The sequence below is a fragment of the Muscardinus avellanarius genome (assembly GCF_963383645.1).
Source record: "Muscardinus avellanarius genome assembly, chromosome: 7".
In the NCBI taxonomy this organism is placed as follows: Eukaryota; Metazoa; Chordata; class Mammalia; order Rodentia; family Gliridae; genus Muscardinus; species Muscardinus avellanarius.
Genome location: NC_137793.1, coordinates 47,417,873 through 47,489,961, shown reverse-complemented (window position 1 = coordinate 47,489,961; position 72,089 = coordinate 47,417,873). Strand labels below are relative to the sequence as shown.

The 72,089-nt window shown below is 35.5% G+C and overlaps 1 protein-coding gene across 2 annotated transcripts; it reads right to left on the bottom strand.

Annotated features, from left to right (window-relative positions):
* Positions 1 to 57,124: 57,124 nt before the first annotated feature.
* On the bottom strand, positions 57,125 to 58,946 carry LOC308265652 (protein enabled homolog; the record flags this gene model as incomplete). 2 transcript variants are annotated; one of them, XM_080699453.1, is made up of 2 exons in its annotated part: positions 58,034 to 58,946; positions 57,125 to 57,922 (listed from the first exon to the last, which is right to left on the bottom strand). In XM_080699453.1, the coding sequence occupies exons 1-2, from the start codon at positions 58,733 to 58,735 to the stop codon at positions 57,125 to 57,127; spliced, it is 1,500 nt and encodes a 499-aa protein (XP_080555579.1). In that variant the 5' UTR covers positions 58,736 to 58,946. The 2 variants fall into 2 exon arrangements, with proteins under 2 accessions (XP_080555579.1, XP_080555578.1); XM_080699452.1 differs by having other exon boundaries at positions 57,125 to 58,946.
* Between the last annotated feature and the right edge of the window lie 13,143 nt (positions 58,947 to 72,089).

Below are 72,089 nucleotides of genomic sequence, written 5' to 3'. Positions count from 1 at the left end.
AAATTTCATACCCAGCAAAACTTTCTATCAAATTAGATGGGGAAATAAGAAGCTTCCATGACAAACAGAAACTGAAGGAATTTATGTCTTCAAAACCAGCACTAGAGAAAATACTCAAAGAGATTAACTACAAAGAAGAAATAGGTACCACACACCAGAACCAGAGAAACAAGATTTTCCATCCAACACACAACTAAAATTGGTTATCTGTGGAGATTCATTACTTATGTTAGTCTTTTACCTATCTCTAAATGGTATTGTTTGCCTTAATTGTTGTTAATTTTTAGGATTTCTAGTTGGAATATTAATATACCTTCAGATATAGCATTTAGAAATATTTTATCCCATTCTATTAGTAACTTTTAACTCTGTTTACATTGTCTTTGGATATACAATATTTTATTTTTTATTTTTTAGGGAGTTTGTATACTCTTCTGTTGCCTGTGCCATTGAAATCATATCCAAGAAATCACTGCCAATTTCAATGTTGTGAGGTTTTATGACCCAGATTTTCTCCTAAAAGTTTATAGTCTTAAGATTTATATTTAGGTCTTTTATCTATTTTGAGTTAATATTTGTATATGGGATTAGGTAAGGGTCTAATTTTATTCTTTTCCATGTAATTATTATTTTTCAACAATATTTAGTTAGAAGATTATTATTTCCCCCACCAAATGTTCGTGGAAACCTTGTCAAAAATAATTTGACAATATATGGAAGAATTTAGCTCTAAGCTTTTATTTAACTCCAATGGTTTATATATCTGCCTTTAGAACAGTACTACACTGTTTCAACTATTGTAGCTTTATATGGTTTGAAATCAGAAAATATATATCTTCTAGCTTTGTTCTTTTTCAAGATCATTTTGTGTATCTAGAGTTCATATTCCATATTAGGATAGATTTTTTTTTCTGAAAAATAAATATATAAATATATGATAGTTTCACCTAAAAAATTAGAAAATAATATTCTCTGGTAAGAAAGAAAGTAAAAAGAAATATTGAAATGTTATCTTTAAGTCATTAAAAGTTTGGTATCAGACAAATGAAACTGTTATGTGAGATTATCATTTTTAATTTTGGATAAATTGCTATAATACTAGATGTCAACCACTAAGCCAAGCATGGGAGGGAGAGATGGAGAGAGAATGGGGTGGGGATCGGGTAGAGGCTGACTGGGCGATGTGTGCATGTATGTCTACAAAAGTTTGTATCCCACTATGATGTATGAATACAGTGCACCAATAAAAAAATAAAATAAAATAAAAGCAGAGAAAAAAAGAAAGGAGAAGGAGGTTGGGCTTAGCTCAGAAGTTGCATACTCCTGGGTTCAATAACCAATACCACACATATTCAAAAGGATCTTTCTCTTCATATATATAAAGAGAGGGAGAATATTTAAAAATGATTTTTTTAATGATTTAACTTATATAAATCAATTTAACATATGAAACAAGTAATATTTTTGTGGTTTTAGGGACTAAATCCCGAGGCATTATGCTACTGAGCTACACCTGAACACACTTTATGTATTTATTTATTTTTGTGGTACTGGGAATATAACTCAAGGGCATAGTACCTCCGAGCTACACCCCTAACCCTATTTTTTAAGTCTTTTTATTTTTTGAAACATGGTCACTCTAAGTTATGAATGGCTTCACTAAGTAGCTGAGGCCCTCTGTGAACCACGATCCTCTAGTCCCCAACTCCCGAATGCTGGGATTACAAAAGTGAGCCACCACACCCAGCCTTTATTTTTTATTTTGAAACTGGTTTTCACTGTGTTACCACATGCTGGCCTCTGTGATTCTTCTGTTTCAGCCTCCCAATTACTATGGTAACTGGTGTGTGCCAACATACTTGGCTATGTCTATATATTTTAACTGTGAACTTCTCACAGTAGCACTAATCACAATAATCCCAAACTGAAAATAAAGCAAATAGTAACAGTTGCCTAAATAAATAACTTTAATATTATATCACAATAAAAGGTATAAAGAAATCATGGAAGCATCTTACTAATTAAAGTTAAAAAATCCAGGCATACAGATAAACATAAAGTAGAATTACAGTTATGAGAAAACTAATCTAAGTTGTAAAAAATAGAAGGTAGTGGTTACTTTTATGAGGGTAGAAACTAAGAGGAGGAACACAAGGAGATATAATAGTTATAAATCTATATGATCCCAACATCTAAGTATAAAAAGCAAATATTAACACACCTAATTAGAGACACTCAAAATATAATAATAGCATATTTGATTTACCAAATTTAATAATAGAAAATTTATCCAATGCCAATATGAATATCTTGCATAGGGAAGAAGGGCTGGGGAGAAAGCAGAGGGAACTCACCAAAGCTGTGTGCATGTAAATCATCACTATGACCTCCATTGTGATGTGAGACTATAATGCACCGATTTAAGTATAAAATATAGCCAGGCATGGTGGTGCACGCTTGTAATCCCCGCACTTAGGAGGTGGAGACAGGGGGATCATACAGGTTCGAAGCCAGCCTCACTGGCTTAAGAGACCCTGTTTCCAAATAAAATATAAAATAGGTCTGGGAGTGTACCCAGTCCTATTCCCCAGTACCATAAAAAACAAAAACCGATGTGCATGTTTGTTCATATGACTTTGAACCTAAGATGTATACTTAATATGCACCAATAAAATATAAAATTATCCATCTACTTATTCTTGGATTTGTTTTCATTAGGGAGATTTTACCTTAATTCATGTTCAAGGAATAGTCCTGGCTGCAGTGAAGTCTCCAAAACTTTTAACAGTACAGAATCCTAGCATGGAGTCTCCTGACCCCAAGACCCTCAGGAGCCACTGCTGGATGACCTGTAGCTTGTGTTCTTTACTCAAGCCATCTTTCTAAACATGGAAAAGACTCAGCATGGATTACAACAAGATTTATATCATGATGCACCATAGTGATTCTCTACTATTTTAAAATTGGTAATTCTTTATTGTTTTGAAAGATTTTCACAATATTTTTACACAACCTTCACATATTAGCTTCAAATTTTGATACAATTTTCAAATAATAATATAAAGAAAAATAATATAAAATATTTCATCATTAAAATATGTACTAATAACTATATTTGTTGGTATAATAATGTAATTGTAGATGCAAACATTTTACAAGCATAAAATTATACTTAGGAGAAGGAAAATAATAAGAGTATTTTGACTTTTTTATATTAACATTTTTTAACTTTATATTGGTGCATTGTAGTCATACATCTTAATGGAATAAAAGATGGTGGAGACATACATGCACACATCACCCAATTAGCCCTTACCCAGTTTCCTCCCTATTCCCTCCCCTTCCCTCCATCTCATGCTTGGCTTAGTGATTGACTTTGATATGTTTGTTTGAGTATATCATGTGCTTTAGAGAGTTTCCTTTTTTCCTCCTCCCATCCCCTCAGTTATGTCACCTTATTTGCTTATCTATAGAATCTCTTTCATTATCTAGAGTTCCTCCTGATACCCATTTTGCCCTAGCTTTCAGATATTAGGGAAATCATCTGATTTCTTATTTCTGTGACTGACTAATCTCACTTAGTATAATGTCCTTCAGTTCCATCCATTTCTCTTTATATGATGTAATTGTGTTTATATTTAAGGCTGAGTAAAATTCCATTGTGTACATACCCCACAGTTTTGTAATCCATTCATCTATTGATGGACATCTTGGCTCGTTCCATAGTTTGGCTATGGTGAATTGTGCATCTTTGAACATGGATACATATGCATTAGTTTGATAGTTTGGTTTGCTTTCTTTTGTAGATACCCAGGAGTGGTATTGCTGGATCAAATGGTAAGTTCATTCCCATTTTTCTGAGGATTCTCATACTGTTTTCCAAAGTGGTTGCACTAATTTGCAATCCCACCAACAATGTATTACAGTTCCCACTTCTCCACATCCTTGCCAGCATTTGTTGTGGTCTGTGTTTTGAATGATTGCCATTCTATTTAGAGTCAGGTAAAATCTCAGGGTAGTTTTGATTTGCATCTCTCAGGTTGACAATGATGTTGATAATTTTTTCATGCATTTATTGGCCACTTGAATTTCTTTTTTCATGAAATATCTATCTAATTCACTTGCACATTTTTTGATTGAGTTTATTTGTTTTCTTAGTGCTGAGTTTCTTGAGTTGTCTCTTTATTCTAGATATTACTTTAAAAAACAGTTTGACAGCATGAATTTGATATTGAAGAAATATGGGCCCATCTTATATTAACATTTTAATTTGAGGACTAAAGTAGCATATGATGACCCCAGTTACAATTATGAACAAGTACAGAAAAGTTAAATCATTCTGGAAAGGTGACTAGCTCTTTGTAAATTTACAAACAAACAAATTATAATCTTCTCCTGACTTTTTAAAAAGTTATATTTCTGGAAAATTCAATATAGATTAAAACTTACCAGAAAACAATTATTCTCTATATAAAAAGCAGAGTTCATAATGAGGCTTGTAAAATTATAAATACATAATTTTCTATACTATTTAGAAAAAACTTTAGAAGTCACAAAGTATAGAAGTTATTCCTATGTTATGTAAGATTGTCTTCATATTAGAAGATGTGTATTTGCTATCCCAGGATACCACACATTAAATGTTAGCTGTGACTCCCAAACATTCTGCCCACTGAAAATGCCCCCACAGATTTCTAAGATTCCCTAGAAACATTTTCAACAGGGCTATACAAACACTATTAAAATTAAATAAATGTAGACTTTTGAATTAGTCTGTTTTTAATTGCTTATCCTATCCTCATCGGTTGTATGGATTTGAGAAAGTATATTCAGGACATTAGTTTTCTTTTGTACAAATGAAAAACAACATCGAAGAACTGCTTTTATCATTGGTAAAGTTAATAGGCACAGAAAAGATGCTTTCAAAAATTATCTTCTTATCATTTCTTCTTTTGCTTTTATTTTCTAAATTACTTTGAATTATTTTTAAGCATCCTTATTTCCTCAGAGGTTATTACTAAGAAAGAATATTATATATGAAAACAGACTCTAATCCACTGTAGGGTACACCAGCAACCATGTAAAAAATATGGAAGGATATAATTGATAATATTTTCCTTTTAAAACTTAGTAGTAGGGAAGTAAATTTGATCACTCAAATTTCTAAATATTAACTCTTTGTTTTAGTTATTAGAATGTATAAAATAAACTAAAACTTTGTATTTAGAGCAAAAAACCAGACCATGTAAATATAACTTCTTCAGAAAACATAGATACCTTTGTTATAGCAAGGCTTTTTAAAATAATAATGTCCAAGAAAATTGGCTGAAATAAGAAAGTACATATACTAACCTGCAGAAATTACATTGAATTTCTCAGGTGTCAACAGGGTTAGGAAAGACATAATTAAGCCAAGAGGAAGAAATCAGAGAATAATTTTTTTCTATTTTACTTAATTAGCAAATCTTGTTTGATTGATTAAATTATTAAAATTATTCTTTGGAAAGGTAGAAATATTTTTTATGTTGTAAAAAATTAAAGGGATATTTTATTTTCTGTAGTTGAGGTAGAGCTTCTAAACAAGGGCTGCATACATTTGGAGGTTTAAAGAATGTGAAGATAGCAAATTTATTCCAGGGTCACCAACAATCACAAAACATGGTATTGAAAAGCAGCAGTATTCACATGAGAAGTTTTATGATTGTTTTCTCATTTTCTCCATTTTTAATTTTGGCAAATTCCTCTGTTAATAAGTAAAATTCTGAAAATAAAATATACTACTTGTTACTGTTTGGACTGTTACTGTTACCATCTGGGGGAACTATTCCCAGTAACCTTTGTTAGACGCCTGGGAATAATTCCCCCCCAAAAAATACAGGTTCTTGTCCCAACTAAGGATAGATGTACACTGGTCAGGACTCATGCCGAGGATTTAAATGAGTTTATTAAGAAGATAGAAATACAGAAGACAGTTACAGCCTCATGTTACATGTAACATGAGGGGGTGCTTCAAAGAAATCATCGAAGTACAAAACACTAAACAGCCTTTTTATAGACATGACCTCCTCCATCTTGTTCTCTCCTATGTAACTATGATGCAGGTAAAGTCCTTGGAAAGTTCCTCTCCTCACTTTTTCTGCCTCTTTGTTTATCCCCAGGTGTCTCCTTTCAAGAAGGTTGACCACCTCCTCCCATCTTAACTAGATTATCCAATTATGTAAACCTGTCTTTAGAATTAGGAAGTCCCAGTTCCCCTCTCCTATCCACTTGCTAATTACCTTTAGCTACATTAATTTACATTAGAATAGTTGCCTGCTTCTTGGAAGAAACCAAGTGCTTCCCCAGGTCTGCCCTTTTAACACAATGATTTTTGAAATACATTTATTAATAATCAAAGCTTTCTCAAATCTTCCTAGGCCATTCCCAATACTGGTACATTACTCCTATATTAAATAAGAGTCACATTTTAGCTAGGCTCATATTCCTAAGGATCAGATCATTGATAAGGTCAAAATAACTTCTCCTAGTGACAGTGCTTTTTATTAAAATTAGTGCACTATTTCTCAATAATTCACATGATCTCAATTTTGCCTCTCTCCTAACATTAAACTAAAATCTTGCTTCACTGACAGAATAGTGGGTAACCAGGTTTTTTACATTCAGTTTTTTTTATATTAAAATATATAAATGTTAAACTATTAAAAACATATTAGATTTTTAAGGATTTTCATACAAAAATTATAAACAGACTCATTGGAGAAACAGCAGAATTATGGTTTCTAAAAATAAATTTAAATAAAAAGTATAAAAACAAAAATATTATTGAAACATTTTCTAAAATAAAGCAAAATATTTTCATGAATGGGAAGAGTCACTGTCTTACAGGTATCAATGTTTCACATTAATTTCTAAAAGGCATTTTTAGACATTAACATTTTGGCTATACAATTTATATGGAAGTATAAATATTCATAGATAGCCAATATATATTAAAAACAATGGAAGAACTGATTTCCTTATATCAACTCTTTATAAATATAGATAATTTGAATTATCCCATACTAAGTAACTAAAAAATAAAATAGTGCAGAGATTTCAGAAACATACCCATGCATGTCACAGCATCATGGAATTTAAGAACAGATATTTATAGCTCAAAAAATTTTTTTTTTTTTTGTGGGGAGGTACTGGGGAAGGAACCTTTCTACCTCTGGGCTACACTCTCAGAACTATTTGATACTTTGTTTGGAAACATGGTCTCTTAAGCCAGCTGAGGTCAGCTTTGAACCTGTGAGATCCTCTTGTCTCTGTCTCCCAAGCACTGGGATTACAAGCATGCACCACCATGCCTGGCTAGCTCGAATTTATTTTATATTAACATAAAAACTGATAATAGAAGATATACATATTATAATGTAATCTATATAATACTTTTAAAGCACTCAAGCTATATTGTTTGCATATATATGTGCCTATAAATTATTAAAATGATCTAGAAGTCTTCATTCCCATTTTGACTCTACAATTGCCTATGAGAGTGAGTGAGGAAAAGAAACAAGAATGGATAAAGTAGAAAATGAGTAAAATTATCTATTATGTTTTATTTCTTCTCTAAAATATATTTGAAGAAAATCTGATAAAACACTCTTAGATTCTGAGTTGAACACATGGGTGTATTTGTTTTTTAGGTATGGTATTTGTTTTATAAAATATATAAAAATAGGATGTGAGGGCGATCTGGCTGCAACATCTTTGACTCTATTGATCGCCATTGATTCAGCTGATCTGGCTGGTTAGGCGGGTGTCCCTTCCTCCCTCACCACTTGATGTGCGTCCCTCTCAAAGCTGTGTACTCAATGGAAGAGGATAACCTTCCCCAAATAGAGAAGGACCGGTCTTTGGTCAAGGGTATACTATCTGTGCTCCCCTGCTAGAACCTCCAAACAAGTTCTCAAGGTCTATTTGTAGGAAAACATAGGGTAGTCAAGCTTCGAAGACTCCAGGCACATGCGAATGAGGTGCTGTGCTGCACGTGGCAGTCTGTCTTTCTTTAAAAAAAAATGTAAAAATTAGAAGTGGTCATTTTTTACTATTCTTATTTCAAACTGGACTACTAAGAGTTATTTTTATAACAGAATTAGAATATTAAATATAATACCACTTATGAAATAGTCACAAAAGTGCTTGGTGAGGTTTCATGAAGACATCTGGGAAATTTGTGGTGTTAAAAATGCAGGAGATGGGCCCTGAAACCAATTACAAGCCCTTCTATTGGTTAAAATATAGACATTCTGTTAGAGAGCAGTAATTATGCATAGCTCCCTTTGAACTATAATTCTCTCCCTGGGTGTCTAGAATAGGTATACTTAGAATTAAAAGGGAAAATCTTGTGATGGTACATAACTTACTCTCTTATTATAAATTGTAGAATTGACCTCCAAATCTGTTATTTCTCCACATAAACTACAGTAGATGGTATTCTTTAAAAGTTATATTCTGTGAAGTAGTAAATTATAGGGTTCCTAAAACTACTAGCAACCATAATTTTAAAAAACATAAAACTCTATTCACTACTGCAACTGTACTTGCCCAGAGTTAAAATATTATATGTTTAGGTGTTGAAAAATTTATATAGATGCTTCTGTGCCAACAGACCATATCACTCACTGGCCTGTGGTAAGTAAAGTGTTGACATTTTGATTTAGGATGATAAGAATTTTCTTTTATTAGATATTTGTAATAAAATTATAAAAAAAATCTTCTTGTAGGAGAAAGTTTCATTTTGAGGCTGCTAACGGTTGTAAATCTCAGAAACATTTGCCTTGTAAATCTTCTATGAATATGAAATTTCACTTGTCAAGTGTAGAGGATATAATACCAATTCATAAATGTATAACACTCTCTATGTATCCCATCTTATTTACTTTGTAAAATGATCATGTCTCTTGACCTGCTACATTTACTGAATTTCAGTGACATCTGGGTTTTTAACTAAGCTTTTGCTTGTGTCTTTTGCTAGAAAACAAAGTTGTACAAGGAAGGGGATACTGAAGAAACATTCTAGAGAATATTAACAATAAGGAAAATAAAGAGATAATATCTTACACTTTTGCAATTGTGAAGGAGGAGACATTATTTTGAATGCTTTACAAGTGCTATTTTATTTCACAATCATTCTCTGAAATATACATTATGAGGAAGGAGGGTCATAGACCAATATAGAAACCTGGCTAAGATCACATGGCTAGTAAACTGTGGAGCTAGAATTTAAGCCAAGGCATCCTAACTTTTGAGTCTGTTTTTTTTTTATATATACCATATTGTTATTCAGAAATACAGACAAGATTGTAAAAAAGTTGTTATAAAGAAAAATCACAAAGATTAGGTGTTTTTTTTTTTTTAATTTTATTTTATTGGTGCACTGTATTCATACATCATAGTGGGATACAAACTTTTGTAGACATACATGCACACATCGCCCATTCAGCCCCCACCCGATCCCCACCCCATTCTCTCCCCATCCCTCCCTCCCATGCTTGGCTTAGTGGTTGACATCTAGTATTATAGCAATTTATCCAAAATTAAAAATGATAATCTCACATAACAGTTTCATTTGTCTGATACCAAGCTTTTGATGACTTAAAGATAACATTTCAATATTTCTTTTTGCTTTCTTTCTTACCAGAGAATATTTTTTTCTTTTTTTTTAGGTGAAACTATCATATATTTATTTTTCAGAAAAAAATCTATCCTGATATGGAATATGGACTCTAGATACCCAAAACAATCTCGAAGCAAAAACAAAGCTAGAAGATGTATATTTTCTGATTTCAAACCATATAAAGCTACAATAATTGAAACAGTGTAGTACTGTTCTAAAGGCAGATATATAGACCATTGGAGTTAAATAAAAGCCTAGAGCTAAATTCTTCCCTATATTGTCAAGTTATTTTTGACAAGGTTTCCACGAAGATTTGGTGGTGGAAATAATAATCTTTTAACTAAATATTGTTGAAAAATAATAATTACATGGAAAAGAATAAAATTGGACCCTTACCTAATCCCACATACAAGTATTAACTCAAACTAGATAAAAGACCTAAATATAAATCTTAAGACTATAAACTTTTAGGAGAAAATCTGGGTCATAAAACCTCACAACATTGAAATTGGCAGTGATTTCTTGGATATGATTTCAATGGCACAGGCAACAGAAGAATATACAAACTCCCTAAAAAATAAAAGAAAATATTGTATATCCAAAGACAATGTAAGCAGAGTTAAAAGTTACTAATAGAATTGGATAAAATATTTCCAAATGCTATATCTGAAGGTATATTAATATTCCAACTAGAAATCCTAAAAATTAACAACAATAAAGGCAAACAATACAATTTAGAGATAGGTAAAAGACTAACATAAATAATGAATCTCCACAGATAACCAATCTTAGTTGTCTGTTGGATGGAAACTCTTGTTTCTCTGGTTCTGGTGAGTGTTACCTATTTCTTCTTTGTAGTTAATCTCTTTGAGTATTTTCTCTAGCGCTGGTTTTGAAGACATAAATTCCTTCAGTTTCTGTTTGTCATGGAAGCTTCTTATTTCTCCATCTAATTTGATAGAAAGTTTTGCCGGGTAGGAAATTTTTGGCTGGAAGTTGTTTTCTTTCAGAGTTTGGAATATGTTACTCCAAGCCCTTCTGGCTCTCATGACTTGGTTTGGGAAGTCTGGAGTGATTCTAATTGGTTTGCCTCTGAATGTCACTTGGCCCTTTGTTTTTGTTGCCTTTAAGATTCTCTGCTTGGCTTCCACATTGGTCATTTTGACAATTATGTGGCGTGGGGATCCTCTTCTCGGATCCTGTCTAAAGGGAGTTCTATAAGTTTCCTGGATCTGTGTATCAACCTCTTGCTCTATATTTGGAAAATTTTCTGCTATTACTTCCTTGAAGAGATTGTTGATCCCTTTGGTATCACTTTCTTTTCCCTCCTCTATTCCAATTATTCTTAGGTTAGCTCTCTTAAGATGGGCCCATATTTCTTCAATGTCAGATTCCTGCTGTTGGATATCTTTTTCTAGATTAGAAACTATGCATTCATTTTTGGATTGCTCATCTTCTAAGAGCGAGATTCTGTTCTCCATGTGGTCTAATTGGTTGTTTGTGCTTTGAATTGAGGCCTTTACTTCATTAATTGCATCCTTTATCTCTTTTTGGCTCTCTCTGAGTTCTTTTCGAAGCACTTCTATTATTGGCGACCGAGAAAAGCGGGGCTTAAGAGTCCCGCTAACAACCAATCTCCATTACCACAAAAAGAGCGCCTTTCATAGCCAGAAAACACCGTCACCAGAAAAACAAAAAAAACACCAGGCTCCAGAGAGAAAGCGGACTGAGAACAGAGCTCAGGGCCACAGAGGACACACACGCGCCCGAGGACGCGGCAGCAGCGCCATACTGCCGGCGGCAGCGGCGAACTCAGCGGACGGCTACAGCAAGCCGAGGTGAGCCGATGCGGAACAGCCAGGCGGGATCTTTCGGCGCAGACAGCATTTAAAGCTCCCAGTGGCTGAGCTCAGCACACGCTGCAGGGATTCAGAGTGGAAATCAAAACCAGAGAAGAAAAAATACGCCAGCCTCATGGCCGAGGGCGTGGCAGAGGCGCCATATTGCCACCGGCGGCGGCAGCAGCAGTGAATTCACCGAGTCCAGTACAGCTACATCTACGTACTCAAGAACAGTGAGTCAAATTGCGGGCCACAGAGGAGAAATCCCAGTATTGTGCCTCCTGGGACTTGACCCAGTGAGGGAGTGGTGGTGGCAGAGATATCACACCATAGGAGAGCGTGCAACCTGGCACCCCCCATAGTTTAAAGCAGCCTCTATCGACTCCCTGGGTCGGAGACTCTGTGATACAACCCAGTAAAGGAGTAGTAGGGTCTGAGATAATACAGACTCGAGATCCAGAGCACCTTAAGTGAAGCCATAGTGACCCAAGGGAAGAACCCAGAGAAGGCACAAACCTCCGAAATCATGGGAAAGAGGAATAACACTGAAGTAATGAATGTGCACAACCCCACAACATCAGAACCTGATAAAACAGAAAATCAGAGATTTCTAGAAGATCAAATCAGGAAAATAACTGTAGAAAGATTAGGTGTTTTAATATCAATATTTTTATTTAAAGAATTTGGAATATTTTTATAATATTTTCTCATCCAAGTTTTTTTTTTTTTTTATTCTCGTTGTCAAATATACTGTGGAAGGCTGAAAGAGGTAGATAATAGGTAGGTCCAAAAGTCATGTATTAACATAGGCCAGAAAACTCATTCTAGATTCCTACCATTTTTATGTTTTCTATATATAATTATTGCCAAGAATTACATGTTTATATATAAATGATTTGAACAGCTATCATTTACTGAGTACCCATCATCATAAACTGCAAATTGCTTAACCTATAACATTTTTTATTCAATGAGCCAAGCTTTAAGTAAATGTTGCTTTCCATATCTGAAGTTCATATGGTTGCTTTAATTTTCTTAGATCCTGTTGCTAACTAGTAGCAAACTGGATACTAAAATTATACTGATATTCAAAGTACATGTTCTTACATTTATATTAATTCTTAAAAATCTATCCCTTTTTGATTTTTACAGGTGGAAAGCTGGCAGTCTTTCTGTGCTGACTCCAAAAGACCAAACTTTGTTTAGAAACTTTTATTGCATTATTGGAATGTTGTTGTTGTTGTTGTTGTTGTTGTTTTTGTTGTTTTGTTTATGGTATAAGGCTGGGAAGAAAGTGTTGAACCCAGGAGAATTCTAGCACTGAGCTACAATCCCAACCTTTTTTTGTTTTGTGTTTTTAAAATAAGTTCTTGCCATGTACTTGCCTTGGACTTGTGATCCTCCTGTCTCATCCTTCCAAACACTGGTATTACAAGTATGCTCTACCATGCCCAAATAAGTTAGAAATTTTTGAGTGTCTGTTTGTTTGGTATTAGGGATTGAACTGGGGTATTATAACTTCAAGCTACATCCTTAGCCCCCCCACCCCTTTTTTTTTTAAAGAAACAAGGTCTCACTTGGTTGTTGAGAGTCTCTATAATTGCTGAGACTGGTTTTGAACCTGTGATCCTCCTGTCTCGGTTTCCTAAATCTTGGGATTATAGTTGTGCAGAATCATGCCCTGCTCATTAAAGAGTTATAAACAAGCGATGCTATGAATGGATTCTAAGTTTAGGTAAATTTTTATAGTACCATTACAAAGTTTTGATGGGAGAAAGCTTGTTGGATGGGATGGTTGCACTGAAAATAAAAAGATAAAATTAGAGACTAGTCAAGTAGGCCTGGAGATGAAGTATATAAAAGCCAATGACATAGGATAGGTAATTTAAAAAAATGAATAAGATAACTTTTTCAGGAATTAGATATGATAATTACATTAGTTTTCTATAACTAATATACAAATTATTATACACAGTGCCTTAAAATGAAATAAATGCATGGTTTTACATTTCTGGAGAGCCAAAGTCTAAAATCAGCTTCATTGAGCTCAAAAGTAAGAATGACAGAAGGACTATGTTCCTTCTCAAGGCCTAAGGGACACTTTTCCTTGCATTTTCCCATCCCATTTCTAATCTATTTATTTATTTTTATTTTTATTTTTATTTTTGCAGTACTGGGGAGGAAACTCAGGGGTATTCTATAGCAGAGGTATACCCTCTGCCTTATTTTTTATTCTTTATTTTGAAACAAGTTCTCACTGAGTTGCAAAGGTCCTCACTTAGTAGCTGAGGCTCTGGGAACCATGATCTTTCTGCCTTAGCCTCTCAAATGCTAGGATTAAAAGTATGTGCACCATTAACAGCTGCCTTGTCCCATTTCTAGAAGTCACCTGCATTCCTTGGTTTGTGATTCCTTCCTCCTAACTCTAAAGCTAGCAACACACACTTTTTCAAAACATTTATTTCTGACCTCTGCTTAACACTTTTCTCTTATAAAGAAACACTTTTCTCTTACTGCTTTTCTCTTATAAAGAACCATATTTATTACACTGGACCCAAATGGATAATCCTTCCATCTTAAGATCCTAATGTAATCACATCTGAAGATGTACAATGGTGTACTCACAGTTTCCAGAGATTAGGATGCAACATCTTGTAGGTGGAGCACTATTTTACCAGCCATGAGATGAATCAAAGGCTGAGCTGTAATTTGACATTCATATATTTATATTAAAAGTATAGATAGGTGGTGATATTACTTAGTGATAAAATGAAGGCAAAAAGGTTGAACAGAAAATAATTAGTTTTATTGGTGGATATTTTGAATTTGAGCTACCCCAGTGGGTGATAAAGTTATCTAGTAGAATTCTGGCTATGTGTAATAAAAAGGCTTAGTAGAGAGGATTTGGCAAAACAACATCAAATTTCTTACAATTTAATCCTGATAAGAATTACAAGAATTTAGAGCAAAGAAAATAAAATGATTTATTTAGACAACATCTTAGAACTTGGAATGGTGGCACATGCCTGTAATTGCTTGTAATCCCAGTACTTGGGAGGCTGAGATAGGAGGATTATAGATTCATGACTTGCCTCAGTGACTTGGGAGGCTCTTAGTGAGACTCTGTTTCAAACAGAAAGATAAAAAATAAGGTCTGAGGTGTAGCTTGGAGGCAGAATACCCCCAAGTTCAATCTCCAGTACTACCAAAAACAAAACAAAACAAAAAAACAAAAGGAATGTAATTAGAAGAATGTATACATTCTGTATACAGCTGTATACATTTAAGATATCTGTAACAAGGGATAGCAACTAAAAAAATATAAATTGGATCTTATACAGTACATTGGGTATCACAGCTATCCCTCTTTTTTTTCTGGAGAGGTAAAATGACTTTGCTCTAAATGTTATACAAATCCTGGGAGCAGGAGTGATCGTTGATTCATCAGATTTAGAATGCAAACAAATGGCACTAAGAGAGATAAACCTGGAACCTCTCTGCAGGTCTTTATTTTAACTTCAAAAGTTAATTGCTCTTCATTCTTTAATTAACTCAGGTTGAAAATAGTTTTCTGCTTAGAAATCCCTAATAACAAAAAATAAAATAAAAATAAAGAAAAAATGATAACTTAGATAAAATTGACAAGTCTAAAAATTATAAGTTAAAAGTTACTCAGATCAAAAATAGTAACCTAAATAAGCCTATAATTAAAATTAATTATCCATAATTACTTACACAAATAAAACCATAGTCTAAGAATATAGAATTAAAAATTATCCCTCAAGAGACTAATATGGTGATGCATGTCTATAATGTCAGTACTTGGGAGGGAGACAGGAGGATCACAGGTTCAAGTCTGAAATCAGCCTCATTAAGGTAGCAAGACTCGCAGCAATAGAGCAAAACACTGTTTCTAAACAAAACACTAAAACATGCTGGAAGTTTAACTTGGAGGTAGAATGGCCCTCATTTCAATCCCCAGTACTACTCTCAACCACACACACAAAATTCTTCTTCAAAATATTAGCAAATTTAAAGTTCAACAGGGGGAAAAAAACACAAACTACTGGATCACTATATCATGACTAAGTAAAAGTGAATCCCCGGTAAAACTGTAAAGTCCTTCAATGAAATTCATCATATTAACAAAATACATACATAAATCATACTATTATCTGAATAGATGCAGAAAAATCACTTGACAAAATTCAAACTCACTCATGATAGAAAAGACTCGATGAATTAGAGATAAAAGGGAACTTTTTATTCTTGATAAAAGACATACATAAAAAAAACCTGCCCTTGAAAGCCAGGCATGGTGGTGCATACTTGTAATCCCAGTGTAAGGTTGCAACGATGCAGGGAATGAGGCAAGCAGACCAAGTAAAAAGCAAGGTGCTTTATTCTTCACTCCTGGGTGAGGTTCACTGATCTAAAGGTGAGGCCAATGAAGTGAGTATCCAGGTTTGGCAGGTTGAAACTTTTATGGGACTATTTTTTTAGGGAAGTGGAGAGCAAGAAATTGGGGGCTTTCTGAGAGGATAGTCATTGTTTCTTTTTTACTTTATTTCAATATTTTAAAATGTTTAATTGGTGCACTGTAATCACATATCTTAATAGAGTACAAGATGGTGGAGACATACATGCACACACCACCCTATTAGCCTTTACCAAATCCCCACCCTTTTTCCCCCCCTCCTTCTTTTTCATGTTTGGCTTAGTGATTGACATTCATATGTTTGTGAATGTTTATTAGGAAATTTCCCACATTCCTCTCCCAACCCCCTCAGTTAAGTCACCTTATTTCTTCATCTCCTTCTTTGTCTTGAGTTTCTCCTATCATTCATTTTCTCCCTAGCTTCACCATATTAAGAACATCTGACTTTTTACTTTTTGTGGCTGACTAATCTCACTTAGCGTATTGTTCTCCAGTTCTATCATTTATCCTTGTAAATGATGTATTTGTGTTTTTCTTTATGGCCAAGTAAAATTTCATTGTGTACATAACCCACAGTTTCGTAAACCACTCATCTGCTAATGGACATCTTAGCCTGTTCCATAGTGTGGCAATTGTGAATTGTACAGCTACAAGCATAGATATGCATGCATTAGTTTGGTTGTTTGGTTCCTATTCTTTTGGGTAGATACCCATAAATAGTGTTGCTGGATCAAATGGTAAGTTCATTTCCATTCTTCTGAGGATCCTCCATACTGTTTTCCAAAGTGGTTGCACTAATTTGCAATCCCACCAACAAGGCAGAAGAGTTTCCACTTCTCCATATCCTCACCAACATTTGTTGTTATTTGTGTTTTGAATGATTGCCATTCTAGTTGAAGTTAGGTAAAATCTCAAGGTAGTTTTGATTTGCATCTCTGATTTCTAATGATGTCGAGCATTTTTTCATTGATTTATTGGCCATTTGAATTTTTTTCTTTTGTAAAGTGTCTATTTAGTTCACTTGAGCAGTTTTTGATTGGGTTATTTGTCTTCATAGTACTGAGTTTCTTGAGTTCTCTGTATATTTTAGATATTGGTTCTCTATTGGAGAAGTAGTTGGCAAAAAATTTCCCCCATTCTGTTGACTCTCAGTTGAGGTTCTTGCCAGTTTCCTTTGCTATACAGGAGTACTTCAGTTCCATGTATTGAATCACCTTTTAGTTTCTTGTGCCTTTGGGGTCTTGTTGAAAAAGTTTTTAATCTGTGCCTATGTTTTGCAGTGTTAGACCTATGCCCTCTTCAAGGAGCCTCAAGGTTTTTGGTCTAATTTCCAAGTCTTTGATCCATCTTGAATTGACTCTTGTGCAGACTGAGAAAATGGAGTTAATTTTCATTTTTTTTGCATATGGTTAACCAGTATTGCTAACATCATTTGTTGAACAGACTATATTTTTTCCAGTGTATGTTTTTGTCTGCTTTGAAACAAATTAATTGGCTGACATTTCTGAATCTTTTATGCAGTTCCATTTTTCTATGTATCTAATTTTGTGCCTGGATCCTGCTGTTTTTGTTACTATGGCTTCATAGTATAGTTTAAAGACAGATATTGTGATTCTTCCTGCATGTTTTTTGGTGCTAAAAAATTCTGAATATTTTGTTGTTCAAATGAATTTAAGGACTAATTTTTCTATGTCTGTGATAAATGACCTTGGTAACTTAATGGGTATTGCATTGAATCTGTAGATCACTTTTGGAAGTGTGGCCATTTTGATGATATTTATTTTGTCTATCCACAAACATAAAAGATCTTTGATTTCCTAAGGTTTTTTTATTTCTTTTTTTAATGTTTTATAATTTTCCTTGTAAAGGTCTTTTGCCTCCTTGGTTTAGTTTATTCCTAGGCATTTTATTTTTTTGTGTGATATCCTGAGTGGAAGTTTTTTTCTGGATTTCCTTTTTTCAGTGGGTTTATGGTATAGAGAAAAGCTTCCAATTCTTTAAGATTGATTTTATATGCAGATATGTTGCTGAATTTTGGTTAGTTCTAAAAGCCTTTTGGTTGAGTTTCTTGGGTCTTCTGAATAAGGTATCATGTCATCTGCAAATAGTGAAAGTTTTAGTTCTTTTTTTCTATTTGTACTTCTTTGATTTCCTTTTCTTGCCTATTTCTCTGGCTAGAGTCTCAAGTACTATATTGAAAAGAAGTGGTAATAATGGACATCTTTGTCTTGTTCCTGATTTTAGGGAAAATTATTGAAGTTTTTTTTCATTTAATATGATGTTGGCTGTTCACCTATTGTAGATTGACTTTTGATATTGAGGTATGTTCCTTCTATTCTGATTCTTTGTAGTGCTTTCAGCATAAATGGATGTTGGATTTTGTCAGATGCTTTTTCAGTGTCTATTGAAATGATTATATAATTTTTGCTGTTGTTTCTTAAGCAGTGGTCTGTATCAAAGTTCTTGGAACTGGGCAACACCTGTGTCATGATCCAGGTGACACATGTGTTTATGATTGTACACATCAGCCAGGGCAGTTAGCCCATTGTTGTTTAACCACAGTTACATGTATCATCCAGCTGAAATTTTCAGGGGTATGGGACTGCCAATGTTTCTACTTTAACCTAACACCCAGTACTTGGGAGGCCATGACAGTAGAATCACAGGTTCTTGCTCAGACTTAACAATTTGTGAGGCCCTCACAACTTAGTGAGACCCTGCTTCAAAATAAAGAATAAAAATTAGGGCTGGGGGAGTAGATCAGAGGTAGAATGCCCCTGGGATCCATCCCTTGACCACATACACAAAAAAATCAATTAAAAAAAACCCTGCACTTAATATCTGTATTTAATGATGAAATATGGAGAACTTTCTCTTTATGGCTAGAAATAGGTAAAACATGTCTACTTTTACAATTTCTATTAAATACTCTACAACATACATAAACTCAATTTCTAAATAATTATATTTGTCAGCACCCATTGTTAAATCTTCACTACTTCTCTTTTGTGTCCAAAAATTTACTGCAAACTTAGTAGCTTAAACCAATACAGATTTATCCCCTAACAGTGTGAAGGTCAACAAAGCTCATTCCTTCTGAAGGCTTCTATGTTTTCTTACTTTTTCCAGCTTCTGGTGCCTAATACATTCCTTGGTTCCTTTATTTTTAAAGCTTATTGCTCCAACATCTAATTTTGTCCTCAGATATTTACTACTTTTTAACTTGAGTCTTCCTAGTTTTCTCTTATAAGGAACCAGGTTTATTTCATTTGGCTCACCTGGATAATCCCCCATCTCAAGATCCTTAACTTAATCACATCTGCAAAGTCCCCTTTTCCATGAAAGATAATATATTACCAGGTTTCAGAAATTGAAATGTGATCTTTTAGAGGTTGTTACTCAGTGGAATAAACAGCATAGATTAAAAGCTCATAGCTAGTGTCATGGGAGAACAAAATAATATACTGGGGTTCTTGACTTTTATGGCAAAAAGAATTTTAGCACATGCCATTCAGAGACAAAGACAGAGATTTAAATCAAGAACAGTAAAGATACATATTCAGAAGAAATGTGGGCTAGGATCTTTTGCAAATTTTTTTCTAGGATACCTAGAAAGGAGGTGGCTAGCGGAACATGGCAGAAAATGGTGCAGCATGGGATGGTGATGGGATGGTGAGAGTTATCTTTCAATCTTCAGGCTGAACAAAAGATGACAATTCCTTTGGGATAAAAATCCTCAGAAGCAGAGACAATCAGCCAGCTGGGGTGGGGTGGGGCAGAGGGGCGGGGAATGTGAGCCTTTCTCTGGGATTCCAGCAGAAAGGGTGTGGGGTAAAGTTATCTTTTCCCCCAGGATTTTCTCCCCTTTTTCTTCTGACAAAGAGTGGAACTCTTTCTGGGGACTAATTGCCATAGTAATTTTAAGTATGAAGCTAGCTAGTTCATATGGACATGACTCTTTTCTAAGAGGAAAAAAAAATTCTCTGGTAAAAGAAAACTAAAGATTATAAAGTTTTTTAGATTTTAAAAACTATATTGATCTTTCCTTCCAAATTTGTCTTCTTTCATCTAAAATGATATTTTTTTTTCTATTTTACCTCAACTAGTATTATGCCAAATGGTGAAGTACTGAAAAATTTCTGTCTAAATTGAGAAGACTAGAATGTTAAGTGTGGCTATCTCAAAGTAGTCAGACAGCTTACATGGAAAAACAGCCTCCTAGATTAAATCTGTTAGGTTCCTTGTGACTCAGCTATACAAGTCACAGGACAAATGTATGTCATACAACATCACTTTTTCACATTCTACTAATTATCCTAGCCTAGACTAAAAAGGAGAACAATGATTCTGTCACTCAGTAGGGAAGCTGTAAAAGTTTGTTACCATCTTTAATCTATCACATTGTTAATTCTTCTCAAACTAATTGATAAACTCAACAAAATTTTAATAAACATCACAAAGAGCACTGATTTTAGTTTTGCAAAATAAAAAAATAATTTAAAAAATCAACACGAAAAGATCAAAGATCAAAAACCTTAGGATAGTCAAAATAATTTTTGAAAAAGTATATTTGGAGGACATATCTTAATTTATTTTAATACTTAAGTAAAAATTGTACTTCTAGACTATTGGGGTATTTTGTTATGACCCATAGAATAGAAGAGATGTAGACTTATGTACATATAGGCTATTAATTTTTCAAAAAGGCAGTACCACAATGGAAATAAAACATATTACCAAAAATTGTTTTGGAGAAACTGGATATTGATGTACACACACACACACACACACACACCCTCACGTGAAGCCATACATTAAACAAACAGAAGTTTGTTACTGACCTAAATGTAAATCCAAAAGTGTTAAACTTGTGTGAAGAAACATAAAAGATATTTTTGTGAACTTAAGATGGACAAAGATTATTTGCTAGAACATAAAAATCCTGAAGCTGAAGCATAAAACTGAAAAGTAGATTGAATTCATCAGAACTTTTTACACATCAGTCGGGCGAGGTGGTGCACGCTTGTAATCCCCGTGCTTGGGAGGCAGAGACAGGAGGATCGTGCAGGTTCGAAGCCAGCCTTGCTGGCTTAAGAGACCCTGTTTCCAAAAATAAAACTATAAAATAGGTCTGGGAGTATAGCCTGGAGGTAGAAGAGTTCCATCCAAAAAAAAAAAAAAAAATTCTATGCATTAAATGGCATTCATTTATTCAAAAATAAAATTATAAAACACATACAGAAAGAAAATATTTGTGATATATGTACTTGAACAAAGGCCTTGTACCTTGACTAAAACTCCAATATAATAGGAAAAGTAATATAATTAATTAAAGTGAATGTGTAAAATATTTAATATATACATACAAAATATATAACAGACAAATGGTCAATAAGCATATGGGAATATTCTCATGATCATGTTTATTTGGAATACAGAAGTTTAAAATAATAAAATGCTACTTCAAAGCCATTAAAATGGAATATGTTAAATAGTATTGATGACTGACGGCAAATCTCGTACACAGCTGGAGAAGATATATAATATTACAGACAATGTGGGAATACTTTTTGGTATTTCTTATAAACATATTCTTATCATTAGACACAACCATTAATTTCTTTTCTAGACATTGACCCCATAGAAATAACAATACTTTACATCTTACAAGAGAACTGTATATAAGGTTTTATAGCAGCTTCATTTCTTTTACCCTAAACAGTAAACAACCACATAAATATAAAACAGGAAAGATAACAGAAAAAATGAGGAGCAACATAAATCCCAAACTTAAGTAGAAAGGTAAAAACATGATAAAAATAGAAAAAAGTAATCAAAAAAGAAACGAGTTTGAGAAAATTTTATAAAACTTAAGATGCTTCTTTTAAATTTTCAACAAAACAATTATATCTAAACTGTATCAATTACTAAAAGGAATTTCAAGCCATTCATATTATGATATTAACATATAGAAGAAAGAAGTTTTGGTATGTTATTGCACAGTATGACAATAGAAAACAATAATGTGCTGTGCATTTCAAAAGCTAGAAGAAAGGTTCTAGAAAGTTGTCTATAATGAAATGTATGAGGAGATAATTATGCTTAACCTGACTTAACTACTACACAATGCATGCATATATTAAAACATTACATGATAATACACAAGGTTTTTATGTATTGATTATAAAAATTTAAAAAATGAAGACTATTAGCAATATGCCCAGGCATTAAAATTATAATAGGAGAATGATGAAAATAACCTTATGCCAACAACTTTAGTAACTTAGAGAAAATAGACAGTTTCTTTGAAAAATATATTTTTCTAGAACTGATGAAATATAAATAAAAATATGAAGACATATATTTATCAAAAATCAAATTTGTTTCTGAAAACATTTCCACATGAATATCTACATATGAATATTAAAAACAGTTGTATTTATAATTTAAAAAATACACTGATTTAGTAATTAACTTTAATATATTGAGAGAGGGGGAGGGTGTGGGATGAGGATTGGATAAAGGATAATTGGTTGATGTGTACTTGGATATTCTCACAAATCTTGTATTCCATTGTGATGTTTGACTACAATGCACCAATAAAATGTATTTAAAAATAAATAAAAATAAAATAAAATACACTGAGATTCCATCAAATCCCAATCATAATGGTGATCAAAAAGTCAAACAACAATAAATGCTTGTAAAGATGTTGGGAAAAAGAAACTCTTCTACACTGTTGGTGAGACTGAAAATTAGTACAACCTCTATGGAGAACATTGTGGAATTTCCTCACAAAATTAAGGATGGATCCACCATATGATCCAGCTATAGCACTGAAACTGAAATCGCTTTTCAAAGGGAGTAAATTCAGAATATCACAGTAATAAATACATACTCATGTTTTTAGCAGCACACTTTACAGTAGCAAAATTATGAAACCAACATAGGTGTCCATGAACTAATGAATGAAATACAAAATTATGGCATAGACACACAATGGAATTCTACTCAGAAATAAACAAAGAACAAATGGATGGGTCTGGAGAACATTATGTTAAATAAGATTAGCTGGTTACAGAAAGTGGAGGGTCATATGTTTTCTGTCATATATGGAAACTAGGGAGTAATCTTGATACAAGGGAGACTTTAAATAATCAAGTAAAAACTACAGTAGAGCCAGAGAAGTGGTCTAGGGGAAGGAGGAGGGGGAGAAGGAATGAACAAATAACTTCCATTGATATTATATACATATGTGAGAATACCAATGTCAATCTCAATATCATGTTTGAGGAAGGTAGAAAAGGAGAGGGAGCCAGGGGTAAGCCCTCCAAGTGTGGTATGCATGCATGTCACTATCACTATGATTTATATTATGATGTAAGATTAAAATGTACAAAAAAAGTATAAGCAAATAATTCCCCAAACGGGAATTAGATCAGATATCCATGAACATGAGAATGTATAGACAGATTGTGTTATAGCCTTATGAGTTACTAGTACTTTGAACAAAAAGGAGAATCTATGGAAACAATATAGGTAAAAAATAATGCTGAGGTAATAAGCAATCAAAAAACCTTACACAGAAGATTATGTATTGTATTATTTTATGAATATGAAGTTCTAGAATTGGGAAAATAAGTGAGAAGAGTAGTTGTCCTGGAAATTGATGGGGGTATAGAATAACTGTAACGCAATGAAACTTGGGAGATATTTCTGGATTTAGAGTAAGGGTTACTTATTTGAAAGGGAGTTGGGTATAATCACACTCACACACATTACACACACAGTGTGTACATCTATCAAAATTCAAAAAATACTTTTATGCACCTCATAGTTCATTGTGTGAAAATTCTATCTACACATACAAAAATACTCTTCAAATACTGAACTTTTATTATTCATGTGTATGCTAAAATATTTAAGATAAAATTGACTAATGTCTACAGTTTACTTTAGATGGACAAGAGAGATGATAAATGAATATGTATAGGATAAAATGAGTATAATAAAATGATAATAGAATTTTAATGGTATTTATGAGACTTAGCTATTTAAATATATCTATATTTTTAATTTTTTTTCAATTTATAAAAAATAATTAGATTTCTAACATCATTTCTCCTATACCAAAATAATATATGTCATAGAATTCATTATTATTTTTCTACCTGCTACAATGACCCTTCCTTAGAAAAGATTGTATATTCTGCCCATATTGTATTTAGGTGTGATGATTCGCTTCATGGATGAAAATGATGCATTGTTTCTGAGAAAAAAGTTTAGAAATCAGATAATGGTTTGCCATTTCCTCTCTATTTCCCTCTGTATTAGCCTCTGGATCCTCCAAGTAGTTTCTTTATTTGAGGATTATGAGGTCAGAGCTTTCACAGATCCCAAAACAAACACACTTCTTATAGCAGCCCCATATTTGTTGCCACGTTGTAATCTATCACACTCTGATGTTTGAGAAGAAGAGGATAAGAAAGACTTTGCTTCTATAATAAACAACTAGAAATAGTAGGTTGAGCATGTAGCTTTGGGTATCTATTTTAACATTAAGTAATTAACCTGAACCACATAAGATAGCATGTTAAATTTTTAGTTCACTGTTTCTCCTTATTTTGGTAAGAGTAGTTGAAATATATTCCAGCATTTGACAGGAGAATATGCCATTTCTTTATCTCTTTATGTCAATTACAACACATTGCTTCCAATGTGTGGTAGAAGCTTGTTCAGACACCATGTTTGAATTCTTGCTGATTTATACTAGTAATTTTATTAGAGGACTGGGGCTAAAGATGCTAAATTTCTTGAATGCAAAATCAAGTCAGAGATGGAGTAAAAACAAATTCTAATAAATTGTATAATTTGTCAAGCAAGGATGCATTACTTTATGCAAAACTTCCCTTCCCTAATCCAGCAACACTTTACCTTTGAAACTTTCATTTTTTATTCTAAAAGATATTTGCATGTCAGATGTTTTAGTGCTACATATTTGTAATTTTTAATAAAAAATTAAAGAAAAAATAGAAGAAAAAAATAAGGCCATTAGCTCACTTAATCCTAGTTTCAAGGACAATCTGATGAAGAACATCAAACCAGTAACATCACATTATTGAGATTTTCTTCAATAATATTGCACATTTTTACTTTAACAATATAAACAATTTTATCTTATAATCCTAAACTTGTATGAATATAAAAATATAGAAACACAGAATAGAGAAATACAAACTTGTCAGAGGGAAAATAAATAATACTGAGTATAAATAAATAATATACATTCATATGAGGTGATAGAAAGCCCCCTAAGATGAATAAGGAAAAGTGCAGAGAAAAAAATTATTGGATGATTAGTTGTATACAATTTGGATGCTTATAATAGCTGTGGCATTATACAAAATATATATTTTTTTCTTTTAAACTTTACCTAGATTCAATATATTGAAAATGATAATTGAGTGGGGTTTAAGTAGAATAAAAACTACTGGTCTAACTTCAAAGGGGGCAAAATAATTATAAGTAAGTTGTAATACAAAGGAAAGTTTCTGAAATTATGATACACTAAAATGTGATGGTAGAATGTACTGTAGTATTCTAGTTCCATTTTTCTGAGTTGTTACCTGCCAAGACATCCTGCTGCCTCGGCATCTATGTGTTGAGACCCCACTCCACATAGTAAAAATCGGCAAAAAGCCCCAAGAAGGAGGTATCGTCTCTGGCTAAAGTACCCCCCATTTTAGAGACCTTTCAATATTACTCCTTTTAACTCTCTACACGAATTGCTCTGATGATGTGAGATCAGGACTATGAAAAAGAAATTGAGTCCGTGGATATAAATTTTCTAATAATTTGTCTAAACGTCCTTGGCCTTGCTCAATAGTAATGAAAAAACTGGCCAGAACTCAGATGCTGTAATAAGCATTCCAGCTCAGACCCTCACTTTATCACTAACTCAGGATTAAGCCATTAACTAGCTCAGTTCAAGGTAACCCCGTTTACCCTTGAGACCCTGCCTAGAAACTTTGAGTGTGACTTCAAAGCAATTTGACTGAAGGACAGCTTAATTGCCAAAATACAATAGAGCCAAGGAGAAAGATTGTTGACCGTTACGCCCAGTAGGAGTGTCCCCGAGACAGGGAGAATGCCGCATGGCTAGAAATGAAAGTGACAAAATAAAGGACAGACATTTTAAGTATATATGTAAGAAGGAAAGGAAATACCGTAAGAGTAAGAAAAGCATTTTTGCATGAAGAAGAGCTTATCATAAGAATGTCCCAACTGGGAAAGAAAGGAATTAGAAAGTTAGAAGCAGGTTGCAGAGGGTTTGTGATAAGGAAATGGATTATTAGAGACCAATAGGCCTTTAATAGGCTTTTTGTCTAAAAAAGAGTGTTCAGCAGTTAAGGAAATACATCTGACAACTAAATCCAAGAACTTCATGGTGTTGTTTGTGGTGTCTTATTTGCCAAGCTGTGTTGTGAGTTTTTGTAAGCTTTCAGACTTCAGAAGGCAAGGCGGATGAGATCTGAGAGACGCCCATCGCATCTCCCTGGACGCCATATCTCCCCATGCTTGTCATATGGATATAGATGGAAACCTCAAAAAAGAAAGCAAAAGAATATTCCATGAGAAGGCGTATTCTCCAAGCCCTGGGCCTTGGGCGTGCCTGTATTGCCTTTGGAATTTGCCCTTGGACCTGCCCTGCTGCAATATCGGAAGAAAGATCCAAAGATCCGGGAGTTAATCTAATCATTTACTTTGTTTATATGTAATTCACTATTGTTTTGCTGTGATTGCCCCCCTTTTCTTTTTTTTTCTTTTTTCTCCTATTATTAATCTCACTGGTGAAGGGTATAAATTTTTCGGGGTTTTTGTAATAAAGTGTCATTGGCTCAAGAAGCCTTTGTCCACCTCAGATTCTTTCCAAAGCACTGTACCTAAAAACTTAAGGAATTCATAGAGGGGAAAGAATCGCTGCAGATAAGTTTCTGCAGAACTCCACCTGCCTTTTGCCCCATCTTTCTGAGGATTTGACCGGGAGCTGACAATAACGACCCAACTGAGATTAGTCGGCAACAGTTACCTTTAACAACTTTTGTTAAGTCAGATAAATGATCACTCTTTACAAATTGTCTATGTGAAAAATGAGGAACTTCTGTGTCAGTTTGCTCACAGAGTAAGATTAAGCCATAATAATGCATTTATGTTAGAACATTAAATATTGTATTAAGTGTTTGTTTCAAATAACTTTCTCTCTCTTGTTCTCATTCTATTATCTCTTTTTGACTCAGTTCCTATTTCTTTCACTTAATGCTTCTTATTCTATTCTTTCTCCCTTTTCCCTCTTCCATGCATCTTTTTATTTTTCTGGACCAGTACTAAAATGAAACAAACAGAATTTGTCATTTTCTGTATACAGACTTTCATTTACATGTGCTTGAGTCAGATTGTGCAGGTGTAGAGAGAAAATAGGGGTGAAAATTGCAAGAAAGGCTATTTTATTTTTTTTCTTTTTAAATTATTTTTATTGGTGCATTGTAGTTAAACATCTTAATGGAATAAAAACCTGTGGAGATATACATGCACACATCACCCAATTAGCCTTTATCCAATCCCCATCTCATTTCCTCTCCCTTCCTTGTTCCCATCCTTGATTTAGTGATTAACTTTGATATATTTGTTTAAGTACATCATGTGCTTTATAGAGTTTCCATCTTCCCCCTTCTCTTCATATCAAATAGGTCACCTTAATTGCTCTTCTATAGGGCCTATTCTTCAACTAGAGTTCCTCCTATTACCCGTTTCTCTCTAGTTTTCATATATTAGGAAAAGCATCTGATTTCTTATTTTTTTGTGACATTTTCCTGTAGATGCAATAATTTTGTACTCCTCTCTGGCTAAGTAAAATTCCATTGCATACATATCCCATAGTTTTTAAACCCTTCATCTGTTGATGGACATCTTGGCTGGTTCCATAGTTTGGGAATGATGAATTGTGCATCTATGAACATAGATACTCGTGCATTGATTTGGTAGTTTAGTTTTCATTTTTTTTAGTAGATTCCCATAGGTGGTATTGCTGGGTCATATAGTAGGTTCATTTTCATTCTTCTGAGGATCTTCAATGATGTTTTTCAAAGTGACTGCACTAATTTTCAATTCCACCAATAATGTATTAGAGTTTCTACTTATCCACACCTGATCATTTACAGGTTTATCTCTTCCTTGGAAGTCCTACTTTTATTTTCCACACTAGTTCCCATTTGCTGAAATCATGACAGGCAGAAAGTGAGTGACTTTGATGAGAGGATCCACTCACACCCAATTTTTTAATAGCGGTCACTTGAATCTGTAGATCTGCTTAGAGATGGGATGAGGCAGCAGCAGCTTCAAGTGCTTCCTGACTGCACAGTTTTAGGGACCCGCTGGCCCTTTGCTGTGCAGCAGGCCCTGGTCCCAGCCTTGATGCTCAGCAAGCTCCCATCTGGGCTTTGTTGGCCCCAGCACCAGCCTCACCTCTCGGCAGGCACCACCACTGGCCTCACGGGCCTGGCACCAGCCTTGCCGCTCAGCAGGCTCCAATGCTGCCCTCAAAGTTATGACAACTCAGAAAATATTTACTTGAAGAGATAGAGAAGTTTCTGACAATGAGTTAAGAAAAATCGTAAATAAATTAATGAGATCAAATTTAATGATTTCATTGCTCCTGGAGATTTTGGATCAATATTTATATTGAATGCAAATTTGGATATATTGCATGATACTTTAAAAGAAACATTTTGGGAGTGCAAAAAAGAAAAAATCTGCTAGTAGACATGAAAAGTTGTATTTGTTGGGTTATAGTGGAATTGAATGAATAGAATGGAGATTACAAATTATTATACTTTATATTAATTTGATAACATGTGGAATCTTTCTATACTTTTTTCCCATTGTTTCACAGCAATATGTTTCACTTTAGTCTGGACAAATCCACAGACCCAGAAACAAAAGGCTATCTTAATGTCACTACCTGAATCCTTTCAGGTGGAAGACAAGCTGCATTAAGTGATATAGAAATAGAGATGCAAATTAAAACATTTAAGGAAACAAAATCCTGTTTTCTTTCTAATGTGACAAAAAGTGAAGAGAATTACACCAAAACTACAGAATGATAAATTATTCCTATACTGTCATAAAATAAAAAGGAACATTTCAAGATAATTTTTCTATAATATTGATTGAAAGATAACTTTGTTCAGTGCATGGAATAGAAAGGTCTTTGTCCTCAATTCCCACAAAATGAGTGATTAGTATGTCCAGATTTGTTTGTTCTGGACCTTCAGCAGAATGAATTGTCCATATTTTCTCTGGACTATATAATGCCTGGACTTGTATATATTTATATTTTCTATTATGCTGTAAACCATTATAATCTGTAGTCCCTATTGCTGTTGCAGTATTGAAAGGGTAATAGTTTTGTAAATTTTACAAAATAACTTAAAACAAACATGTAGAAAATATTTATGTTTATTTCTCTATTAATGTTTCACATTTTAATGTTGGTGTCTATATTTATATTTTAAGCTTTGAGTCATTTTAAAATTTCTGAGTTATATATCACATTTTAGAAGTTTATAAAATGTGTATATAGATCATAAGCATGCTGTACACATATTTTGAAAATCTTTTGTGACCTTATAAGGAATTCTTCCTTTTATAAAAAAACATTTAAAAATCATGTAGCATTTAACAGTTCTTAAAGTAAAATCTGAAATGTGCCACATATAGATGAGTGGAACTCTGTTCACTCTTCCTGTTGCTTATTAACTTTGTAGGTCATGTTAATATTTAAAGAAAGTCAATATGTGTAGAGGAAGCAGAGGTAAAAGTGAGAGAAGAGTCAAAGATGAAAGAAAGATGGGTGGGTTAGGGGAAAAGAAGGAGAAGGTGTATTTAGTTAAAAGTATAAAATGAGCTGGAAATCCAGCAAGAAATGCAAAGTAAAAATTTAAAATTATTCTTTGGCTCAGAATACTGTGCCTCAATAATGTAATACAGAGGAATCAATTTCTAGTCTGTTCTGAATCCAGTATGTGACAGGTGGCTGCTTTCCATCCTCTACCAAATCCCAAGCCTCAATTATAGATTGAATTCCTGTCATTTTTTTTGTATTTTTGTTTACTTTTCTCAAGAACTAAAATAAATCATTGGTGAAGTGAGAAGAATGAATGAGGTACAGAATAAAAAAGGAAATATATTGATTAGAGACTTTTTGTAATATTTCAAAATATTTTCTGCAACTTGAATAGATATCTTATTCATAATAATATTTTGGAAATTACTGAGGCTCACACAGGACATGAGAACAGTATTCTAAGTTCATCTCTGTAATTAAACACCTCTGTGTATGTTAGACTCATTTTAAGACTCACTCTGAGGTTAAAATACCTTTGAAGTTCAAAAATGGGTTCCTGTGCATGTTAGAGGGTTATCTTCTGACCTACAAGGAATTATTTCTGGTGCTAAGAGGTACTGTTCAAAGGGAAGAAGACTTTTTTTTAATAAATTAGGTATTGGCACAGTAAATAAAAACAGTCCCAAGGTAAGCATATCTGTCTCTGTAAAGTGTTTAAAGATACCTGAAAAACTTAGATGTACTTTCATCTGATATATCCCTTGAAACACTAACTAACACCAAAGGTTAGATAACCCTTGCCAACACAGACTAATTGAAAATTGAAAGACAATAATCTGTTTCTTCCTTTTCATGGAAGATTTGTTTCAATATTCCATCAACTTCCTAAAAATACAAATAGTATTATACTAACATGTTTCCCCCACATAAACATATATATTAAAAGTTTAATTAATAAATAAGGTACAATATGAGAATAAGAGTAACCAATAATAAAACTGAATTAAAATAATATCTGCTTACACAAGTTATGTAAATAAGATATCTTTCCTTCTTCCAAAATATCTTAATATTACAGTGAAAACAAGAAAATTTTTACAAGGTCTCTCGTGTCTTTTATTTTATTTTATTTATTTTTTTATTGGTGCACTGTATTCACACATTATAGTGGGATACAAACTTTTGTAGACATACATGCACACATCACCCAGTCAGCCCCCACCCGATCCCCACCCCATTCTCTCCCCATCCCTCCCTCCCATGCTTGGCTTAGTGGTTGACATCTAGTATTATAGCAATTTATCCAAAATTAAAAATGATAATCTCACATAACAGTTTCATTTGTCTGATACCAAGCTTTTGATGACTTAAAGATAACATTTCAATATTTCTTTTTACTTTCTTTCTTACAAGAGAATTTTTTTTCTAATTTATTTTTAGGTGAAACTATCATATATTTATTTTTCAGAAAAAAAATCTATCCTAATATGGAATATGGATTCTAGATACCCAAAACAATCTTGAAAAAGAACAAAGCTAGAAGATATATATTTTCTGATTTCAAACAATATAAAGCTACAATAATTGATCTCTGATTTTCTGTTTTATCGGGTTCTGATGTTGTGGGGTTGTGGGCATTCATTGTTCCATTGTTATTCCTCTTTCCAATGATTTCGGAAGTTTGTGCCTTCTCTGGGTTCTTCCCTTGGGTCACTATGACTTCACTTAAGGTGCTCTGGATCTCGAGTCTGTAGTATCTCTGACCCCACTACTCCTTTACTGGGTTGTATCACAGAGTCTCCGACCCAGGGAGTCGATAGAGGCTGCTTTAAACTATGGGGGGTGCCAGGTTGCACATTCTCCTATGGTGTGATATCTCTGCCACCGCCACTCCCCCACTGGGTCATGTACCAGGGAGTACAGTACTGGGATTTCTCCTCTGTGGCCCGCAATTTGACTCACTGTTCTTGAGTTCTCAGATGTAACTGTACTGGACTCGGTGAATTCGCTGCTGCTGCCGCCCGTGGCAATATGGTGCCGCTGCTATGCCCTCGGCCATGAGGCTGGCTTATTTCTTCTTGGTTTTGAGTTCCACTCTGAGTCCCTGCAGCGTGTGCTGAGCTCAGCCACTGGGAGCTTTAGATGCTTCCTGAGCTGAAAAATCCCGCCTGGCTGTTCCGCAGAGGCTCACCTCGGCTTGCTGTAGCCATCCAGTGAACTTGCCGCTGCTGCTGGCAGTATGGTGCTGCTACCGTGTCCTCAGGTGTGAGGTCGGTGTATCTCCTCTGTGGCTCTGAGCTCTGATCTCAGTCCGCTTTCTCTCTGGAGCCTGGTGATTTTTTTGTTTCTCTGGTGATGGTGTTTTCTGGCTATGAAAGGCGCTGATTTTGTGGTAATGGAGATTGGTTGTTAGCGGGGCTCTTAAGCTCCGTTTTTCTCAGTCGCCATACCTCTTTGATCTGAACATGAGGCTTTGCTTTTATTTGTAATCTGAACTATAACTTTAAGAGACAGTAGAGCTATTGTCTGTCAAGTTTGTCATTGGAAAAATAACCATTTTTACTTTGAGGTGAGACTATTTTACTATTCTCTTCTCTTTCTCAGTTGTGACAATGATAATAATAGAGCTACAGCATACAATTACTGTCTATTTTTATATCTGAGGGAGTGCTAAATATTTACTCAAAAATAAAATTTGGAAGAGATAAATAATAAAACATTTAGCTAGACTACATAAATTTAAAAAAGTTCCAAATAAGTAAAATTAGATATAAACATGAAGAATTTACAACTAACATTACAGAAATACAAAAAATAATTATAGATCGCTATGATAACTATATGCCAACAAATTTTGCAAATTCCTGAACACATAACTCTTAAGATTTAATCATGAAGAAATAAGAAGTAGAAATAGAATAATAATAAGTACCCAAATTAAATCAGCAATTAAAAGACTTCTATTGAAAACAAGCCCAGGGCCTTTTGACTTCACTACTGAGCTCTATCAAACATTTCAAGAATTAATATCAATTCTTAAGTTAATCCAGAATCTAAAAAATGAAGGAATTCTTTAAAACAAATGTTGTAAGGTCAACTGTACTTTCTAGCTGAAACAAATACAGACATAATTCCTTTAAAAAGAGGGAAGAAGAGGCTGGGTGTGGTGGCTCAGGTTTGTAATCCCCGCACTTGGGAGCCTGAGACAGGAGGAGCCACAGGTTTGAAATCAGCCTCAGCTAATGAGTAAGGCACTCAGCAACTTAGTGAGACCTTGTTTCTAATAAAATATTAAAAATAGGTCTGGGACTGTAGCCCAGAGATAGAAAGCCCCTAGATTCCATCCCCAGTACCACAAAAATGGGAAGAAAATAACAAGACAATATTCTTAAGGAACATAGATCCAAAAATCCTTTATAAAATATTTTTATTTATATATTTATTTTTTATTGGTGCACTGTATTCATACATCATAGTGGGATATAAACTTTTGTAGACATACATGCACACATCGCCCAGTCAGCCCCCACCCGATCCCCACCCCATTCTCTTCCCATCCCTCCCTCCCATGCTTGGCTTAGTGGTTGACATCTAGTATTATAGCAATTTATCCAAAATTAAAAATGATAATCTCACATAACAGTTTCATTTGTCTGATACCAAGCTTTTGATGACTTAAAGATAACATTCAATATTTCTTTTTACTTTCTTTCTTAACAGAGAATATTTTTTTTCTATTTTTTTAGGAGAAACTATTATATATTTATATATTTATTTTTCAGAAAAAATTCTATCCCAATATGGAATATGGATTCTAGATACCCAAAACGATCTTGAAAAAGAACAAAGCTAGAAGATATATATTTTCTGATTTCAAACCATATAAAGCTACAATAATTGAAACAGTGTAGTACTGTTCTAAAGGCAGATATATAAACCATTGGAGTTAAATAAAAGCCTAGAGCTAAATTCTTCCCTATATTGTCAAGTTATTTTTGACAAGGTTTCCACGAATATTTGGTGGTAGAAATAATAATATTTTAACTAAATATTGTTGAAACATAATAATTACATGGAAAAGAATAAATTTGGACCCTTACCTAATCCCATATACAAATATTAACTCAAAATAGATAAAAGACCTAAATATAAATCTTTTTTTTTAATTTTTTTTATTAGTGCATTATATTCATACAACTTATTGGGGTAAAAAACTTGTGTGTACAAACATGTACTCATCTCTGATTTAACCCCTACCCAAATCCCACCCCATTCCCTCCCCGTCCCTCCCTCCCTTGCTTGGCTTAGTGATTGACTTCGATATGTTTAAGTACATTGTGAGCTTTAGAGATTTTCCTCCACACCCCTCATTCCTCCTCCTTTAGGTTGTCTTGTTTGCTCCTCTTTTCTCCCCAACTCTCACTTATTAGGGAAAGCATCTGATTTCTTATTTTTTGTGCCTGACTAATCTCACTTAGCATAATGTCCTCCAGTTTCATCCATTTACCTGAAAATAATGTAATTGAGTTTTTTTTTTATGGCTGAGTAAAATTCCATTGTGTACATATCCCACAGTTTTGTAATCCATTAATCTGTTGATGGACATCTTGGCTGGTTCCATAGTTTGGCTATGGTGAATTGTGCAGCTATGAACATAGATACACATGCATTAGTTTGGTAGTTTGGTTTCTTTTCTTTTGGGTAGATACCCAACAGTGGTATTGCTGGATCAAATGGTAGATTTGTTCCCATTCTTCTGAGGATTCTCCATACTGTTTTCCAAAGTGGTTGCACTAATTTGCAATCCCACCAACAATGTCTTAGAGTTCCCACTTCTCCACATCCTCGCCAACATCTGTTGTTTGTGTTTTGAATGATGGCCATTCTAGTTGGAGTTAGGTGAAATCTCAGGGTAGTTTTGATTTGCATCTCTCTGATTGCCAGTGATGTTGAGCATTTTTTCATGCATTTATTGGCCATTTGAATTTCTTCTTTTGTGAAGTGTCTATTTAGTTCATTTGCCCATTTTGTTATTGGATGCTTTGTTTTCTTAGTGTTGGGTTTCTTGAGTTCTCTGTATATTCTAGATATTAGTCTTCTATCAGTGGTGTAGGTGACAAAAATCTTCTCCCATTCTGTTGGCTCTCGATTGAGATTCTTGATAGTTTCCTTTGCTGAACAGAAGCTCTTCAGTTTCATGCAATCCCATGTATTGATTCTCCTTTTAATTTGTTGTGCCTTTGGGGTCTTGTTGAGGAAATGTTTGTCTGTGCCTATGTGTTGCAGTGTTGGACCTATGCCCTCTTCAAGGAGCTTCAAAGTCTCTGGTTTAATTTCCATGTCTTTGATCCATCGTGAGTTGACTTTTGTACAGGGTGAAAAAGTGGGATTAACATCCAATTTTCTGCATGTGGTTAACCAGTTTTGCCAACACCATTTGTTGAAGAGGCTATCTTTTTTCCAGTGTATGTTTTTGGCCTCTTTGTCAAAAATCAATTGTCTGATAGTGTGTGGACTTGTTTCTGGGTCTTCTATTCTGCTCCATTGGTCTATATATCTGTTCTTTTGCCAGTACCATGCTGTTTTTATTACAATGGCTTTGTAGTATAGTTTAAAGTCAGGTATTGTGATTCCTCCTGCATGGTTTTTGTTGATGAGAACTACCTTGGCTATTCTGGGCTTTTTGTTACTCCAGATAAATTTAAGGACTGATTTTTCTATGTCTGTTAGGAATGATCTTGGTAGTTTAATGGGCATTGCATTAAATCTGTAGATCACTTTTAGAAGAACGGTGATAGTGGACATCCTTGTCTCGTTCCAGTTTTTAGGGGGAATTATTGAAGTTTTTTCCCATTTAATATGATGTTGGCAGTGGGCTTATTGTAGATTGCCTTAATAATGTTTAGATATGGTCCTTCTATTCCAATTCTCTGCAGTGTTTTTATCATAAATGGATGTTGAATTTTATCAAATGCTTTTTCAGCATCTATTGAGATGATCATGTGGTTTTTGTCTTTGATTCTGTTTATATGATGAATTACATGGATTGATTTTCGTATATTGAACCAGCCTTGCATTCCTGGGATGAACCCTACCTGGTCATGGTGAATGATTTTCTTGATGTGGTTTTGAATGCGTGTTGCTAGTATTTTGTTTAATAGTTTTGCATCCAAGTTCATCAGAGATATAGGCCTGTAGTTTTCCTTCCTTGAACTGTCTTTATTCAGTTTGGGTATTAGTGTGATGTTGGCTTCATAGAATGTATTTGGGAGAGTCCCGGTTTTTTCTATTTCCTGAAATAGTTTGAGTAGTATTGGGATTAGTTCTCCTAAATAGGTTTTATAGAATTCACTTGGGAAACCATCTGGTCCTGGGCTTTTCTTTGATGGTAAGCTCTTTATTGCTATTTCAATCTCTTTGATTGTTATTGGTTGGTTTATGTGTTCTATATATTCTTGACTCAGTTTAGGGAGGTTGTATTTATCTAGGAAGTTGTCAATTTCCTCCAAATTTTCTATTTTTTTGGAGTATAGTTTTTCAAAGTAGTTTCTGATAATCCTCTGGATTTCTACGCTGTCAGTAGTAATGTCTCCTTTTTCATCCCTTATCCTCATAATTTGGGTTGATTCTCTCTCTTTTTTTTAGTTAGGTTGGCTAGTAGTTTATCAATCTTGTTAATTTTTTCAAGAAACCAGCTTTTAGTTTTGTTGATTTTCTGTATTGTTTTTTATTCTCTATTTTGTTAATTTCTGCTCTAATTTTAATAATTTCCCATCTTCTGCTGGCTTTGGGGTTCAATTGTTCCTGCTTTTCAAGGGCTTTGAGGTGTGTCATAAGGCTATTTATTTGAAGATTTTCTGTTTTTCTTATGTGAGCACTCAGTGCTATAAATTTTCCTCTTAATACTGCCTTCAAAGTGTCCCAGAGGTTTTGATATGTCATATCTTTATTTTCATTTGTTTCTAGAAATTTCTTGATTTCACCTCTTACATCTTCTATGACCCATTATTCATTCAGAAGTGTTTGTGTTCAGTCTCCACATGTTTATGTTGTTTCTCTGGGTCTTCTTATAGTTGATTTCTAGTTTCATTCCATTATGGTCTGAAATGACACAGGGAAGTATGTAACATTTTTTAAATTTGCTAGTGCTCATTTTGTGTCCCAAGATGTGATCTATTTTGGAGAAGGTTCCGTGAGCAGCTGAGAAAAATGTAAACTCTGCTGTAGTTGGGTGAAATATTCTATATGTGTCCAACAGGTCCATTTGGTTAATGGTGTTCTTTAGTTCGGAGACATCTTTACTGACCATTTGTCTGGAAGATCGGTCTGGTATTGTGAGAGGTGTGTTGAAGTCTCCCAGTATTATTGTGTTGGGATTTATGTGTGACTTCATGTCACAAAAAGTTTGATTTATGAAAGTAGCTGCCCCTATGTTTGGGGCATAGATGTTGATTATTGTTATTTCCTCTTGCTGGACTATTCCTTTTACCAGTAAAATGTGACCTTCTTTGTCTCTTCTAATAAGTTTGGGTTTGAAGTCTAACTTGTCTGATATCATAGTTGCTACTCCTGCTTTTCTTTGAGTACCATTAGCATGGATTACCTTGCTCCAGCCCTTTACCTTGAGTTTGTTCTTATCTTTACTTGTAAGGTGTGTTTCTTGTAAGCAGCAGATGGATGGATTCTGGCTTTTAATCCATTTTGCCACTTTATGTCTTTTTATTGGGGAGTTGAGGCCGTTTACATTCAGTGTGATTATAGAGAGATAATTTTTAATTCCCAACATGTTAAGATCTTATTTCTGTTTGAGATACTGTTTATTCTTCTTTGCTTAGTTGTCTACTGGATGGGAATTCTTGTTTCTTTGGTTTGGGCTTGTATTACCCATTTCCTCTTTGCAATTAATCTCCTTGAGTATTTTCTCTAGCGCTGGTTTTGAAGACATAAATTCCTTCAGTTGCTGTTTGTCATGGAAGCTTCTTATTTCCCCATCTAATTTGATGGATAGTTTTGCTGGGTAGGAAATTTTTGGCTGGAAGTTGTTTTCTTTCAGAGTTTGGAATATGTTACTCCACGCCCTTCTGGCTTTCATAACTTGGTTTGGGAAGTCTGGAGTGATTCTAATTGGTTTGCCTCTGTATGTCACGTGGCCTTTTGTTTTTGTTGCCTTTAAGATTCTCTCCTTGGCTTCTACATTAGTCATTTTGATGATTATGTGGTGTGAGGATCCTCTTCTCTGATCCTGTCTAAAGGGAGTTCTATAAGTTTCCTGGACCTGTGTATCGACCTCTTGCTCTATGTTTGGAAAATTTTCTGCTATTACTTCCTTGAAGAGATTGTTGATCCCTTTGGTTTCACCTTCTTTCCCTCCTCTATTCTAATTATTCTTAGGTTAGCTCTCTTGAAATGGGCCCAAATTTCTTCAATGTCAGATTCCTGCTGTTGGTTTATTTTTTTTTCTAAATTAGAAACTATGCGTTCATTTTATTTATTTATTTATTTATTTATTTATTTATTTATTTATTTATTTATTTTTGGTGGTACTGGGGTTCCTGGAAGCCCTTCTACCTCCGAGCTACAGTCCCAGACCTATTTTTTACATTTTCATTTTGGAAACAGAGTCTCCTAAACCAGCGCATGCGGCTGGCTTCAAACCTGCGCGATCCTCCTGTCTCTGCCTCCCAAGCGCGGGGATTACAAGTGTGCGCCACCACGCCCGGCATGCTTTCATTTTTAGAATGATCATCTTCAAGAAGCGAGATTCTATTCTCCATGTGGTCTAATCTGTTGTTTATACTTTGAATTGAGGCCTTTACTTCATTAATTGCATCCTTTATCTCTTTTTGACTCTCTAAATTCTTTTCGAAAGTCCTCTATTATTTCTAAAGTTATTTTCCTAATTTGATCTTCTGGAGATCTTTGGATTTCTGTGTTATCAGATTCTGATGTTGTGGGGTTGTTGGCATTCACTGCTCCATTGTTATTTCTCTTTCCCATAATTTTCTAGTTTCTGCCTTCTCTGGGTTCTTCCCTGAGTCACTACGAGTTCACTTAAGATGCTCTGGATCTCGAGTCTGTGGTATCTCAGTCACCACTACTCTTTTACTGGGTTGTATCACAAAGTCTCAGACCCAGGGAGTCAATCTAGGCTGCTTAGACCATGGGGGGTGCCAAGTTGGGCGTTCTCCAGTGGGGAGTTGTGACTATGTTATGATATCTCTGCCACTGCCACTGCCACTCCCCCACTGGGCTGCACTGCTAAAATCTCCGACCCAGGGAGACTATCTGCGCAAGTCCCTGGGAGTGCAGTACTGGGATTTCTCCCCTAGGGACCGCAATTTGACTCACAGTTGTTGAGTGCGCTGATGGAGCTGTAGTGAACTCGGTGGATTTGCTGCTGCCGCCACTGGCAATATGGCACCACTGCCACGCCCTCGGCTGTGATGCGGCATATTTCTTCTCTGATTTTGAACTCTGCTCTGAGTTCTTGCCAGTTGTGCTGTGCCAGGCCCTTGGGAGCTTTAGATGTTCCCTGCACCAACAAAACTGCTTACTGCCGCCCGGCTGTTAAGCACCTGCTCACCTTGGCTCGCTGTCCACCCCTCCTCTCAGGCGCCTGGTGGCTGGTTGAGTGGGTTGGTCTAGGGCCGTCCGGTGAACTCGCCACTGCCGCCAGCAGTAAGATGCTGCTTCTGCATCCTAGGCCGCAAGGCCAGAGTACCTTCTCTCTGGATTTGAGCTCTGTTTTGAGTTTCCCTCCTCTCTGGAGACTAGTGCTGCTAGGGGAGATGTAGGCTGCGCCGCTCCGGCCGCTTTGTGCCATTGCTCTGGCTGCTCTGCACCACGGCTCTGGCCGCTCCGGCTGCTCTGGCTGCTCTGCACCACAGCTCTGGCTGCTCTGCACCGCGGGTCTGGCCACTCCAGCGACTCCAGCCATTCTGCGACATGGCTCTGGCTGCTCCGGCTGTTCTGGCCGCTCCGCTCCGGCTGCTCTGGCCGCTCTGCTCCGCTGCTCTGGCCACTCCACTCAACTGTTCTGGCCGCTCCGCTCTGGCTTCTCCAGACGCTCAGCTCTGCGGCTCCAGCCACTCTGCGCCACCGCTCCAGCCAATCCACGCTGCGGCTCTGGCTGCTCAGGCTGTTCTGGCCGCTCCCCTCAGCTGCTCTGGCTCTCTGCTTGGTTGTTCTGAACCGCGGCTCCGGATGCTCTGCACCATGGGTCTGGCCACTCCGGCCGCTCCGGCCGTTCCGCGACGCGGCTCTGGCTGCTCCGGCTGCTCAGGCTGCTCCGCTCCGCGGCTCCCCCCAATCCGCGCTGCGGCTCTGGCCGCTCCGGCAGCTCTGGCCGCTCTGTGCCGCGCAGGCGCGGCACTTTGGGCTGGTGTTTTTCCGGTGTCTTGTTTTTCCAGCCCTTTTTCTCTGTCCCTTGTATTTACCGTTTTTATTTCTTTGCTGGTGGTGTTTTCTGGCTCTGAAAGGCACTGGTTTTGTGCTAGTAGAGTTGGATTGTTAGCAGGACTTGTAAGTGCTGCTTTCCTCCGTCGCCATCTTCCCGGAAGTCTAAATCTTAAGACTATAAACTTTTAGGAGAAAATCTGGGTCATAAAACCTCACAACACTGAAATTGGCAGTGATTTCTTGGATATGATTTCAATGGCACAGGCAACAGAAGAGTATACAAACTCCCTAAAAAATAAAAAATAAAATATTGTATATCCAAAGACAATGTAAACAGAGTTAACAGTTACTAATAGAATGGGATAAAATATTTCCAAATGCTATATCTGAAGGTATATTAATATTCCAACTAGAAATCCTAAAAATTAACAACAATAAAGGCAAACAATACCATTTAGAGATAGGTAAAAGACTAACATAAGTAATGAATCCCCACAGATAACCAATCTTAGTTGACTGTTGGATGGAAACTCTTGTTTCTCTGGTTCTGGTGTGTGTTACCAATTTCTTCTTTGTAGTTAATCTCTGAGTATTTTCTCTAGTGCTGGTTTTGAAGATAAAAATTCTTTCAGTTTCTGTTTGTCATGGAAGCTTCTTATTTCCCCATCTAATTTGATAGAAAGTTTTGCTGGGTAGGAAATTTTTGGCTGGAAGTTGTTTTCTTTCAGAGTTTGGAATATGTTACTCCAAGCCCTTCTGGCTCTCATGACTTGGTTTGGGAATTCTGGAGTGATTCTAATTGGTTTGCCTCTGAATGTCACTTGGCCCTTTGTTTTTGTTGCCTTTAAGATTCTCTGCTTGGCTTCCACATTGGTCATTTTGACAATTATGTGGTGTGGGGATCCTCTTCTTTGATCCTGTCTAAAGGGAGTTCTATAAGTTTCCTGGACCTGTGTATCAACCTCTTGCTCTATGTTTGGAAAATTTTCTGCTATTACTTCCTTGAAGAGATTGTTGATCCCTTTGGTTTCACTTTCTTTTCCCTCCTCTATTCCAATTATTCTTAGCTTAGCTTTCTTGAAATGGGCCCATATCAGATTCCTGCTGTCGGATATTTTTTCCTAGAATAGATACTATGCGTTCAATTTTGGATTGCTCATCTTCTAGGAGCGAGATTCTGTTCTCCATGTGGTCTAATCGGTTGTTTGTGCTTTGAATTGAGGACTTTACTTCATTAATTGCATCCTTTATCTCTTTTTGGCTCTCTCTGAGTTCTTTTCGAAGCACCTCTATTATTTCTACAGTTATTTTCCTGATTTGATTTTCTAGAAATCTCTGATTTTCTGTTTTATCGGGTTCTGATGTTGTGGGGTTGTGGGCATTCATTGCTCCATTGTTATTCCTCTTTCCCATGATTTCGGAAGTTTGTGCCTTCTCTGGGTTCTTCCCTTGGGTCACTATGACTTCACTTAAGGTGTTCTGGATCTCGAGTCAGTAGTATCTCAGACCCCACTACTCCTTTACTGGGTTGTATCACAGAGTCTCCGACCCAGAGAGTCGATAGAGGCTGCTTTAGACTATGGGGGGTGCCAGGTTGCACGTTCTCCTATGGTGTGATATATCTGCCACTGCCACTCCCCCACTGTGTCAAGTCCCAGGGAGCACAGTACTGGGATTTCTCCTCTGTGGCCCGCAATTTGACTCACTGTTCTTGAGTACGCAGATATAGCTGTACTGGATTCGGTGAATTCTCTGCTGCTGCCACCGGTGGCAATATGGTGCTGCTCCACGCCCTCAGCCGTGAGGCTGGTGTATTTCTTCTTGGTTTTGATTTCCACTCTGAATCCCTGTGCCGTGTGCTGAGCTCAGCCACTGGGAGCTTTAGATTTTACCTGTGGTGAGAAATCCCACCTGGCTGTCCCGCAGCGGCTCACCTCGGCTTGCTGTAGCTGTCCGGTGAATTTACCGCTACCGCCGGCAGAATGGCACTGCTGCTGCGTCCTCGGGCGTGAGGCCAGTTATCTCCTCTGTGGCTCTGAGCTCTGTTCTCAGTCTGCTTTCTCTCTGGAGCCTGGTGATTTTTTTGTTTCTCTGGTGATGGTGTTTTCTGGCTATGAAAGGCGCTGATTTTGTGGTAATGGAGATTGGTTGTTAGCGGGACTCTTAAGCCCCGCTTTTCTCGGTTGCCATCTTCCTGGAAGTCCTCCTCCTTTATAAAATATAATGCACGTGATGTACTTTAACAAACATATTGATGTCAATCACTAAGACAAACATGAGAAGGAGAGAAAGGAAGGGAATGGAGTAGGAATTGGTTAAGGGCTGATTGGGTGATGTGTGCACGTATGACTCCACCATCTTGTACCCCATTAAGTTGTATGACTAAAATGCACCAATAAAAATTTTAAAAACATGGAAAATAAAATATAAGCCAACTGAATCTATCTGCATATTAAAAATATTAGTAGCAATGAGGAAGTGGAATTCATTATAATGATATTCAAGAATGGTTCAATAATCCTAAATTAATAAACATGATATACCACATCAACAGAATTAACAAATGCTCTATGATCATCATTGCTATATGCCTATAGTGAATTATATGAAATAGAAATCCAGACAGCAATCTATCTCACTTACAGTAGCTATTGTACAATAAGTATGAATAAATTTAACCAAAAGATAAAATATTTCTAAAGTGAAAGTGATAATATTGATAAAAATAACTAAAAAGGATAACATATGAAAATTTAGAAAAACATCTCATATTTATGGAATAGAAGAATCAATATTGTCAAAATGTTCTACTATCTAAAGTAATCTACAGATATAATGCAATCCCTATTAAAGTACTAATGACATTCTTCATGGAACTAAAATATACAGTCCTAAAAATTATACAGAATCATAGAAGACTCTGTAGAGTCAATGCCATGTTTTGCAAAAAAAAAAAAAAGAATTTAAATTCAAAACATACTACAGCTCCTTTGGAAATGTACCTAATAGAGGTATGAGGAGGCTATAAAGGATAGGAGATTATTGCACTGCTCATGAAAATATAAATTTGTATAGCCATTTTAAAAAATACTATAATGGTTCCTAAAAACTAAAATATAGAACAACAATATGATCAATCCCAGTGGTGAGTATATATCTAAAGAAAATGAGATTGGTATATTGAAACAATACCTTCTTTACCTTGTTTACTGAAGCAGTATTGGTTACACAATGGAAAACTATTCATCCATAAAAAATGAATGAAATTTTGTCATTTGCAACAACATGAATAAAAATGGGAATCAGTATGTTAAATAAAATAGATAGTTAAAAAAACAAGTGCTATATGGTCTTTTAGGTGGAATCTAAAAATATTAATCTCATATAGAAGCTCAGAGTAGGTATTGGGGCTCACATTTGTAATCCCAGCATTCAAGAAGCTTAGTCCAGAGGATCGCAGTTCCTGGACAGCCTCAGCTATTTAGTGAGGCCCTTTTCAAAATAAGCTGAGCCTTTGCAACTTAGTGAGACCCTGCTTCAAAATGAAAAAAAAAAAATTAGGGCAGGAATATATACATATATATATATATATATATATATATATATATATATATATATATATCAGAGTAAGTTTACTGTGGTGGTGTAGGCCTGTTATTTTAGTACTAGAGAGGCTGATATGAAAGGATTGCAGGTTTGAGGTCAGTGTTAGTAATTTAGTGGGGCCCTAAGCAATACAGGGAAACCCTGATTCAAAATTAAAGAAAACTAAAAGGGTTTCGGGTGTAGCTCAGATGTACAACATACCTGAATTCATTCCTCAGTACTAAATAAAGAAAAAAAATAAGAGAATGGTATTTACCATAAGTTGGATGAATTATTGGATGAATGCGGAAAGGTTGATTATCAGGTACTAAGATATAGTTAAAAAGGAACAAGAATTTTGATGTCCGAGTAGGTTGGTCATGAATAACAATAATATGTTGTATATTTCAAAAAAGCTAGAAGAATTCTGAAACTTTTTTGTGATACTGGGGATCAAACCCAGAGGTGGTCTACATTTAAATTGCACCTCAATAACTATTTTTTTTTAAATTTTAAACAAGATCTTGTTGAGTTACCACTTGCTGAGCTAAAGCTGTTATCCTCCTATTTCAACCCCCCAAGTACTAAGATTCCATGGGTATGCCACCGTGCCCTGAAGATTCTGAAACTTTTAACCATAAAAATATGTCTGAGAAGATGAATATATTTAATTTTATGTATAAACTCTACATATTTGTAAACATGTTAATTTATCCCATTAATACATATCAGTTTTATGTTTTTATATATTAGTTAAAATAAATTTGTTAAAGTAAAAAAATGGTAAATCATTTGTTTATGTACTCGGTTGAGTTTACTGAGCACTTTACATAGGAACAATGGGAAGTTCCTTGAGTGCAAAGAGAAGCAAACACCCCATCGCAAATCCTCTCTGCATAGACTGTGCATTTGGGTGGACATGACAACTCTAAAAATTTTGAGTAACAATCTTTGGAACTAGTTATTTATTATTGATATCATAGTGCCTGAGGCTTCTTCTCTCTTCTTCAGGGAGAAGGGGGAGGGGATGATCTTCAAGTCTTTTGAAAAGAAAAGAGCTGGCACAAGCAAGATCCAATTTCTGTAGTTATTCTGGAGACAAACACTTACCCTTGTCAAGTCCCAATCATTTGCACTGATTTTATGGGTTACTATTGCAACTATAGTTAGGTAATTGACCAGGAGCCTATGTGGTAGAAGTTCTTTTTCAGTTCTTTATATGAGAAATTAGAATTGATTTTCAGAGACCACTCTGTACTTACTTTCAAATGCTATTCATGTGAGGCTTTAATTGTGGGAAAAGGAAAATGCTGAAAATGGCAAGCCACCTTGCCTTGGTTTATTATGTTTCATAGAATTATAGGCTTGAATACTCCCCTGAAAATCATCGCTGTCTCTTGTAGTACATATGTGAAATTCTAGCTCTTCCCATGGTGTTTATCCACCATGACAAACCCTAATGCTGTTCTTGCCACTGTATTCTGACATTGAGTAAACAATATCAGCAATATTTATTACTGGGTGAATCCCAAGATCATATTAATCAAAATGCAAAAGAGGATCTTTATTATGGGAGATGAACAGAACATTCTGATTCTGGTGCTTTGAGCCACTATATTTGTCCTGACCATATATGACTGTTGTCCAGCTCAGTCCTCCATGTTGGAAAAGCATACCTCAACCGCACCCCATGACAGATCTATGTGCTTTGTATAAAAGTTACCTTTTGCCTTTTCTACTACCCCTTGTCTGTACAGAAATGTTTAGATGTTTTAAATAATGAGTCCTGTCAATATTCTGAACCATGTAAATATAACACCTCACATTTTAGAGAACATATATTTTTAAACAAGTGGAGTCCTCACCCATTTTATGAGATAGTGAATTTACCATTATAAGAATGTAAAAATCACCAAAAGATAATCATAGAGACTATTTCTCTGGTGGTAAAAAGCTTTATTTGTATAACATTTACCAATTTTTGTGCTGCAGATATAAATTGGCTCATACAAGCCATTTTAAATTGATTCCAGCATACGCTGTATACTATATTTTCCAGATAGAGAAAAATTTGACCTTAATATTACCTAGTTTACATTTGGGGATCAATTGTAAATAATTTCAAAGAGATAAATTATATCCCTCTCATTTGCGTGGAAATTTTAATGAAATTTTGCCCTTCTGTTTAGGTTGACAGACCACTTAAAGAACACCCTTATCCTTGAAATGCATAAGTCATATTGACATTAGGAATTAACATGATAACAAAGTAAAAGTCAGATACACAGAGAACCAGCCAGAACTGGGTTGTGAAAAGAGAACCTGAAGAGATAATAATATGAGATATTAACTCAAGAGCAAATCATATTTGTAAAAATCCTAGAACTAATTTATTAAACACTAAACTATGTTTGAACTCAGAAGCTATATATTCCTTTGTGGGATAGAAAAAAGATAGGCCTTATATGTTGTAGCAATACTTAGCATTTTATTATAATTTTAGTAAAAAAATATTGAGAGTTTAAAGCAGTAAATGATATCTGACCTACATTTTCTATTTTTTTGTTGTTTCATTTTATTTTATTTATTTTTACTTTTTATTGGTGCATTATATCCACACATCATATTGGGGTAAAATACTTGTGCGGACATACATGTACACATCACTGATTTAACCCCTACCCAATTTCCACCCCATTCTCTCCCCGTCCCTCCTTCCCTTGATTGGCTTAGTGGTTGACTTAAATATGTTTAAGTACATTGTGTGTTTTAGAGATTTTCCTTCTTCCCCCCTCCCATTTCCTCATTTAGGTTGTCTTTTTTTCTCCTCTATAGGATTTCCGTTTTCATCTAGAGTTACTCCTATGACCCATTTCACCTTAGCTTTCACATATTAGGGAAAGCATCTGATTTCTTATTTTTTGTGACTGACTAATCTTGCTTAGCATAATGTCCTCCAGTTCCATCCATTTACATGAAATCAATGTAATTGAGATTTTTTTGATGGCTGAGTAAAATTCCATTGTGTACATATCCCACAGTTTTGTAATCCATTAATCTGTTGATGGACATCTTGGCTGGTTCCATAGTTTGGCTATGGTGAATTGTGCAGCTATGAACATAGATACACATGCATTAGTTTGGTAGTTTGGTTTCTTTTCTTTTGGGTAGATACCCAGAAGTGGTATTGCTGGATCAAATGGTAGATTTGTTTCCATTCTTCTGAGGATCCTCCATACTGTTTTCCAAAGTGGTTGCACTAATTTGCAATCCAACCAACAATGTCTTTGAGTTCCCACTTATCCACATCCTTGCCAGCATTTGTTGTTGTTTGTGTTTTGAATGATTACCATTCTAATTGGAGTTAGGTGAAATCTCAGGATAGTTTTGATTTGCATCTCTCTGATTGCCAGTGATGTTGAGCATTTTTTCATGCATTTATTGGCCATTTGAATTTCTTCTTTTGTGAAGTGTCTATTTAGTTCATTTGCCCATTTTGTTATTGGATGATTTGGTTTTTTTTAGTGTTGAGTTTCTTGAGTTATCTGTATATTTTAGATATTAGTCCTCTATTGGAGGTGCAAGGGGCAAAAATCTTCTCCCATTCTGTTGGCTCTTGGTTGCGGTTCTTGACAGTTTCATTTGCTTAACCGAAGCTCTTCAGTTTTATGCAATCCCGCGTGTTGATTCACCTTTTAATTTGTTGTGCCTTTGGGGTCTTGTTGTGAAAGTGTTTATCTGTGGCTATGTGTTGCAGTGTGGGACCTATGCCTTCTTCAAGGAGCATCAAGGTCTCTGGTTTAATTTCCAAGTCTTTGATCCATCTTGAATTGACTCTTGTGCAGGGTGAGAAAGTGGGATTAATTTCCATTTTTCTGCATATGGTTAACCAATTTTTCCAACACCATTTGTTGAAGAGGCTATCTTTTTTTCCAGTGTATGTTTTTGGCTCCTTTGTCAAAAATCATTTGACTGAATGTACATTTTCTAAAGATCACTTAATTTCTCTGAAGAATATAGGTAGCAAAGTGAGGTTGTAATGCATGAATATAGGCCAGCATGAAAAAATATTCAGAAACAAACTCTTACTTTATTTTCACAAACAATACTTTTTTTCTTTTTTAGATTAACCAAATGCAATGAAACACAGGGACACAATGCTCCCTCATATCACTGTCCAATCAAACCTTTTAGATTAAATACATACATGGAATGGAGATCACCTCAAATTTTTATACTATGTCTGCTACTGAAAATGATTGGTTTAATAAACAAAACTTCTAACAGAAAAGTGAAACAAAAACTTTTAACATATAATGGTTTATGGTACAAAGAATAAAGTTAAGTGTTTATACTTTCCTCAAATAAATAAATTAAGAAGAGATTTCTTATTTGATTTAAAACTTCATGTGTGTTATGACATTTACTGTGTATCCTATGGAATGATAAATATTTTATGAGTTAATCACTGATTTAGGAGTTCATAGACAACAAAAGTATTTTCTCTAGTATGTCTACTTATTAATCCTAAAGTTTATTAGCCAAAAATGGAAGAAATTATCTTAATAACTTGAAGATAAAACTTTCCAAGATCCATTTTTTATAAAAATTATCTTGTTTATTTAAATATTTATTGCATTCATTTGTTTCAAACCTTTTATAAATTAAAGGGCATATCTGTAAAAAAATAAATGAGAATGAACAAATTTCATTACATTTCTAATTAATGTTCACTAATTAGTTATTGTCAATATGTTGAAGGACATACATGAAATACACAATTATGAATTACAAGGCCTATTTTATGAGCAGAAAAGTCTTGCAATAAATCTTCCATGTAACTATGTTTGTATCATGATATTCTATCTATGCTAAATATTGTTGCAAAAAGTGGCTTCAAATTGATAACACAATAATACTTATCATATTGACTGGGAGAATCATAGCAGTATTTTGATAAGCTGAAATCTGAAATGGAGGAAGAAATCTGGAGAGACAAGGGGAAAAAAAGGAAGAGAAGGAGGCAAAGAGACCACAGAAATGGCAGAACAAAAAGAAAGAGCAGAGGAGGAGAACAGGAAGAAGAGAGGAAAGAGAAGATGGAACACAAAGTTTTGGTAACTGTTGTCCTTGGTTCATTGGCTGTCTATGGGAAGTAGCATTTGCCTACCTTTTCTCCATTCTAAAATGGTATCCTGATAATACGATATTAAAATTTTATTTAAAATGTCTTAATTTCTCATAATGTCTGAATTTTCTGAGATTTCTATTTTCAAACTTTTAGTGGTCCATTGCAATTATACATGTTAGTGACATTCAAAAAGATGCATTTGTACATGCACACACCCCACATGCTCTCTCTTCCTATATCTAGTTGTATTTTAGTGAGATTTATAGTGATATATGTACTTTGTAAATGGACATAATTGTTAAATAAAATATAGTTTGTGAGGGTTTTACATTAATTGGGATTATACAAGCCTCTTCTATGTATATGGAATAGATCATCCAGGTTATTTGAACAATAGAGAATGTATTGTATAGACACATCTGTAACATATGAGTCAAGTCTCAGAATATAGTGAAAGATAAATACCTAAGCCTCAGAGGAAGAACAGAAGCTCAGGATAACCATGGCTGTAACAGAGTTCCAGGATCCTTAGAAATTATGCTGAATACACTTTTTTTTAAATCAACTCTTCATCAGAAGAATCTTTTTTTATCTGCTCCTGTCAGCACCAATAAGCCAGACTTTTCTATTATTCCAGTTAAAACCACTCATCTTTTTTTGCTATCTGATTTTTCATTTAATCACTATTTTCCTTATTTGAGCAGAGCTTTGGCAAGGAGCTGCTATGAAGGCCACTAAACAGCACTTATAGAAATGTTTTCATGAGCTGCTTGTCTTTACATTCTAAAAATTTGTGGTCAAGATCCTGGTCCAGAGTAGCAACAGGTGTCCTTTTACATGAGCATGAGAAAGGTTGCAATTTCAGTATTTGGCTTTTGTAGTCATCAAACATTTGACAGATGATTTCAATTAAAGCTTTTATAGGCCCCACCTTTCAGAATATTATCTAATGGAAATAAAAGAAACATTTAAAGAAAATAAAATATCAAAAGAAAGAAAATGTATAAAATATTCTCATGACAACCTCATCACATAGGAAACTGAAATGTCTGAAGTAAATAGGTTCTTGGATGTTTGAAAGCCACCATTCATTCTGATATTCAGTCATTTATTTATTCATGTTATCCACATAATTAATTTTCTACTCTATTTTATGAACCAATAAATAGAGTACCAGCCCTCACTTTCCACTCCAACTTCTCTTTTGCAGTGCTTAAATTATTTGAAACATGATATATAATTAAATCAAATAAATGATTCTGGAACTAGAAACAATGGCATATTGGAAATTACATGATGTTTATTTTCAGTAATTAAATGAGAGGCCACAATAGAGACTGTGATCAAAGAAGTTATCTCTGACAAATGATACTTGCACTGAGACCTAATAAGAAGAATAAGGATAGAAGAAATAGGAGAATAAGGGAAAAAACAGCCATAAATAATGGCAAATGCTGTGTTCGTTTTTTGTATTGCTTTACAATGATGATTAATAATAGGCAACAGTTTTGGTTTTGTTTTTTTTTTGAAGGAGGGTGTTTAATTACTTTTATATTATTTTTATTTTTATATTTTATTGGTGCATTATAGTTTCACATCATAATGTAAATCATGTTGGAAATGACATATATTCACAGAGTACTTGGTCATCTCCCACCTTCTGCATCCTCTTATTTCTCCCTCCATTTACTGAGTGTCCAGGTTAACAATGTTATATTCACATGTATACACATGTTCAAATGTAGCTTTTCCTTTAATTAACTCAGCCTTTTTCTTCCCCTACCCCTCTTTTCTGAATTTACTAAGGTTTCCCCTTCACTATCTGGAGTGACTCTGGTATCCCTAATAATACTCCCTAGGTTGGGCATATTAGAGAAAACATATGTTCCTTCTCTTTCTGTGCCTGGTTAATCTCATTTAATATAATGTTTTCCAGGTCTTTCTACCTTCTTATGAAGGATGTGATTTTGTTCTTTACTGCTGAGTAGAATTCCATTGTTTGTATTTCCCATCATTTTGCAATCCATTCATCTGTTGATGAAGACCTAGGTTGGTTCCATATTTTGGCTATTGTAAATTATACTGCTATGAACATGTGTATGCATATGTTACTGTAGTTCTCTAATTTCAACCCTCTTGGAAAGATACCCAATACTGGTATAGATGGATTGTATAGTGTATCCATTCCCAGTTTTCTAAGAAATTTTCACACTGATTTCCATAGTGACTAAACTAATTTTCACTTTCACCAACAGTGTAAAAGAGTTCATATTTCTTCATATTCTCACCAGCATTTGTTGTTATTTAACATTTTTATGTTTGACGCTCTGATTGGAGTTAGATAGAATCTCAGTGTAGTTTTGATTTGCATCTCCCAGAAGGCTAATAATGTTGAACCTTTTTTCAAGTATCTATTGGCTATTTGTAACTCTTCTTTTGTGAAATCTATTCAATTCTGTTGTCCATTTTTTAATTGAATTATTTGTTCTGTTAGTAAAGTGTGTGTGTGTGTGTGTGTGTGTGTGTGTGTGTGTGTGTGGTACTGGGGGTGGTACCAGGGGCTTTTCTACCTCTGGGCCATACGCCCAGACATATTTTATATTTTATTTGGATACAGGGTTCAAAGCTAGCCTCAGCTACTTAGGGAGACTCTCAGCTACTTAGTGTAGAGTCTTTTAACTCTTTGTATATTTTGGATATTAGCCCTCTATCAGAGTGGTAGCTGTTAAAGATCTCCCATTATGTAGGCTTTCTCTTTAGATTCTTGATGACTTTCTTTGATGAGCAGAAACTGTTTAGTTTGATGCTATTCCGCTTGTTAATTCTTATTTAATTTTCTGCGCTTTGGTGGTCTTGTTGACGAAGTTACTACCTGTGCCTATATGTTGGAGTGTTGAACTTATGCCCTCATTTAATAGATATAGAGTCTTGGTTCAATTTTCAGGTCTTTGATCTATCTCAATTTGATTCCTTTGCATTGTGAGAGATAAGGATTTAGTTCCATTTTTCTACAAATGGATAGCCAGTTCTCCCAGTACCTTTTATTGAAAAGACTATCTTTTCTCCAGCATATGAATTTGTCCACTTTGTCAAAGATCAATTGACTATAAGTGTGTGTATCTTCTGGTCTTTCTGTATCTTCATTGGTCTGTGTGCCTGTTATTGGGCCAGTACCATATTCTTCTAACTACTATTACTCTGTAGTATAATTTGAAGTCAGAAATTGTAATGCCTCCTACAGATTCTTATTGCTGAGAATTTTTTGACTATTCTGGGTCTTTTATTTCTTTATATATAATTTATGACTGATTTTACTAGGTCTAGAAAGAATATTGTTGATAATTTGGTAGGGATTGCACTGAATCTCTAGATAACTTTTAAGAGAATGTCCATTTTGATGATATTTTTTCAGCCTATCCATGAGCAAGGGAGATCTTTCCATCTTCCAAGGTCTTCTTAATTTCTTTTATTAATGTTTTATAGTTTCTTTGGAGAGGTCATTTTCATCTTTGGCTAGGTTTATTTCTAAGTATTTTATTGGTTTTGAGGTTATCGTAAATTGAATTTGTTTTCTTTATTTCTTGATTTGTGGATTCGGTGTTGGTATAAAAGAAAGCAACTCATTTTTTTAGGTTGATTTTGTGTTTTGCCACTTTGAAGAATTAAACAGCTATAATTGTTTTTTGGTTGAATTTTTGGGGGTCTTCTAGATAGTGGATGTCATCTTCTAATAACTATAATTTTAATTACTCTTATCCTATCTGAATTTATTTAATATTCTTCTCTTGTCTTACTGCTGTATCAAGAATCTTGAACACTAGCCAGGCATGGTGGCACATGCTTGTAATCCCAGCACTCAGGAGACTGAGACTGGAGGATCGTGGTTTGTGGACAGCCTCAGCTATTTAGTGAGGCCCTCTGCAACTTAGTGAGGCCCTTTTTCAAAAATAAAGAATAAAAAAAAATAGGGCTGGGGGTGTAATTGAAGGTAGAATGGTGCTGGGTTCTATCCCCAGTATCACACACACACACAAAGAATCTTAAAGACTATATTGAAAAGAAATATTGACTGTGGGTGTCCTTGTCTTGTTTCTGGTTTTAGGAAGAATTCTTGTAGTTTTTTTTTTTTTACCACACAATATGATGTTGGCTTTGGGTTTATTTTATATTGGCTCAATGATATAGAGATACATTTCTTCTATTCTAATATTCTGAAGTGTTTTTTTTTTATTTTTTTTTTTTTTTTTTTTTTTTTTTTTTTTTTTTTTTTTTTTTTAAAATGGAACTCAAAATTAATACTTTATAACAGATAAATTTACAGCTGGTTATATATGTAGAACAGGTTTTAAGACATGAGCATAATGTATAAACACTATAGATAAAAGATTTACAACACTTAAAATTAATTAAGGAGCCAGGCATGGTGGCACAAGCCTGCAATCCCAGTACCTGGGAGGCTAGGACAGGGAGATCACAGGTTCATTGCCAGCCTCAGCAACTTGTTGACTCCTTGTCTCAAAATAAAAAATAAAATAGGGCTGGGGGTGTAGTTTCAAGGTAGAATGTCTCTGGGTTCAATCCTAAAACACACACACACACACACACACACACACACACACACACACACAGTGTATACATACACACACTTAACAATGCCCTTTACCAAACAAATTTGTGTGTGTGTGGGGGAGGAGTACTAGGGATTGAACCCAGGGACATTTAATCTCCAAGTGAAACTACTAGCCTTTTTTTTTTTTTTAATTTTGAAATAAGATCTGCTTAAATTGCTGAGACTATCCTCAAACCTGTAATCCTCTGTCTTAGTCTCCCAAGTGCTGGAATCACAGGTGTGAGCCACCATGCCTAGCACCATACAATATCTTTTACCTTACAAACTTAAAAAAATTTGACTGTGTAATATGTTGAAGCATCTGACCTTGGTTATAGACCAAAATGGAGTAAAATTAAACATTTATGACAGACTTAACTATAAAAGACATTGTATCAAGCATTGCCAATTGAAAGTAAGACAAACAGGGGACACCTGTTGTTTCAAACAAAAAATAGATATAATATCACGTACTCCCTTTGTATACATTGCTTAGTATTCCTGACTTTTATGAAATCTTTAAAAAATAGTGCTGTAATATGTAAACTTTAAGTAGTGAAGTCTTAAGCTTTTAAGAGTTTTTTTTAACATCCAATGTAACTTACTTTAGAACAAACTATTTCAGAAGATCATCTAAGTGTTACAAACGAGCAACATGTATATACTGCAATTTTATTTCAATCGCACACATGAAGTTAGCCTGTAGGAAACTGAAACGAAACAGTTACTGTAAAAATAGCAGAGAACTGAAAAATCTAAAAAGGAAATATACCTAAAATGCATGAGAATTCAACATTCATTAGTGTTTCATCTTCAGTTCTGATTGACACTTGATGTTTGCAAAATTTTAAACAAACTTTTAAATCCTGATGACTACTCTGAAGAGATCTCAGCACCAGCACTAAGATTTGTACATTCAGTATGTTTGCAATTTGACTTGTTAGCCATTTACATAAAGTATGGTACAGATTTGTCACAGGTCAGATCACAGTGTTGAGGAAAGCAGTGCCTTCCTCTAATCAAAGGGATCCCCTAAACTGCACTCAGTTTAGGACATCCAATGGACAGGAGCACAAAACCTGTAATAGTGTGGTTCCAAGAAACAGTTTTGATAAGGAAAATAATTTAAATTTGTTTCCCATCTGAATTACTGAAATCTCTAACAACAGTTGACAGTCATTGTGTGTGACAACAAATGTGTAAAGTAATTCAACTAAACTTCACTGAAAGAACAGGATTAGCAGTTTGGGATAATACACAATGATGGAAAGTATAGCATGATTCAACACTGGTTCTTTTTCATCATTTTACACAGACACTGTGTTAATATTAGACCAAGGCACAAAACGTTTAGTGCATAAACCAGTTTCTTTTAAGATTTAGCATTTTATTTTAGTCCTTTATCTTACTTTGGACCCAGTACTCTACCTACTATAAACTAACTTAATCAACAAAACCAAAAGTGATTTCTAACCAGGTTTTTAGGGGACATAAACATTTATATTGTCAAAGCATCTGAACAACCAAAAGTACAATAATAAAGATGAAAATGCCTCCTTTTTTTTTTTTAGAGAATAGTGATTTCTAAGCTTGCTGCATCTTTAATGCCTTTACTACTATTGCATGACAATGACTACTTGACAGAAAAAAGAACTATATACTTGAATTATTATAGCTCCTCCATCACAGTTTAATCTAAAAATGAAGTTTCTACAGAAACTACTTTAACAAGGAAAAAAGTTCCCTCATTCAAACTCTTTCGTGGTGGTAACAGCTCTATGTTCGCAGCATTTAGAAAACTATGCGATCAACAAGCTGTGCCTTAGAACCAAGATGTATGAGACGTAAAAAGTGAATGGAAGTGGATTCTTCCTTCAAAAATTTAGTATAGTATCTGATAATCAGAGATTTCAAAGCAAATATGGCACATAACAACTCAAGCATAAATCAAAATGGAGCCTGTAGAACTGACTTCCTAAATCTTCCAGAAATCTATCATTGCAACGTAGGATTTCTCCCCTATTTCAATCTTATCAGTTTCAGAAAAGGGGGTGGATTACAGACACTGAGCACGCACACACGCACACATCCACACACCCACACACAACACAGGGTGGTTAACAGAGTAGCTGACTCTTTCTTTACACCACCCAAGTCTCGCTTTATTAAAAGAAAAACTGCAGAACTCATTGGTTTCCCTTTATCTAATGATTTCTGTGACCTTAATTGCTGCTATCATTGTTATTTCTTGCATTTCAACATAACAAGATTCAAAATCAGCTTCATTGTCAGGAACAGGTACCTGAATACTTGTATCACTACAGGGGCACCTAGTAATAATAACTGCCAAATTCAGTGATCAAACTTGAGTCCCACAATAAGATCTAATTTATGTGAAGCCCGGAATCATGTTTCAGACCATTGAAATTACTGGTTAAAATACAAATAGCTGAAGACATGATGTAAAAGATTAAGTACTTGTTTTTGTTAACATATTTACCAATTAAAGTCACAAAATATTCCTCATTATTATTCATGCAGATAATTGAGAAAAAAGATAGTGCAGAAATTAACTTTAAATAAAAACTTATTCCTTCCCTACCTCCCACTCCCCTATAGTCTACAAAATGTTTTCCCTGGGACTAGGCCTTGAAAAGGCCACTACAATATTAGTGTGACATGCATTACTGTCTGCGATTAAAAAAGCTAACTTTGTGGTGATTGTAATTACGTTATAAAAATGTCCACATGCATAAATCTAAAAAGGTTGAAAACCTACAGTAAATCTACAATATATTGTTTTACATTTGACCACTGGTTTGTGTTATGTAGAAGTCATAGATTTGGTAAAGCATTGTAACAATTTAGGAAGGCATCTAAATCTTTAAATTCTGGACAAATTTTATGTTTCAAACTACAAAATTGCATGAAGGCTAACTTGAGAGACTTCCTATCATCCCAAAATTCCTCAAGCTGGACCAACTGTTTTTAGGACACTTTCTTAAAAACATCACCCTTTGAAGCCACACGATTCTGTTTGTTCCATATTTTATGATCATAACCTACACCGGGCTGATCTCAATCACTCATGGAATATCAAATGATAGGAAGACAAACCTGAGAGAAACATTTACAATACAATAGCATAATCTGCTAAACTCTTCATCAGTACTCTCTGAAAAAAACTTCATAAGCCTTTCTTCTCTTTATTTTAGCAATGGATTGTGGAAAATGTGAGGTTTTATCTCGACATGAAAATATTTCAATGTGCGGTGATCTTGCCTGACGGGCTTAGTATTTTCTGCATTTAACAGGAACTTGTACTTGACCCTCTTCCATCCTGTGGTAAAGGTCAGAAAAAAGCAGCAATTGGGAAGTGAATAGCTGATTGCCAGAGTCTGAGTGTCTGAAGGCTTTCAGAGGATGTTAGTTTCTCCCTCCTTCTGACTGTTTGTCTCCATTCTCTTCTTACAGCTCACAAAATAATAGGGGATTGTTGTTGTTTGTAGATTTTTTTTTCCTCCAGATTAAAGTCCTATCTCTCCTTAGTTTGCTTCTCTATGCAGTATTTGACTTGCTCAGTTCCTGCCTGATTGCATCAATGAGCTCTTCTTTTAGCTTTGTTAACTCTTTTCTCATTTCATCTAAAATGTCCTGTTTCAGTCTGTCATAATCAAGTCCTTCTGTCTGGACTCCATTGGCACTGGGCTGTGATGAGGGTGTCGATTTTGGTCTGGAGATAACAGGTGACTTGCTGCCATTCATTGTATTTGTCCTTTCCCAAGGTTTTCTAGTTGGTTCAGGTGTACTTGTTGAAGAGGCCTTAGAAGTTATGGATTCTGAATCTTCACTTCTGTCTTCTTTTTGTTCTGACTCTATTGTTGATCCCTTTTCAGCAATTCTTCTCCTCCTGGCCAGCAGGGCACTCATCTCTTCCATTAAACCACTGCCCCCCAAAGGAAGGGGGCCATTTCCACGACTTGCATCTGTTTTAGATGAGACCGAGTTCACACCAATGGTATTCCCCCCGCTTGAAAAAGAGGCATCCTCCATCCGTGACACTTTCCTAAGTTTTGCTCCAGCTATTGCAGCTGCAAGTCCAGTTAAAGGGCGATTGTCTTCTGACATGGATCCCAAGAAAAATCCAGATGCAGGGAGGGGAGGGGCAGGAGGAGGAGGAGGGGGAGGGGGTACTTGATTAGGAAGGGGGGGTGGAGGGGGTGGGGGTGGAGGCCCAGAGGATGGCAGTGGAGGTGGAGGAGGGGGTCCTGGGGGAGGAGGGAGTGCTGAGGCCTGGGCAGGACCTGGAGGGAGTGGTGGGGGTGGAGGAGGTGCAGGTGGTCCCAAGACAATGCCCTGTTGGGCTGGAGTCTCGGCCGGCTGAGAGGCTGCCTGCAAGCCTGGCTCGGAAGCAGAGGAGTCTCCCAGCACAGAGTTTAGAGGAGTCTCCACAGAGGCGGGGGCGGCAGCACTTGGTACTCTGCGCTCTCTCTCCCACTCAAGCTGCTCCCTTTCTAGCTGTTCCTGCCGCTCTCTCTCCTGCCGCTCCCGCTCCAGGCGCTCCAGCTTCTCCAGCCGCTCCCGCTCCTGCCTCTCCCGCTCCAGGCGCTCCTGCCGCTCTCTCTCTAGCTGCTCTTGCTCCAGGCGCTCCCTCTCCAGCCTCTCCCTCTCCAGACGCTCCCTCTCCAGCCTCTCCCTTTCCAGCTCCTTTTGTCGCTGCTGATCTTGCAGTTGTCTTCTTTGAATTTCCAATTCTTCTTGGGATGGACCATTTTGAACTTGAGAAGGTAGTTGTGAATTTTGTCTAGGCAATGTTGGCCCTGCTTCCTGTGAATTTAACACCTCTAAGGCATGCATCATGGCACTTGCGAAGACATTGGCATCCTCCTTGCTGCCAAAGTTGAGACCATACACCTGTCTAGCGTCTCGCCACTGGTGGAAGGTCTGTGTAGCTTGATTGTACTTCAATCCTTTAGGAATGGCACAATTTATCACGACCTGATGGTCCTGAATCTTCCTGCCCACCACTCTGAATGTGTTGTTGCCTGTATGATGATATATATGAACTCTGCTGAACCCAGTTGAGCCACCAGCTGGCACCCACTTCTTATTGGCATCATCATAAACCATCACAGCAGCTCTTGCCTGACAGATACTCTGTTCACTCATGGTGCCGGCGCGAGGCGGGCGCGGGGCGCCGAGCGGGGGCTGCGGTCGGGCGGCGGTCGGCGAGCGCGGCCGGCGGGCGGGGCGGGGGCGCTACACCATGTCCCCGGCGAGCGGGTCCTCCGCCCTCGCGGGGCCGCGGGCCGCCTGCAGCCGGGAGCGAGCGAGCGCCGCGGCGCCGGGAGTCTTTTTTTTTTTTTTTAATATGAATGGGTGTTGGATTTTGTCAAATGCTTTTTCAGCATCTATTGATATGCTCCTGTGATTTTTGTTCTCAGTTCTATTTATGTGGTGAATAATGTGTATTGATTTGTGTATGTTAAACTAGCCTTGCTTTTCTGGGATAAAACCAACTTGGTTGTAGTGTACAATTCTCTTGATATGGTTTTGAATGTGTATAGCTAGTATTTTGTTTAGAATTTTTGCATTTATGTTCATCAAGGATATTGGTCTGTAATTTTCCTTTCTTGAAGTATTTTATTTGGTTTTGGGATTAATGTGATACTGGCCTCATAGAACGAATCTGTGAAAATTTCATCTCTTTTAATTTCCCAGAACAAGTTGTGAAGTACTAGGATTAGTTCTTCACTGAAGGTTTTGTAGAATTCAGTGGGAAACCTGTCAGAGGCTGGGATTTTCTTTGATAGCAGAATTTTTATTGCTGTTTCTATTTCTTTGCATGCTATTGGTTAGTTTAGGCTTGCTATGTCCTCTTTGTTCAATTTAGGTAGGTTATATGTGCTTAGAAATCTACTGATTTCTTCCATGTTTTTCAGTGTGTTGGAGTATAATTTTTTAGTTTCTGATAATCATTTGAATTTCCCCACTGTCTGTGGTGATGTCTCCTTTTCCATTTTTTTATTTTAATAATTTGAGTTGATTCTCTCTTTCCTTTGGTTAGTTTGACCAGGGGTTTGTCAATCTTATTAATCTTTTAAATCCCAGCCTTTTGTTTTGTTGATTCTTTGAATTATTTTTTGTTCTTTATTTCATTTATTTCTGCTCTGATTTTAATAATTTACTTTCTTCTGCTGGTTTGGGGATTAGACTTTTGCAGTTTTTCTAGGTCCTTGAGTTGTGTCATTAGGTTGTTTACTTAGTGACCCTCTATTTTTTCAGGTTGTTTACTTGACAACTCTCTGTTCTTCTTATGCGGGCACTCAATGCTATATTTTCCTCTTAACACCATTTTCAAAGTGTTCCATAGCTTTTAGTATGTTGTGTTTCTATTTTCATTTAATTCCAGGAGTTTTTTATTTCTCTCTTTATTTATGATCTTAACCACTCCCCATTCTACAGAGTATCATTCAATCTCCATGTATTTAAATACTTTATTTTGGTCTTCCTGTTATTGATCTCTACTTTCATTCCATTGTGATCTGAAATGATGCAAAGAATTATATTTCATATTTTGAATTTGATGGTACTTGCTTTGTGGTCCATGGTGCAATCTATTTTGAAGAAGGTTCCGTGGGCTGCTAAGAAGAATGTGTTTTCTGCTGTTCCTGGTTGAAATATTCTGTTTGTGTATCTTAGGTTCATTTGGCTTATAGTTTTCTTTAGTTCTAAAGAATCTTTACTCATCTTTTGCCTTAATGATTTATTTAGTGCCTTGAGTGGTGTGTTGATGTCTCCTAATATTATTATTTTGGGGTCTATTTGAGATCAGATGTCTTGAAGGGTTTAGTTTACAAATGTGGGTGCACTCACATTTGGGGCATAAACATTTACTATCACTATATTGTCTTTCTGAATTATTCATTTTAATAAAAGGAAGTGCCCTGATTGGTCTCTTCTGATGTGTTTTAGTTTTAAGTCTGTTTTATTGTATATCAGTGTAGGATATTCCTGCTGGTATTTGGCCTCTATTAGGATTATATATCTTTTCACATTCTTATGTTTAACCTATGAATATCTTTGGATATAAGGTGAGTTTTTTGTAGGCAGTATATATTTGGATTATGTTTTTAATCTACATTACCAGTCTATGTCTTTTTAATTGGTGAGTTAAATATTTTGACATTTCATGTTATTATCGACAAATGTTTCTGTCATTTTTTTTGTTCTATTTTCTGGTTGGTATAATGTTATTTTTCTTTTCTTAATTGCCTCATTGACCGAATTTATCTCTTCTCTGATTTGGGGATCTGCTTTATTTTTTTTTTATGATTTATCTTTAAGTATTTTCTCTAGTGCTGACTTAGTATTTGTAAATTTTTTTTAGAATCTCCTTATCTTAAAATACTTTTATTTTCCCATCAATTTTAAATAATATCCTTGCTGGGTATAGTAGTTTTGTTTTGAACTTGTTTTCTTCCAGGGTCTGGATAATATCATACCAGTCTCTCCTGGCATTCTTAACTTGGGTTGTAAAGTCTTGAGTGATTTTTATTGTTTTCCCTCTGAATGTCACCAATTCTTTTGTTCTCACTACTTTTAAAATTTTTTCCTTAGCCTTTATGTTGGTCATTTTGATTATTACATGCCATGGAGAAGTCCTTCTTTGATCTTATCTTAACAGTGTTCTCTGTGGATGTCTATTTTCATGTTTGGAAAATTCACTGAAATTATTTCTCTAAAGGAATAAGTAAGCTTACATTATTTTTAATAAATTTAATGAATTAATATTTACTCATGAAAAAATAAAAAAAGAAATTACAGATAACCTTGGTATGTTCCTCTGTCCCTTCTTCAGTGCCTTTTATCTACAAGTTAGGATGTTTCATAATGTCCCATAGTGTTGGATGTTTAGGTTTTGTAGTTGTAATGTCTTCTATATGTTGTTGGCTGTTTTCAGTTTTGAATGAACTGTCTTCTAACAGTTATATCCTACTTTCCATTTCATCTAATCTTCCAGAATTTCTTTCTTTTGCTGTCTTTATTTCATTTATTGACTCTTTTATTTCATTCCAGGCCTCTTCCTGATTCTGTCTTAATTTCTCAAATTTTTCTTTCATTTTCTGTACACTTACTGTGAGTCCTTTCATCATTTTGAAGATCAGGATTTGGAATTCTCCTTCTTGCATTTCTTTTAGGTCAGTATTCATTATTTCCCTTTTTTTCACCGCTCCTTATTTTCATACTCTTAGGTTTGTGTTTCTGTTTTCTTGGCATCTTCTTTCTTTTTATGTGTGAGTCTTTGAATAACCTATCTGATCCAATCTTAGCAATAGGAATTTAGAGGTGTCAGCAGTTTCCTGCATGGGTAAGTAATGTTTTTTCAGTATTGAGGCTTAGGTGAGGTTGGAGTAGCTGGGGTGACGAGTACAGGAGTAGGGAAAAAGTAGAGGTTTTGATTAAGTTGAATTAAAATTTAAGTTTAATAAGGTAGTAGCTAGTTGAGAATAAGAGCTGGTGATACTGTAGGATTATTGTATTTATTTATTTATCTTTTTATTATTTATTTATTTATTTATTTATTTATTTATTTATTTATTTATGATACTGGGGTTCCTGGAAGCCCTTCTACCTCCTGGCTATACTACCAGACCTATTTTTTAATTTTTGGAAACAGGGTCTTTTTTTTTTTGTAAATAAATATATAATAAATGCTCAATATTAGTAGCCATCAGAGAGATTCAAATAAAAACAACACTAAGATTACATCTATTTTTCTATTATATTACAATTATCAAGAAGTCAAACAATAAATGCTGGTGAAGATGTAGGGAAATAGGAACTTTCATATCCTCTTGACTCAATTGCAAATTATGCAACCACCATGGGGATTATCTTGTTTTATGCTTTTACATACTTGGAATAGCCATCTATAAACCAAAATCTTTTCTTTAGGTTTAAGATTGTCCTTTTTTTTTAAGCCAATTTCCATTAACATTTTTAGTATCATTAAGGTTTCTAGTTTACCAATGAAATTTCAGTAATCAAAAACAAAATGTTCCACAAGAATGAAAAAAAGCAAAATTCCTGTTTATAGTATATAGCTGAACCTGAACTCATTTTAATTATTTTTATTTATTTATTTATTTATTTATTTATTTATTTTATTTTTTAGTGGAATAACTTTATTTTTTTAGTTTTTTTAAATTGAAAGTAAATGTTATACATTTAATCTGTATTTGGTACCCTCTCCCCCCTCGTTTTACTTTCCCCCCTCCCCACAATTAATACCCAGGATAACCTTGCTATATTTATTCATACTTTTACACCTATTTGGAAGTAGCCTCTCATCAATCAAGTTCAGCTCCCTTCCTCTCTTAGCTTTCCATTCAAACCTTGCTGAGATTTCTCTTCCATTATCTGGATTCCCTCTGGTATCCCCAATGCTCACTCATTTGGGCATATTAGAGGAAACATATGTCCCTTCTCTTTCTGTGTTTGGCTGATATCACTTAACATAATGCTTTCCAGCACTTTTGATCTTCTTAAGAATGATGTGATTTTGTTCTTCTTTATAGCTGAGTAAGTAGGATTCCACTGTGTGTATTTCCCATAACTTTGCAAACCATTCATCTGTTGATGGGGGCCTAGGTTGTTTCCAAATTTTGGCTATTACAAATTGTGCTGCTAAGAACATGGGTATGAATACGTTCTGATTTCAACCTCTTTGGCCAAGTACCCAGGAGTGGTATAGCCGGATCATATGATAGATCTATTCCCAGTTTTCTAAGGAATCTCCACATTGCTCTCCATAGTGGCTGAACTAGTTTACACTCCTACCAACAGTGTAAAAGAGTTCCTCTTTCCCCATATCCTTGCCAGCATTTGTTGCTGTTTGATGTTTTTATACTTGCCAATCTGACTGGGGTTAGATGGAATCTCAGCGTAGTTTTGATTTGCATCTACCTGATGGCTAATGATGAAGAACATCTTTTCATGAATCTATTGGCCATTTGTATCTCTTCTTTTGTAAAGTGTCTATTGAATTTGATTGCCCATTTCTTGATTGGGTTGTTTGTTTTGCTAGTGCAGAGTTTTTTGAGCTCTTTGTATATTCTGGATATTAGCCCCCTAACAGAGTGGTGACTGATAAAGTTCTTCTCCCATTCTGTAGGCTTTCTCTTTAGGTTCTTGATGGTTTCCTTTGACGAGAAGAAGCTTTTTGGTTTGATGCTATCACACTTGTTGATTCTTGCTTTAATTTCCTGAGCTTTGGAGGTTTTGTTGAGAAAGTTACTGCCTGTGCCTATATGTTGTAGTGATGAGCATATGTTCTTCTCTAATAACTTCACAGTCTCTGGTCTAATTTCTAAGTCTTTGATCCATCTCCAGTCAATTCCTGTGCATGGTGAAATATAGGGGTTTAGTTCCATCTTTCTACAAATGAATAGCCAGTTTTCCCAGCACCAGTTGTTGAAGGGGCTGTCTTTTCTCCATCGGATGAGTTGGGCCTGTTTGTCAAAGATTAATTGACTGTAGGTGTGTGGATTTGGGAAACAGGGTTTCTTAAGCCAGCACAGCTGGCGTCAAACCTGCGTGATCCTCCTGTCTCTGCCTCCCAAGTTCGGGGATTACAAGGATGAGCCACCACGCCTGGCGAGATTCTTGTATTTAGTATAGAGTATTTAGGTATGGAGATATGAAATAGTGACTTCCGAGAAGATGGATATGGAGAAAAGCGGCGTTTACGAGTCCCGGTAACAATCGATCTCTGTTACCACAAAACCATTGCCTTTCATAGCCAGAAAACACCATCAGCAGAGAAATAAAAACTGTAAATACAAGAGACAGAGGAAAAGAGGGCTGGAAGAACAACCAGACACCAGAAAAGAAACCAGCCTGCAGTGCTGCAGCCAGAGCTGCGGCTGTACCACCTTCCCTCATAGCACCAGGCTCCAGAGAGGAGGGGACTCAGAACTGAGCTCAAAACCAGAAAGGAGATAGGCCGGCCTCACGGCGGAGGACTCAGCAGCAGCACCATACTGCCGGCGGCAGCGTCAAGTTCACCAGACGACTCCAGAGCAGTGCACTCAACAAGCCACCAGGTTCCAGAGAGGAGGGGTGGACAGTGAGCAGAGGTGAGCAGCTGCAGAACAGCTGGATGTAACTCAACAGTTTTTTCAGTGCAAGGAGCATGTAAAGCTCCCAGGGGCTGGGATCAGCATACCCTGCAGGGACTCAGAGTGGAGCTCAAAACCAGAGAAGAAATAAACCAGCCTCATGGCTGAAGGCATGGCAGCAGCACTATATTGCCAGTGGCGGAAGCAGCGAGTCCACTACAGCTCCATCAGCGTACTCAACAACCATGAGTCAAATTGCGGCCCCCAGAGGAGAAATCCCAGTACTGCACTCCCAGGAACTTGAGCAGATAGTCTCCCTGGGTCGGAGATTTTTGAAGTCCAACCCTGTGGGGGAGTGGCAGCAGCAGAGATATCACACCATAGTTGCAGCTCCCCATGAAAGAACACACAGCCTGGCACTCCCATGGTCTAAAGCAGCCTTGATTGACTCCCTGGGTTTGAGACTTTGTGATACAACCTAGTAAAAGAGTAGTGGTGACTGAGATACCACAGATTTGAGATGCAGAGCACCTTAAGTGAAGTCCTAGTGACCCAGGGAAGAACCCAGAGAAGTCACAAACTTCCAAAATCATGGGAAAGAGAAATAACAATGGAGCAATGAATGCCCACAACCCCACAACATCAGAATCTGATAACACAGAAATTCAGAGATCTCTAGAAGATCAAATCAGGAAAATAACTGTGGAAATAATAGAGGACTTTCGAAAAGAATTCAGAGAGAGTCAAAAAAGAGATAAAGGATGCAGTCATCGAAGTAAAGCCATCAATTCAAAGTATAAACAACAGATTAGACCACAGGGAGAATAGAATCTCGCTCCTGGAAGATGATCATTCAGAAAATGAACGTATAGTTTCTATTTAGAAAAAAAATCTGGCAGCAGGAATCTGACATTGAAGAAATATGGGCCCATTTTAAGAGAGCTAACCTAAGAATAATTGGAATAGAGGAGGGAAAAGAAGGTGAAACCAAAGGGATCAACAATCTCTTCAAGGAAGTGATAGCAGAAAAATTTCCATAGAGCAAGAGGTCGATACACAGGTCCAGGAAACTTATAAAACTCCCTTTAGAAAGGATAAGAGAAGAGGATCCCCATGCCAAACAAATGTCAAAATGACTAATGTAGAACCCATGGAGAGAATCTTAAAGGCAACAAAAACAAAGGGCCAAGTGACATTCAGAGGCAAACCAATTAGAATCACTCCAGACTTCCCAAACCAAGTCATGAAAGCCAGAAGGGCGTGGAGTAACATATTCCAAACTCTGAAAGAAAACAACTTCCAGCCAAAAATTTCCTACCCAGCAAAACTTTCTATCAAATTAGATGGGGAAATAAGAAGCTTCCATGACAAACAGAAACTGAAGGAATTTATGTCTTCAACACCAGTGCTAGAGAAAATACTTAAGGAGATTAACTGCAAAGAAGAAATAGGTAATACACACCAGAACCAAAAAAACAAGATTTTCCATCCAGCAGACAACTAAGCAAGGAAGAATAAACAGTATCTCAAACAGAAATAAAATCTTAACATGTTAGGAATTAAAATTATCTCTCTATAATCACACTGAATGTAAACGGCCTCAACTCACCCATAAAAAGACATAAAGTGGCAAAATGGGTTAAAACCTGGAATCCATCCATCTGCTGCTTACAAGAAACATACCTTACAAGTAAAGATAGGAACAAACTCAAGGTAAAGGGCTGGAACAAGGTAATACATGCCAATGGAACTCAAAATTGAGCAGGAGTAGCAACTATGATATCAGACAAGTTAGACTTCAAACCCAAACTTATTAGAAGAGACAAAGAAGGTCACATTTTACTGGTAAAAGGAATAGTCCAGCAAGAGGAAATAACAATAATCAACATCTATGCCCCAAACATAGGGGCAGCTACTTTCATAAATCAAACTCTTTTAACATGAAGTCACACATATATCCCAATACAATAATAATTGGAGACTTCAACACACCTCTCAGAACACTAGAGCGATCTTCCAGAAAAAGGGTCAGTAACGATGCCTCAGAACTAAAAAACACCATTAACCAAATGGACCTGTTGGACACATATAGAATATTTCACCCAACTACAGCAGAGTTTACATTTTTCTCAGCTGCTCACGGAACCTTCTCCAAAATAGATCACATTCTGGGACACAAAATGAGCACTAGCAAATTTAAAAAATGTTACATACTTCCCTGTGTCATTTCAGACCATAATGGAATGAAACTAGAAATCAACTATAAGAAGACCCAGAGACACAACATAAACATGTGGAGACTGAACACAAACACTTCTGAATGAAGAATGGGTCATAGAAGATGAAGAGGTGAAATCAAGAAATTTCTAGAAACAAATGAACATAAATATATGACATATCAAAACCTCTGGGACACTTGAAAGCAGTATTAAGAGGAAAATTTATAGCACTGAGTGCTCACATAATAAAAAACAGAAAATCTTCAAATAAATAACCTAATGACACACCTCAAATCCCTTGCAAAGCAGGAACAATTGAACCCCAAAGCCAGTAGAAGACTGGAAATTGTTAAAATTAGAGCAGAAATTAACGAAATAGAGAATAAAAAAAAACAATACAGAAAATCAACAAAACCAAAATCTACTTTCTTGATAAAAATTAACAAGATAGATAAACCACTAGAAACCTAACTAAAAAAAAGAGAGAATCAACCCAAATTATGAAGATAAGAGATGAAAAAGAAGAAATTACTACTGACAGTGTAGAAATCCAGAGGATTATCAGAAACTACTTTGAAAAACTATACTCCAACAAAATGTAAAATCTGGAGGAAATCAACAACTTTCTAGATAAATACAACCTTCCTAAACAGAGTCAAGAAGATATAGAACACTTAAACCAACCAATAACAATCAAAGAGATTGAAACAGCAATAAAGAGCTTACCATCAAAGAAAAGCCCAGGACCAGATGGTTTGCCAAGTGAATTCTATAAAAACATTAAAGAAGAGATAACCCCAATACTCCTCAAACTATTTTGTGAAATAGAAAAAACCAGGACTCTCCCAAATACATTCTATGAAGCCAACATCACACTAATACCCAAACTGAATAAAGACAGTTCAAGGAAGGAAAACTACAGGCCTATATCTCTGATGAACTTGGATGCAGAACTATTAAACAAAATACTAGCAACACGCATTCAAACCCACATTAAAAAAATCATACACCATGACCATGTAGGGTTCATCCCAGGGATGTAAGGCTGGTTCAACATACAAAAATCAATTCATGTAATTCACCATATAAACAGAACCAAGGACAAAAATCACATGATCATTTCAATAGACACTGAAAAAGCATTTGATAAAATTCAACATCCATTTATGATAAAAACACTGCAGAGAATTGGAATAGAAGGAACATATCTCAACATTATTAAGGAAATCTACAATAGACCCACTGCCAACATCATATTAAATGGGGAAAAACTTCAAGAATTCTCCCTAAAAAAAGGAATGAGACAAGGATGTCCATTATCACCACTTGTCCTCTTCAATATAGTACTAGAGACTCTAGCCAGAGCAATAAGGCAAGAAAAGGAAATCAGAGGAGTAAAAATAGAAAAAGAATAACTCAAACTTTCACTATTTGCAGATGACATGATACTATATTTAGAAAACCCAACAAACTCAACCAAAAGGCTCATAGAACTGATCTACAAATTCAGCAAAGTATCTGGATATAAAATCAATCTTAAAAAATCAGAAGCTTTCCTGTACACCAACCATAAATCTACTGAAAAAGAAATTCAGAAAACACTTCCACTCAGGATCTCCCACAAAAAATAAAATACTTAAGAATAAACTTGACCAAGGATGTAAAAGATCTCTACAAAAAAATTATGTAACACACAAGAAAAGAAATCAAAGAAGATCTTAGAAGATGGAAGGATCTTCCATGTTCATGGATTGAAAGAATAAATATTATTAAAATGGCCATTCTTACAAAAGTGATCTACAGATTCAATGCAATGCCCATTAAACTACCAAGATCATTCCTCACAGACATAGAAAAAATCAGTTCTTAAATTTATCTGAAATAACAAAAAGCCCAGAACAGCCAAGGTAGTTCTCAGCAACAAAAACCATGCAGGAGGAATCACAATACCTGACTTTATACTACACTACAAAGCCATTGTAATAAAAACAGCATGGTACTGGAGATTTGGCCTGAGTGGCCTACGGCCTAAGGCAAAACTTTAAGTAAAGTGATTCAGCAGAAAAGGCGCAAAGATGGTGCCTGGAGGAAACTAGGAAGGTGTGGTTTTCCCATTCATTATGGGTGGGAAGACTGAGCGGTTTTTCCCCTTCTACCTATAAAGGAGCTTTCCGCACACATGAATAGCTCATGTACTGGCCTGGGATTGGCTGTAAACTATGTGCCTGAGTAATCTCACTTAAAATAATGTCCTCCAGTTCCAACCATTTCCCTGAAATGATGTAATTGAGTTTTGTTTTAATGGCTGAGTAAAATTCCATTGTCTACATATCCCACAGTTTTGTAATCCATTCATCTGTTGATGGACATCTTGGCTGGTTCCATAGTTTGGCTATGGTGAATTGTGCAGCTATGAACACAGATACACATGCATTAGTTTGGTAGTTTGTTTTCCTATCTTTTGGGTAGATACACAGAAGTGGTATTGCTGAATCAAATGGTAGATATGTTCCCATTTTTCTGAGGATCCTCCATACTGTTTTCCAAAGTGGTTGCACTAATTTGAAATCCCACCAACAATGTCTTAGAGTTCCCACTTCTCCACATCCTTGCCAGTATCTGTTATTGTTTGTGGTTTGAATGATTTTCATTCTAGTTGGAGGGAGGTGAAATCTCAGGGTAGTTTTGATTTGCATCTCTCTGATTGCCAGTGATGTTGAGAATTTTTTCATGCATTTATTGGCCATTTCAAATGTCTTTTTTTGTGAATTGTCTATTTAGTTCATTTGCACATTTTGTTATTGGATGCTTTGTTTTCTTAGTGTTGAGTTTCTTGAGTTCTCTGTATATTCTAGATATTAGTCCTCTAACAGAGTTGTAGGTTGCAAAAATCTTCTCCCATTCTGTTGGCTCTCAGTTGAGGTTCTTTGCTGAACAGAAGCTTTTCACTTTCATGCAATCCCACATATGGATTTGCCTTTTAATTTGTTGTGCGTTTGGTGTCTTGTTGAGAAAATGTTTATCTGTGCCTATGTGTTGCAGTGTTGGACCTATGCCCTCTTCAAGGAGCTTCAAGGTCTCTGGTTTGATTTCCAAGTATTTGATCCATCTTGAATTGACTTTTGTACAGGGTGAGAAAGTGGAATTAATTTCCAATTTTCTGCATATGGTTAACCATTTTTGCCAACACCATTTGCTGAACAGGCTTTCTTTTCTCCAGTGTATGTTTTTGGCCCCTTTGTCAAAAATCAATTGTCTGGTGATGGGCTCAGCCACTGAAAATTTTAGCTTGATTTTGCACTGAAAGAACTGCTGAATTATATCTGCCTGTACTGCTTCTGGTCGCTTCACCTCCTTATCCTCCCTGAAGTCTGCTTCTGTGAGTCAGTCAAGGTGGCCTTGGTGGGACGGTCCCCTCCGTGGCAGGCCGCTTTTTTTCTTGCTTCTCAGATGATTCTAGTCTTCCTTTTTTGTGTCCTGTATTTATAACTTTTATTTCTCTATTGATAATAGTTTCTGACTCTGTAGGTCATTATTTTTGCCACTGTGGAGATCAAGTGTCAGCAGTGTTGATAGAAGCTGCCTTACTTGGTCACCATCTTCCTAGACCTCAGTTTTTGTTTGACTGAAATATCCCACATATTGGCAAAGTAATTATTTAGAAAAATCTGTATGCTACATCATTAAAATACATCTTACAACTTTTAAGTCATATATTTATTAGAAGTTGATTTTATTCCTAGTTTGTATCAACTAATTGTAGAAACCATGTTGCCTCAATTCTGTCATTACTATGACAATCATACCTTCCCTGTTCTGCACAAATGTAGCACTTTCTCCTCCTTTAGGTTGCCTTGTTTGCTCCTCTATAGGATTTCCTTTTTCATCTTGAGTTCCTCCTATGACCCATTTCTCCCTAAATCTCACAAAAGTGTGGTTTTACAAATGTAGCACTGTGTGTTTTGATAATATGTGGTTATCATATCATATTTCCAAACAAATTTTTTTTCTAAACATGAGTAAAAGTTCAAAAAAGATGCTATACTATAACATTTTCCAAAAAGATCTTTGAGGGTCAGGAGGACTGTTCAAAGAACATAATTTACTATTCACAGTAGATTAGAACTCTCATGTTTTATAATTTTGTAAATTTAGAGAATGATTTTTTAAAAAAAACACTTTATTTTTCATTTGTTTGATTGAGACAGATGATCCCTCTCAGCAGAGGTCAGAGAAACCCCAGATTTGGGTTGAGAAAGGGGTAAAAGGGGTAGAAGAGGAAAATCTCTAAAACACACAATATACTTAAACATATTTAAGTCAACCACTAAGCCAAGCAAGGGAAGGAGGGACTGGGAGGGAATGGGGTGGGAATTGGGTAGGGGTTAAATCAGTGATGTGTACATGTATGTACACACAAATTTTTTTACCCCAATATGATGTATGAATATAATGGACCAATAAAATTTAAAAAAGAATAAAGAAAATGCTGAAAACAACAAAAAAAAAACAAGTAAACTAAAATATGTAATAATATATAAATATATAATTTTCATTTAAGACTATAGTGCTATTTTACTTATAGGCCAGATAGTAGCATCAATTAATTTTAAACCATTTTAAAATATAGTTATGGCAGCATATCTACAAATAGATAATCTGTCTCTTTCTCAGTAGTCTAGCTTCCTTACAAACAGAATGTCCAACTGGCAACAAGGAGGTGTATATTGTGAATATGTATATGCATAGGAGTCTGTCCAAGTGTATACCTGAAAAATTTTGAAATAAACATACATACTTTAAATGAAAAAAGAGATATGAAATAGCTCGAGTATAAAACAAAGAGATACAGTAAAAAAAAAAAAAACTTTTGAGAGAAGAGGGTTGATAAAATAGAGGAAGGAAGCTTGTAAAAGAAAAGGGGGAGGGAGTAAACAAATATGCAATTAATAACAAAACAACCAACACAAACTAAAAATTGTAAGAATAAATCAAAGACAAAAGAGCAGCAGTGCTAATTTGCATATACAGAACCTGTAAAATGTCTGCTCACTGTAGTAGTTTCTGGGGTATGTTCCAATATCTCTTATTTGCTCCATCACCTATTGTCAGCATTTTTACCCACTTTAGGAGTGTTTGCACCCCTCTCACCTCTGATTGCTTTGTGTTCAGGTGTCAAGG